A 60,948-nucleotide genomic window follows, 5' to 3' on the forward strand; every position below is an offset into this window, starting at 1 on the left:
ACCTTTCTGTGTTTGAATAAATCTTCCCTCTGCATTGTTATTATTCACACTGGCCTGCTTCCACATCCTTTCTAAAGGGCAACAAATGGCTTCACTTATGGAGGTGGTGTAGAGGCTACAGGCATTGGGTTACCTCTACACAATAAAAACTGGACTAACAACAAAGTGGCTGTCATACTACTCTTTGTTTCACATGCCAAATGCAGGCTATCCATTTCAGCAGCCACATCTCATAAAGTAGAGGAGGGCCAGGACCCAGCGGTATCAGACTTTTAGTCCTGCCTTACAGCTTGTTTGCACAGTTAATGAGAACATTAATTACATTCCACAAAAATATCTCAAAAACAGCAAAGTGTGTCTGCATGTGTGTGCGTGCACCCACAAGAGAGACAAACAGTGATGCACATTTCATTTTAGAGGTGCTGGTGTTAGGCAAATACATCGGAACATTGCTTAAATACCTCGGGGAGGTGTACAGCAAAACATTACCATTTTCTAATTAGGTTGAGACAAATTCTATAAAGTTTGAATGGGCAACGAAACAAGATAAAGCAGGAAGGTGGAGTGCTGCACACTGTGGGTAAACAAAGCAATCGCCAATAAAGCCTATTAGCACAGGGCAAAGGGATCTCAGCATCAACAGGGTTCCTTTGTCAGTTGTCTCATTGTCACATGATACCAGTGCTAAGCAGAGTAATACCCATATTAACCACTATTCTCCTAATGCTTTTTCTCCTGTCTGCTGTGATCAGCCTGCTTCTAGCCATAATCCTGAACTAAGCTGATTCTTAATTACCCTGGCTGTCCGAACAGACAAAGGCCAGGCCCGACCTGCTCTGAGGTCTCTAACAGTCTGTGTACTCCAGCTACTCCATAAGCACAGAATGGCTACAAGGCCTGTTTCTATAGCAAAGCCTGGCTTTTTGATCTTTGCAGTGCAATGCATTTATCATCACAACACTGTGTCCTAAGAACGGTATGCTAATTTTTTCATTAGCATTTTCACTCTGTGGAAGAATAAAGCAAACAAAAGCTCCATAATAATCCAGAAGGCTGTGATTTATGGAAGTTCAAAATGGCCAAAGGAGTGCAGCAAATATTTACATATAATCAGGTGGGAACAATCACCACTCTGGCTCTGCCATACAAACAGCCACACACAGAAGGGCCAAGCAATAATTACAATCTTCTGTTTGTGGTTTTGAATTAAGCTCTTTGTTAACGACACCCCGTGGGCTCACTGGGCATTCTTGCATATTTTTTGGCTTTTGTGTTAATGTGAGACACGCAAATGGTGCTCTGCCTTTGGCTGCGGTAGGTCCAGACTATTCTGAAAATACCATGAAAGCATTCCATCCATCCAGGTCCTTTTCTAGAAGTCTGCCAGTCAGATCAAAATGCCCAAACCAATAGAGAAGCATTGAATTCTGGATCCACATGCCATGCACAGGCCCCGTGAGCAACTCACATCACAATGACAGTGTCAGCACTGAAAAGCTCTCTTTTTCTGCCATTATCAGAATCATCCATTGAAAGTATTTAAAAAAAATTTTTAAATGCAAATACTATATAGGCTATATAAACTACATGCTAAACCATACACTTTATTTAATGGCTTTCATAACTTACCTCTATACGGCACCCTCTATTCTAAAATGCCCCCCCCCCTTCCCCATGTGTGTGTGTGTGTGGGGGGGGGGGGGCACTATCATAAAAACAACACAGGAAGTAACTCTCTTGTACAGCCTGACAGACAAGCAATTCTCCAGATATCAAGTGTGCCGAATGACACTGAAAACTCTGGTCATGCCATTACCCACTTCAGCCCCTCTTCTCATTGGGCAATCACCTTTCCACTGCCAGCCTCATGTCAGCTGGCAGACAAGTCAGGCAGCAAGCACAGGTACAAACAAAAGGTCTTTCAAACTGCTTGACGAGCTATGTCTCTGGAACATCAGGCAGCTAAGACATCACTTGCCTGGGAGGACCCTGGAAAGCCCTCTGTGGAGGTCCTTAGAGCCCTGAGGGTAGGTTTGTCAGGGCTAGCCCACTTAGATTTCATGTAAGAAGATGGCCATTTTTTTCTGGATCTGTATAAAAGAACTTTAACATCAAAGCCATGTGCAAGTATTAGTACCTGTTTCTGAGCAACACTATAAAAGCACCATGATCTGAGGATAAAGGGCACATATTTTCTTAGTCAGGAGCTCTCTCTCTTCATTAGTGTCCTTGCAGAAGTGACTCAGATGCTGTGTTAATGCACTGGGTAGTAAATACAGATCGTGTTTTTGCCTTTGGGCAATTATATCATTTCATCAAAAAAAATAGATACTGTTTTCTATGAATTGGCCACTATTGAATGGTTTGAATATGCATTCTGCAGACCAGGCTAAACAGAATATGTAAAGAGAGGCAAACCGTGAGCTACCTGCTCCTGAAATGTCTTACAATCATAGAAGTGTATCAGGTAAGGTGCAAAATTTTTTTAGATATATTCTTTTTTCTTTTTCTTTTTTTTTTGAAAAAGGGTACTCAAAATCCCTGGGGCAGCGGCTGAAAAAGCGGCATGTCAAAGTGAGAAGTATTGTGATGGGAGGTCATGTAGGATCGAAAGGAGAGTTTCAAGAGGAAGAAGACAATAGGCTGACTGTGACAAGCTGTGTTTGAGAAATCAATAGGCTCTGCTTCTGCACTGTCTCACTTCAACACCTAAGTCAGAACAAAGCTTTCGAGGCTGGCCGAGATCCCAAACTCTCTTTACTAACATCACTTGACAAAAGCTTTTCAACCCATCGAGCGGTTAGAAGCCAACATATCTGTTAGCATATCACAGCACGTTGCCATATTCTGCAGACTCACTGTTTTTATTTACATTCAGAACTGGAACTGGTACCCACCCAAAGCACCTGCTGTCCAGCGGAGAAAGAGGACTGCATGAATTCTGCAATAGTAAGAAAAATTACAAATCTGGAGGAGTAGTGTGCAACTTTCCTTAGATGGGCCCATGATGAAACTGCAGGCAACAGCCACATTAGTGATAAAACCATCCAACTCCAGTTTGGGCCTGCTTTCACTTCAACTAAGATTTCTAAGACTTACTTAATTTAAACTCCTTGAAAAACCCCTTACACTTTTTCTCACTCCCACCTTATCACATGTCGAGGCTTGGTCAGGACCCCCTGGTGTCACAGGTCAATGCACTGGGTACTGTTACTCATTTTTCTGTGTGCAGGGTTAATGTTATAAAAGAGGAAGATTTTAAACCCAAACAACTCTTTTTTTTCCCACACCCTAACCCAGCAGTTTTAGTGCTCAAAACTTAACCAAGCAGAACAAAAATGGAATTAAAAAGCATGTGAAAAAAAACCCGAGTTGAAAAATAAAACAGAACAAGGTAAAAAAAAAAAAAAGAAAAAGTGTCCCAAGCAGAAAATGAATCTTTATCTACTGGAAGAAAGTGCCATAACCCACATCTCCACCAGCGGCGTTTTATCAGAGCAAGCAAGGTATCACTGCTTGCCCAGTGAAATCTGAAAACAGCCATCAATTTAAACTATAGTGAAACAATCTCTCTCCTTGCATTTCAAACAGCATTCTGTCCCATAAGCGTCTTTCATTGCCTGTTTGCATCCATTAATTAAATTGACATCTTGTGGCTGAAGTTGGCCACTGTCTCTAGACACAGGTTTAACTCTGCTTGCTTCCAATTCCACTGAAATCTACAGCGTTTGTCATTTGTCATGGTTAAGTTCGTGTCCCGCTAACAAAGGCTTTTGCCTGCCAAGGCGAGAGGTCAGCAACTTTTTCTGGTTGCTTGTGCATGTGCACTGTGAATAAATCTCTGGTCTTTGACGGCAGAGTGATGGGAGACTAGCTTCCTATACAAGCTTCCACTGGCTTTGCTTTCATTAAACAGGTGCAGGCTCCACCAGCATTTCATATTAGCATCTATGAGAAATCACTTGATTGACAGAATGTACTACATTTAACTAGCTAAGACACCACTTTCATTCACTTTTAATGAACTCATTAATAGCCATTTTTTTAGAGATGCGTGGACTTTACAGGACAGCCACACTACAAATATTTTGCCACCTAATATTGCTGCGGCACTAAATGAGATCTTGTTTGTATCTCACAGATGGCAGCAACTTTGAAAAAAATGGCAGTATTTTGGTTAGTAAACATCATCATATGTTAATTGTACTTTAAATCAAGTACTGCAAACCCGTTAGATGCAATCAACAGGTTTAAAAATCACTCCACTGAATGATTTCCTGCCAGCTGGCACCTGTGCTACCACAGCTGCCACGACCTACCCATAACCCACTGGCAATGGCAGCTGTCACAGCTGAGTGTCACCTCGTGCCATGAGGCTGTGCTGCAGGGACAAATTTCTCCAATTTAATGGGAAACATGTAATGTAAGTCTGAAGCTATAACTGAGCAGACATTGCCTTTTTAAAAGATCTCTGTTTTAGCTATAGATTTCGTGCAGGGTAAGCCTTGCATGCTGTGCTCTTTTAAATCAGCACAGTAGACATTATCCATGCTCTGTTACACTTTAATGCTCTTCAATTTCCACTGTCCTAATAAAGTTTATATGAAAGATTGTCAGTCTAATAAGTGCGGGATACATCAGGGTGATAAGTGTTCAGGTTCATCCCTGGGTCTCTGTGAGGATATTTCCTTGCTGAAAGGGACTGGTCAAAACAGAAATACCACCTCCCTGTTTCCCCTTGAGAGCAGGCCTCATGACACAAAAGCAACTAAATCCTGCATCTATTACAGGGAGAAAAATGTCCTGAAGAGAGTGTTTTGACTTTTAGAGGAGTGTCAGGGTTTTACATTTCGCTGAGCGTTTCATATGCAGAGGACTTAAAAAAAAAAAAAAAAAAAAAGAAGCTGAACAATAGGTCGACTCCACGATCCTGGCCTCATTCTGAACTTTGACTCCTGCAGCATTTGTTACACGCTGCATACACCAAATCAGAGGGCCTGAAGATTCTGGCAGAAAATTTTGTTGACACGGAGAAAGGTAAAGAATTGAAACACAGCCAGCAGGCTAATTTTAAACTGCTCAGGAGGCTTGCTTTTCTCTGGGCAGGGGTTTAAGAAGCAGGACTTGCAGCATCAGTCTTGCAGACCCAGTTTCTGCAGTTGGGAAGGTGCTGCCTTGGGGAGGAAAACACAGGGGCTGAAACGGCTGCAACTCAGAGCTAAATACACATATGTGTGCATGTACTCGAGCTATTCACTTTTCTTATTCAGGCTATAAACTCTAACCAATCTGTGTTCAGTGATAATAGTCCATGTCCATTCCTCATGTGAAACATGTGCTTTTAGGTGATAATGAGCATGTTAGCTCTTTCATTTAAGACCACATATTTTGTAGCTTAATTTTATGATACAGTTTGTAGCTCTCATATAAAAACAAGGTTCACTCTTTCCTGTTTGAGAGGATTTCTACTTTTACCTGCACTACTGCTAATACTGCTAACATTAACATACTGCCGCAAACCAAACTCTTTGTAGGCATTTACGTCATGCGAGTCCTCACTGGCCGCCCAGCTAATTCCCCACTCCTACATCAAACTTGCAGGCTACTGGCACTTTGCCACTTTGATCAAATTTAAGTAAAATGGACTTCCCAGAGTTTGAAAGATCAATACCACATTAATAACACCTGGCAGAGGGAGCAAAGAAACCCGCACTCTGGCTGTAGAGTGGAAACGAAGAGACAGGCCAAGGCAGGCAACTGACTGTAAATCTCTCAACTCTTGGCATCTCTTCCAGGGTGTTGGAAGGTGTCACAGGACCCCTGAAGATCTCACTGTGGCAGCAGCTCAAGCCCATGCTAGCATCAGTGTCATGGCAAGTTGAGTCACTCAGCACCACAGGACCTTCCTGCATATCAAGACTCCAGCGTGTGATTTCGCGGTCTTACGAACAGAGGCGGAGGTGATGAACCCATGCACACACATAAAAATGACAAAGCACCGCACGTACATTTACAATTTTCATCAATATGCTAAAACATTCATAGCGTAAGTCACAGAGCGCAGCTTTCAAATAAAAATTTTTAAAAAACTGAGTAGTCTATGCATCTATGCAAAGAACTGGCATATATTTAAATTACATTTGAAGAGCCTCACCAATCACAGCACAGAAATGCACTGTGTTATAAGAAGCCAAACCTGCGGTCAAACATGCAACAAGGTTGAAACGTCTTGTGCAATGTAAACAAAAAGAATGCAAAAATTTGCTAATCATTTAAACCCCATATTTAAATGCACGCAGTGCATGGCACATGGCTATCAACTATACATTTTCAATTTGATGCCAGCAAGGTTTTTCAAAAAAGTCTGGACAGGGGCATGTTTACTGCCATGTTGCATCACCTCTTCTTTGAACAACACTCTGCAAGCAAGAAAGAAAAAATGTTCCCCTGTTCTTGCTTGAATTTAGCTGCTCAACAGTTCATGGCCTCGTTTTCACATGTTTGTTATAGAATATGAATATGAGCTGGTGAGCTGTTGCCATGCTAATTTCTCTAGTGTCTCATTGGTTTATGTTTCATGGTCATTTATTCTTTTCTAAAGGAGAAAATCTGTTTTTTTGATTTCCCACTTGTTTCTGTGTACTCCTGTGGCCTCATTCCTGGCCCCTTAATAATACACTTACAATAAGAGACCTCGGCAGGATAATAAGTGTCACGTATAATTATCTCCAATCTGCCAGGTTTCCTTCCCAGTGGTTCCTTTCAGCACTTTATGCTGGCCAGCGAGACTAGATACAAGGCAATGAGGGCACAGAGAGGAAGGCCATGTTAAATGGCAGAGGCCACACACACTCACACACAGACAAACACAGCGGAAGCAAACCTGCCTTTGGGCTTTGCCCTCATCTCAAAGACAACGACCTGCTCTTTCTCTGCCTCAAAAACCTGACTCCCAACCAGTGCTTGACCTTTCTGAAGAGCAAACAATCCTCTGCCTGAGTAGGCCACAACTCACAGAGCTCTTCAACAGACAAAAAAAAAAAAAAGTTGGGACTGATTTAGAAACAGAACATTAGCGTGTGTTAGTTAAAAAGAGAACAGGAAAAAAAAATGCTTAGCAGGATTAATTAAGCACAACAATCACAAGATGTGTGTGAGCTGCAGTTTGGAATTAAGAAAACAAATCTTTGCACACTCAGCACAGCACCAAGACAGAGGAGATGAATAGGAAGGACATGAGAAATTAGACCAGATGAAGGCAGAATAGGCCCCAGACCGGACACATGCCTGATGAGGCGTACCATTCATGGCACTTGGCGTGAAGCAGGGCTCCTTGAGGACACGCAGTAGATGGATATGTTTCATCTTCCAGTCTTGTGAGATGAGTAAGCCGATCGAGGTCTGGCTCTCCTCCACGTAGCCCCACATTACAATAGATGAGAAACAGAAGAGACAGGCTGGAGAGCAGAGGGCTTCTCTCATAAGCACCCTGTTTAATCACACACGCACACATGAGCTGAAGGCAGAATGGCCAGCACGCACGAGCTCTGCAAAAGTCCTGCTGTGGCCTCCACTGAAAACAAACCACCCTGACAATCTATCTGAATGAATCTCTCTGTCGTTCTCATACTCTCCCTCTCTGAAATTCTTTCCCCACTGTCTTCCCCCTGCAATCCCTTTCCTCATACTTGCAAAGTTTTCCATCTGCTCTCTGAATTACTGCCCCTGATCCCACAAAGATGGAAATCAACCAGTCATTTCAGGAGTCTGATTTAGGCCCAATCCTTACTGCCCCTTGTATTCCATCTGCAGATGGTGGCCTGGCTCCTGCAGGGAACACTTCCACTTGGTGGATTTACTGCAACTCTGTGGTGCAAGGCAACATTTTCTACATGATGGGTATTTTTTCTTTCTCCAGCAATAATTCACAAATGCATCAGAGGCTCTTTTTTTCTCCACCCCATTCAGTTAGAAGCTTATTACAGTGAGCACGTCTAATGGACTCTCAAGAACCAATATGTAACAGCTACAAATAGGCGCCGGGAGATGAATAATGCTACAATAATAACCTCTTGCAATAAAGAAAGCATTCAAATCGGCACAGCAAAAATATTTAAATAGTTTGGGGGCACTTCTTTTGAAATAATATGAAAAATATAACCACTGAATAATTTTAGCCATATGTTGCATATGTGTGTGTCTATATCCTGTTTTATTGTTATCTTTGTTGCATGTGTCAGACTCAGTATATCTGGTAGAGGTGTGCGTTATCTTCTTGATTAACTATAATGTTCCAGCTTTAAACGGTAAGTTATTCAGTTTACTTTGATATATGATAAAGAAAAAATAAAAGCATTATATTAATGGTGTTTTTTTCCTTTTCTTAAAATTATGTAAATGGTTACCAGATTATCATTGCAGCCCCATTCCCTCTATGTTTCTGTGTGCAGGTGTTTCTATATTACACATCCCAGGATCAGTGCTGTTGTTTATGCAGCGTAAACCCGAGGCCCTGAGGTGTTATTCATCCCATGCCATGCTTAAACTAGACAGTCTGGGCTCTGCAGCCCTTTTCATCTTGATCTAAGTGTTATCTTATTCAGGGAAATGAGCAAAAAGGATATTCTGCCTTAACTTTAGATCAAACTGGGAAATGAGTCATGAGACACGGGATAATTACACCACTCAGCTGACAACATTCAGTGCTAATAGAGGAGACAGATGGTAAGTGAACATTCATTCTATTCCCTTAAGAGACAACATGGGAGTGAAAGTGGCAGTTTGAGCTTTACAGTATGAAAACACATACACACACACATAAAGCTATACAGCTGGAAACTGGACTTTCTCGGTTGAGAAGCTCTTTGAGCAAATATGGTGGAAATGTCATATTTTATTTCTTTTTTAATCAACCATACTGCAGTGAGTCCAGAGCAGCAGAGACAATACTGATTTCACTTCCCACGAACTGACAGCCTGCATTGACCGCAGCATAAGAAAGAGTTATGGATTAAAAAATATGGATCAGATGGGGCGAAAAGGGCGAGAAATGAAAAGAGAAGCGAGCCCTAATTGTTATTAAGCATTCGCAGTCGAGATGTGGTCCTCGTCCCAATCACAGCAACAGAGCCACTCTAAAGGTTGTGGGAGTCAAAGCTGCATTTATGCATGCTCCCTAACTTTGCCTCCTACAGGATTTAGGTAGGTGGGGAGGCATGAAGGGTGTCAAGTGGTGGTGGCGGTGGTGGGGGGGTAGTCACGTAGAAAAGAAGCCACAAAAATGGCAACTAAACTGTTAACTACTAGCACCTACAGGAAGGTAAAATACATCGAGGCTTGCAACACTCGAGTTAACAAACTTAAAAATAAGACAGCATGTATATTTTTGTTGACAGACTCCCTCACACAGTGTTGCGTAGTGAAGCATTGCTGTTCCATTCAGCTCTTTTAATTACCTGTGTGTGATTTAATCCTTCATATGTCTCAGCCCATTCCTCTTAATGATGTGCTCCATTCAGCTCTTGACAAAACATATCATGCTTGGTTTGTTTGGTATGGTGTGTGTGTGTGTGTGTGTGTGTGGGGTGGGGGGGTGGGGGGTGTCGGAGCTTGTGTTGCTGCTTCTTTCACTTATACAGAGCATCAGAGGGTTCTTCCCTCTCTCATGACACAGTAAGCAGTGCAGGAAAGAAATATAAATACTGATGAAAAATAATAATCAAGCCAATTTCCTTCCGCAGGTGACAGGGACTGTAGTGCAACTGTTAGCGATGTTGTTGCCTTATTAGGCAGTTTAATGCACACTGCATATGCATGTGTGTGTAGAAATTCAGACAGGCCCGAGTCACTTCAGACACTGGCAAAAATAAATCCAGCATACCTGAATTTACACCTGAATTCGAATGAATGTTTAGTTCATCTAAAAATATATTTATGCTCATCACTTTTCGCTCTTTTTCCACCTTTCTAATGTGGCAGATTTCTTTTCTAAAGATGTATTTATTTATACCAAATGCAATCTCAAGAATAAACTCGAGGAAAAAGTCAGACATTGCATCATTTTCATCCCTTTTATCTAAAAAAAAACCCATGTTATAATCCAGCTTGTTTACTCACAATAGCGAGCACAATAGAAAGCAGACTCTAACATGTTTTGTTTTTTTTTTAAGTCTCACCTTTGAAACTAAGAGCTGCTTTGTGAGCTTTCTGCCGCCAGACTGCCAAAAAAAAAAAAAAAAAAATATATATATATATATATATATATATATATATATATATATATATATATATATATATATATATATATCACCACCTTAGGAAAAAAAAAAATCTGTCTGCTTTGAGAATGACGCTAATCTAATCCAACAGTGCAAGCGTGAATTAATCAATAATCATAGCAGTGTCATTATAAATGCAAACTTTTAAAGAGTCCCCGAGTCTTCTGTGCAACCCGACGCCAGCATGGAGAGGCTCCAGGTTTTTGGTCTCTGGATGTCGTCGCAGACTGGGTTCAGGCTGTGGGGATGTGGGAGAGACTCGTGCACACATGATTAAATTGCCGAAATGTTCTGCGTGGATCTCTCCTTTATCTCTCTCTCTCTTGTTAGTTTTTTGTTTTAAGGAGGGGAAATGTCGCTCTGAATGAACTGATGTCTAACTTTGGATCACAAACACCTTTGAGCCTACCTGGCGCCTTTAAATGTGCTCTGCGATAACAGAAAGCAGAAGCAGCGCAGCGCAAAAAAAAACAAAAAAAAACGGCTGTGCTGTTTGGGGAAATGGGAGCAGCTTTCCCCGGAGCACTCCATAACGCAGTCATCCTAATAACCGACCTTTTTACCTGTGCTGTGAAAACTTGAAGCTTTAGTTTCTAAAAGTTATTAAGGAATCTGCTCTTAGCCTCTGCTGGGAGGACAGTGTCCCACACTAAGTCATGGAAAGGGGCAGAAAGCCGCAGATAAATGCAGCACCGTGTTAGGGAACAGGAGCACAAAGTTGGCATCTTCACCAGACTCGCTCTAATTTTGCTTTTAGTGGAGTTTCATCCGCATGTTAAAACTTCCCAGCTGCGTCTAGGAGATCGAGATGAATATGTGCCTTACCTGTTGGCCCTTCGATGCCATCGGCGTAGATCTGAACAGTCAAAATTAAGAGAAAGGCGCAGGTGTTCATCGTGTAGATGTTTTAGTCCACTTTAAATGTGCAGAAGAAATCATTTCATTTACTTGGTGCGATCCGGCAGCGCAAGCAGAGCGGAGCCCATCTAGTCCCCCAATTCTGACTGAGTGGAGTTTCGGAGACACTGAAGGAGACAGGGCAGTGCTAGTTCTGCAAACTGACGTCAGGGTAAACATTTCAGGGGAGAGATTTCTTTCTCAAGCCCACTTTCAGTCCCAGCCTCCACTTCTCCCTCCGCGGATTGAGAGTATGAGCCGGGCGCCTCCAAGTGGCCAAATCTACCAATGGCACTGTGGTGCTCAAACGTCGGCCAAGCAAAACCACCAGACTGTGAGTGTGTGGGCCTGTGCATGTATGTTTGTGAAGACCTTTTAGTTGGTAATCCACTTTTTATGGCCACTGTGGACACTTTTGCCTGACCCCACTGCCTCAGAGTAATATCTGTATGTGTAAAACTAGAGTTTAAGACTTAGAAAAATGTTAATCACGCAGCTGTGAAGGGTCCAGGCAATAGAAACGGTTCAGATGATGAGATACCTTTCATCTATTTAATGTTAATGAGAGGTTCCTTAATCTTCACTACCCAGCGGCTCCAAACACAGGTACAGGAGTTTGATAACAATGCCTACAGGCTGAGAAATAGCCTACTCATTAATCCAGCTAAGGGGCCATTGAGTTGAGATTTAAAAGTAAACACTTTAATTTAACTGCTGCTTAAATATACAGTGTTTTAAAATCATATTGGCAACCTGAGAACTAATGACTCCAGTAATACAAAACCTACCCTGAAAAATATATATATATATATTTTGTCATGTTAGCTGCTGTTTTACAGCTGAGGTAAGTCATATATTCACACAAGACAGACAGGTAAGCATGCCTTCACGCCTACCCGTGACAGGTGCAAAGCATATTTCTCCATAAATTAGATGGTCTGTCATGTTGTGTGCATTGAATTTGCATTTAATGAGACTAGATTTTCTCTCCAACCCCAGCTGGCTGTGTTTGTTGGAGTCCACCTGATACAGCGGATGGCAGAAATCACTCTCGGATGTCACACAAAGTCAAATGTGAAATGCAGATCGAATGACTACAGAGAAAGTGGTAAAAAACCCACAATTACTTTGATACATACAAATATATACCCGGTTGTCCCGCGTGTCATGGTCTTGTAATGGCGTGTGAAAACACGAGTTATGTATTTGAATATGTATTACTGGATAGTGTTCACATCCAGCAAAGTGTATGCTGGTATTTGATCACAGCTTTACATGGGTTTTGATATCCACCATTCAACCTAAAAGTCTTGCACAAGCGATGATGTGTCAGCCGCTCTTGTTCAGGTTAAAAGCTGACACGTTTAGCTGCTGCTCCAGGACTCCCCAATTTGATCAAGATGCCATTAGGCAGGCTAATCATCATTCATTTTGCTGTTATGTGTGAGCATTAAGGCCATGGATTAAATTAAAGGTGGCCAAATAGATGCATCTACGTCCAACACGAGAGCACATTGCAGACTTTAATGCTATTAGCCCCGAATGACAGATGAATGATACAACACTCAGCCAATTACTTAATTTAACCAAAGGAGCACAATGTATGTCAGGTTAATGCCTGCAATTACACCTGCGTGATGCACAGCAGACCTTTTCCTGGTATTCAAGGCACCCAGCAGCAATTTATATAAACAAAGCCAGAATTTTGGTCCTGCATGATAGTTTAATTTGTGTTAAACTTAATAGGTTGTTGCAAAAATACTGTTCAAATAATGCAACAGCAGGACAGGTGTCAGCTGAGTTGCTGAGAGCCGCACTACGATGAAAGTCATTTTATCAGCCGCCACTCATATTGCTTCACAAACAACTACATCTGCACAGGCAGTGTTGTGCATGAATTGATAATAACATATCATCATAGTTCTGAGAGAAGCTGTCAAAGGCAAATCATCACCGTCTATCACACGGCCTTGGCATGCAGCACGGCGCTCGAAAAGCAAACAAACAGCGAATCACACAGGGAAACAAACATGAGAAGGCTACTACACCTCTGTCTGTGGCTTCAAACTCTGAAGATCGGTCAGATGAAGCCGTGATATCACAAAGCACAATTTCCACTGGCTGTCAAAAAGAAGCAGTGATTGTTATGTGACTGGAAGTCCAACATGGTGATAAGAGAAACCCACAGCAGCAGTTTCTCCTCCCCTGGAGGCTGATGAGCTGTTGAAATACACATTCATTTCTCTTATGTGAAGGTCAATGAGGTAAACAGGTGTTCACGTAAGACGTTGGAACAATCTGATTGTAAGAAATAAAGAGATGAATGAAGCTGCTGAGATTAAAACCAACAGGAAACTTTGAATTAAAAAAAAAAAAGACCTCTTGGCTTAATTTATTGGCTTCCTGCCTGTACTGTCAGTAAGTTAACTACCAACGATTTCCAATTTTCATCAACACCCCGACTTAAAAAGAATCAGTAAATTGAGTTGTGTGAAGTTAGCTCTTGAACACAAACTCACGCACTGCTTCTGTTAAAAATTCAAACAATAAGGTTTTTATTCAAAATATATTCATTATTATTCAAGGTCATTTTGGACCTCTATGTGTATATGATATTGTTTCCCTTTATAATTTTAACTTGCAAGGGGATAGTCAGTCATGTGCAAGATTGTGCATTTGTTAGTTTTTGTTAGTACACAGTGTCCTGTGTAAGGCAAAAGCACAGCAACAGTAGAGGTATTAGAAATTAGGAGCAATGCATTCTTCAGGCCGTATGTGTCTGGTGCATAGATGTGAGGTGATTCTAGCCATTATTAGGTCAATAATGGCCTAAACACAAGCCTGAGTGAGAAACATAAATGATATAAATGATATAAAATTCAAAAGACAGCTCACAAAATATGTTTTTTTTTTTGCTTTTTTTTTTTTTTTTTTTTTTTTACAAATATCAAAAAAAATCTATTGAAATTTGTGACAAAGTGTTCAGCTAATTTACAAAGTGGGTGAGGGGCAGAGGGTGTCACAGAAGACGGCAGACTGCTAAGCAAGAGGACGGGAAACACTGATACTGAGTTCTGTCACAACTACCCAGGTGATAACGCTATACAAACAGACGAGCATGCTTTCATTATCACCCGGAGTGTAAATTATTTTCTCGATTAACTGCTGGTGTCATATAAAAATCTCATAGAGTGACATCCCATAGAGTGACATCTTCATATTGCACAATGGGGTATATTATGACACGTCCATTATGACTCAAACAGTGATTTCTAAAAGAACATTTACTTTGGGGCAATCAGTCACTTAATCAACTAGTCATTTTAGTCCTACTGCATTTGATGTAGTAAAATCTAACGTTTTCATTTAAAAACATTTAAAAGCATCAGTGCAAGAAGACACAATTTCATTAACCACTGTCTATACTGCATAAGATCACAATAGAAAAAGTAGAGTTTGACAAAGTCATATTATTTTTAATTGTTTCCACGCTCTCTGTCTTCTTTTACTTCCCGGCACATTCCCTCAATTAGTCCCACAGAATCCCTCTGGGGTCGTCTGGCTCACTTACTTTTATGTTTCTTTGATGCCTTTCTCCCCATAATCATCTTTTCAATGTCACGCAAGCCTTCTGTCGCCTCGTTCCCCTCACTTCTAACACGAGAGTCTCCCCAAAACTTTACACTCCTTTGTCCAGGTTCTTTGTGGATCCCTGAGGTGTCCTTTCTCTTGTTGCCCTCCTGTCCGGGCCGGTGAAACTTCTCCTGGTTGTCTGCCTCACTGATCTCTTGCTCCCCCTCCAGCGTGCCACTTTTGACATCCCTGTCTGTCCTGCTAGATCCAGCATGGTGACGCTGGCCGGTGAAGGCAGAGAAATGAGCAAAGAGCTGAGGGTTTATTGCGAGATGAGTGCAAGATGCAGCACATAAACCTGTGACAGAATGAGGTTGGATCACCGTGGCTGTTTTGACAGAGGACAGCAAGTTCTGGAAATGGCTGCTTGTCTGGCTTTTACGCTGAGTTCGAAGGTGTTTTAAGGACGAGGCTTTGCGAGATATCCTTTTATCACAACTCTGCTTCCTCTCGTCCTCCGAGAGCTCATCAAACTCTACACGAGAAGAAAATATTGGTTAATTCACTTCACTGGGGTATCACTGCGTGTGCCGTGTGATGCTTTTAACTGCTTTCTCACCATAAATACTGTTCTGGGTTTTTTTCTTTTCAGTCTGGCTGTGCCTCAGGTCCATGGCTTGTTTCACTGAGTCCAAAAGCCCAAACATCTCACACAAGGAATTAAGCAGCATGACATCTAACAAAAGAATCAACAGTCAGCTGCAAGGCTTGAATGATTTGTCCAGAATAAAGTCAGCTCTTTTCCAAAATCAATGTCAATGAATTTTCAGAGATTCAGTTGGCGGGACCGTTATTGAAAATCTTTTTGAAACCTGAGTTTCAAAAACAGTTGAGTCAAAATGTTTTGACTCAACTGACGTTTTATTGACATCAACACAAAATCTGTTCACAGACCACTGGTTAGACAGGTCCCACTGCGGGCACGTACCTGTCTCCTGCAGGTTGCCATTCTCACTGTGAAGCTCCACCCTCTTACAAGTGCTGAACAATTCAGTCTGGAGATTGGATAGGACCTCCCCCATCATCCCACAGTCTGCCACACCCTTCCACAGACTCAACACTCCGTCTACAAAAGATCAGTTATGTAGGACATTACAATGGTATCTCGAGAGCTCCGTGCAAATGTGTGTTTGTCCTTTCTTTTTATTACTTTGTTTAAAAGTATAAATTGCTATGTGTGCTGTGGTGACAGGTAGCGAGGAAAAAAAGGGTTGGAGGTGAAATTTGGAGAGAGTCATAGCTTTGAAAGAGGAATGAAATAAAGCAGAAAAAGAATATGTCAAGGTTGGAAAAACACTGGGAACAAATATATATAGAGATAAAGGAAATGGGAGTGATGCAGCAATTGGAGAGAGGATGTCAAATGTGTGACAGAGGGAATGACAAAAGAGTATAAAAATGGGTCAGAAAAGAGGTGCTCTAAGAGGAGAGAAAGGAGGGAAAGGCAAATTTGAGAGTGAATGAAGAATTGCTTGAAATGTGTGCAAAACTGTGCAAAAAACAAGCTGAGTGTATAAGAGTGGTAAAATGTCAAAGATACTTGATAGAAAATGCATGCAAATTCATGTTTGCTTAAAATCTGTTGAGATAAAATGTCTAGTGAAGATATTCCAAAGAGCATTTACAGCCCTCTGAAGTTAAATTCATTTATTCCTCCATGTTGTGAATGTACATTACAGAGAAGCAGCACATTTTCTTCAGCAGCGGATGGAGGAGTAGAGGTATAAGCCAAGAATTGGCTATATGTTTTAAGCCCTATGACAAGCAGCACTCCATGTGCTCTGACACATTTCAATTTGCCTTTCACAAAACTACTCCAGGCTATTTTACTTTGAACCCAGCCTGATAGCCAATGCTCCACTGGAGCCAATGCCAACACCAATTTTTAGGGAGTAAAAAAATTCAGATATCAATATCAAACCTTATTTCTGTTAAAGCAATTTGTAAATTACCACACAACATTTTATTTTGTAAAATAGGCACAAAGAGCTCTTTGCAGAAGTCTTGAGCCACCCCATGTTTCTTTGAAAGCCAGACTTTCTGAAGGATTTCTTTGGACATTGGCTGCTTGTTGACTCACTTTAGTGCAGTCTCTGTATCTGACCATTTTCAGAGGAATGTATTTTGGTTTGTTAAGCCACTTAATAACCTACGGATCATTCAAGCATAAAAAAGACACCTAACTCAAAGGATGAACCAGTGTTGTGTCTACACAGTTTAACAAAGAACCTATTTTAAATTGTGTCTTTAGGCACGTTGTTACTAGCAGCCTGTGTTGTTCCCATTTCTTCAGTTAAATCAATGAAAGATGTCAGAGATAGCACAGTTTGACAGGCATAAAATAATATTTTCACACCAAAGTGATTCTCCAAAAAACAGCTTTTTGAGAATCACTTTGTCCTTAAAAAGCAGTGTCCTTAAAAATTTAAGGACAAAAGAAAAAGTGGTAGGCTTAAGAAACTATATCCAGCTGAAGAACAGTATCCAAAAGTCACGATCTTAAGAAATAGAAAAAAAAAAATCCAACAAAGACCTGACACAGGATCTGGACCTTCAGTTGATCCATCTACTGTTCACTGAAGCCTCATCAGAAATGTTCTCAGTGGAAGGGTAGATGTCAAGAAGCTATTTTTAATGAAGTTGAAACAGGGAGAAAAGGCTGATATATGCCACATTACACAAGAACTGGACTGAATAGCAGGACCAACAGTCTAATGGAGTGATGAATCTAAATTTAAAATTTTTGGTTCAAATCATCATCAATATGTAAGGAGGAGCTCAGGAGAGAGGTACAACAGTGAGTGTCTGCAGCCATCTGTAAAACACTGTGGAGGCTCTGTCATAGTTTGGGGCTGCATATCAGCCAGTGGTGTTGGAGAGCTATTCAAAATTGATGGAATTAAAAACACAGTTTATACCATCAGCCTCTGATTGGCAACAACTTCATTTTTCAGTGTGACAGTGATCCCAAACATACTGCCAATGCAGTAAAAGCATACCTGGACAGAAAAAACACACCATGAAACACCATCAGTCATAGTGTTGCCTCCCCAGGGCCTGGACCTCAACATTGTTGAAGCAATGTGGGATCATCTTCACAGAGAACAGAACAAAAGGAAGCCAACATCCAAAGAAGAGCTTTGAATGTCCTTCAATAAGCCTGGAGAACTATTCTTGTAGACTACTTAAAGAAATGACAAGAAAGCAGCCTAAGAGAGTTCAGGCTGTGCTAAAGTATAAAGGTGGTCCCGCCTAATATTAATATTCAAGCTTATTAAAATTGCACAAACGCTGTTTTTGTCTTGCATACTGTATTTACATTTATGTCTGCATGGTTCTATAAGTCGCTGCACCTATTTCCCATTTCATCCATCCATCCATTTTTTTCCATTTATCCTTTTTTTTTCAGCTGTGAGGCAACAGTGCTAACCACTACACCACCATGCTGCCCCTATTTCCCATTTTCTTAGCAAAATATAAAGAAATGAGCGGTGGCTTGAAACTTTTGCATCGTACTGTACACGCCAATTTTCGTGTATGTCTGTGCTAGTTTTATCTGCTGTAGTCCACTTGGAACCGTACCAAATAAGGTCACTTTAAAACACTCTCAAATCAAAGTTTTGGTTAGAATAGCTTTTAGAAATGTCAGGTGGGACATGACTCTCTACCTGTGGTCAGCAACTTTGTAAGGACGGTCTGCAGGAATGGCAGAACTGCAGATCCAATGGTTCACTGGTTTGGTGTATCGGGGGGGGGTCAAACAATTGCTGCTGCAAGAGGTTTGACACAAGGGACTGACAGACTGGAGGATGACTCATTTAAACCCTTCACAGCAGGTTTCAGGGCTCACAAACATACAACCTCTTGAGGACTGAAGGTCAGTGGGCTGAAGTTGTGCCTCCAATGATAACGTTGAAACTTTTAATCTCACTTAATGCCAGGAGTAAATGAAACCTTCAGGATTCCAAAGTGTATATGACATTTTTTAACATATAACTTGATTTGGCAACTTTTAATTTGGCAGTTGAACACGTGACTTGGGCATGCCCCATGTGCCGTGCACAAAACTTCAGTAAACCGCTGAATGACTTCTAAACAGAGCATATATCCAAGTGGTGTCTCTCTAAACAGCCACATTGGAGCAGTGGAGGTGAGCAGTTTACTGCTGTGTAGGAAGGATATTGTGAAAGCAGATGCCATCTGCTTTCCCGGTTCCACAACAGTGACTGATTGTGCACAGACTTTGCCACTGAACAGTTAATTGTCTGTATAACATACTGAAAAAGGTGAAGTAAAAAGGGGGGCTTGGGATGTAGCTGCCTTATACAGTTTATCAATCAACTCAACAACACCCCAGGGTTTATCTGCGTTCTTATAATTACCAGGTATGTCAGCCATCTTTCTATTGGTAGCATGTCCGTTGGCTGTTATAGGGTTTACAAGCCGCCGTGGACCGTTGCTCCACTCTGCTGCTGCACTAATCTTATCCTGCAAACTCTCCTCCACCTCTGCTGCTTTATGTACATCTTCTGAAATGGGAACAAAACAGGAATTTCCAGTGAAAAAAATACAATTCTCCCACTGCTCTCTAGATTTGATTTTCTTCTGTGCGGTGGTGAGGGCAACATTAAAAGCAAACTTTTAATCGCTGATGTTTTAATGTCGAGCTTAAAAAAATGTTGTGTTTCATTACTGCAAATGAAAGACATTCAAGTGGCTTCCAAAGTGTTTAGGCTGTGTTTTCTGAGTGACATTGCAGCAGCCCAAACATATGTGGGAGGAAAAAAAAAAACCAGCAAACTGAATGCCAACTGAAATCTACCTGTCACAGGAGACACCTGCCCTCCAACAGGGTCAAGAGCCAGACACGACAGGCTCGGCTGCACCGAGTTCCCAGGAGGAAGCCGCGTTCTGTTGATCAGCACATCAAATTTAGTGCTGTGGCAGGTGTTGCTGCACAGGGTGTCATGCTGGTAGAAATCTATCTGGCCGGAGTCCATCATTTTCCTACGGGGAGAGGCAGGTTAAAGGAACAATGCAAAGTATCCAAGAAAATATTTATGCGACTCAGCTACGGAAGGATGTTAGGACTGAATTTGCTGAACATTCCAGATAGCCTCCCGGTGGTGTGCCTGACACAGAGCGCCTTGATCTGGCCTCTGGAGGAATAAAGATGAAAGGAACAGACAGGGCCTACTGAGTTTTGTACACCGTCTCACAGTGACACCAACAACAAGTGCAAACATGACAGAGGTGAGAAGTGTTTCTCGGCAGCTTGCATGCATGCTATTTGACCCTGCTATCATGATAATGCCACTTACGGTCTACCTCTGGAATGCAGCAGCAAAACCCTACAGACTCCACACGGTTGCAAATTATATGATTGAGAAGCTTGCTGTTCACTGCTGTAAACTGAGGTGTTTTACAGTCTGAGTGCAAGACAAAAGCAGACAAAAATGCTTCTTTAATGTTTAATGAGTCTACCTGAGCATTACTCCTCCCAGCCTGATGGCCCTTTTCCAGTCCTTTAGAGTGGCTTTCCCTGCCAGATGCACGAACTGCTTAGGACTGATGAGCTGGTCGTTGAACTGTAAAAAAGAGGACAACACAATTTATGTTTATGAGAAACTAATAAGACATAAGGGACCAAATGTCTTGGTGTAGAATGGTTTCAAAAAGTTTATTATGCAGTATTAATAAGCTAATAATTAAATGATCACACTAAACATTAACTTACTTTGACACATCTGACATTGATTCCCGGGCACACAAACTTCTTAAATAGCAGCACCGCCCTGCTGTCCCCACAAGTGATGGGGTAGCCATACTCAATCTCATCTCCATCTCTTTCACTGTCATCTAAACATTACAGAACAAAAACATCGCCATGACTGGATGTAGCAACATTATAATGTGCATTCAAAACAAATCAGAATCACCCCAGGAGGTTTATCAATACTCTCCATTCATATCTGGTGAAACACAGTGAAGCTTGAGAGACGTATTATTGCATTTAAAGAATCAGTAACATTGAATAAGATGATGTTTTATATGTTGATCTTTGTGTGGGAAAGGTTCAATTCAGCAATTAGGTTTTTTTTGTTTTTTTTTTTACCTGTCATGTCTGGCAGTTTTCGCAATCGGAATGATAATCCGAAGGCATTATTGTACCAAACATATTTGCTTTTACAAGACGTGCTCTATAATTATTTTCTATAGGCTATTCTTGTTAATTGTATTTATTTATTCTTGCCAGATCTGACAGGTAGGGAAAGAAGAAGAGAGAGATGGAAAGCAAAAAGGAAAAAAGAAAAAGGGAAAAAAAGAAAAAAAAAAGGGGGGGGGGGGGGATTAAAAGCTACACATACACACACCTTCACATATATATATATGCATATACACACACACATACAGTCTTGCTGTAGTTTGTAGTAATGTATATGCGTTCCTCTGTCATGAAATGTACTCAATAATGAGGGCAAGAAGCTGCAACCACCCTCCCACGGGATCCAGAGGCAGGCAGAGAAAGACCCAGGGGACCCGGGTCATCCACGGCCCACCAGGAGCACAGAAGACCTGAGACCACACATCCCAACGGCAACTGCGCGCACGCCCCCACGGTCAATGGGCAAGAGCCCAGAGAGTCGCCCGACACCCAACAGAACCCCCCCCCCCCCCCCCACCGACGCCAAAGAGGCCCGAGCCACCCCCAGGCCACAGCCGCCAAGGGAGCGGGCCATAAGCCACGCCAAGACATCCGGCCATGCACCCCAGGACCTGCAGGCACCCACATCCCAGGGGCGGCAGTGACAATCCGTGGGGAGCAGCGGGGAGCGGTAGGCAGGGATGACTCCTGCCCTCCGCGACCGTGTCCCACAGGGGCAAAGGCTCAACAAGCCACACACCCAGGACCAGCTATCCACACGCACGCACATGTCATATATTCATACACACACATACATGCCAGTCACACACCCATGCTCACATACACGGACCATACATGGACATTCAGTGTGGGCAAGCAGGCACCAGCACCGAGCCAGTGGCGCCCCAGAGAAGCAGCCAACCCAGCCCCGAACTGCTAGCCAGTCCCTACCCCCGGCAGGGTGCATGAAACCTGGGTGTGGGAAGATCCGCCCACCCCCTCCTCCCACTCAAAATGGTTGGGGTGATATGTTAGGTGTATGTGGGTGCATGTATTGGGAGAAATGTGTATGACTGTGTGAAAGCTACAGTGCTATTAAAATTGGGGGGACAGATGTAACATGCGCACTGGACAACAGCGCCCATCCACACCATCCCCCCAAGGCCCTCAATGTCTAAGATGTAGATAAAATTGAGGAGCAGGCAGCAACGAACAAATAAGTGGAGCCACTTCAGCAACTCCACCCACTAGCCACGGTGTGATACACCTGCCCCCCAAGGCCCTATGTGTACTATGATGTGTTGTGAGCTGTACAGTGTAATTAGAAAAAAAAAGGAAAAAAAAAAAAAGGGGGTGGGGTGGGACATCATGCAATGCAGTGAGCAGAGTCAGACCCTACGTGTGTGTTGTGTTGTTGATTGAGTAGGAGGAGGGGAAGGGCCAGGATACCTCAAAACGGTAGCCACAGTCCTCCAGTCCGGGACCCATCAGACACCTGGGCCCCCTGGCCCGCCCCCAGCCACCCACCAGGCCCCAGAAGAGACGAGACTACAGCCAATCACCCCCACCAAATGATGGAACTGATCAGCGGGGACCAGAGATAATCAAATTTGTCCAATTGGTTTTTTGAGTTTGCAGACATTCTCGCTAGACCAATGTGATCAAAAAGTAAATTTTTATAGTGAGTAATACATAAATTCAGCAATTAGTTGAATTGCCACTCACCACGGTGCGTCTCTATGGCCAAGACAGTAGTGCCAGTCTCAGCAATGTCATCATTTACCCTGCAGAGGGTGACAGATTCACAGATAAAAAATAATTATTAATGTATGTGAGCCTTAGATATTGCTTAAAATGTGAATAAGCTAACTACATGTATACCAAGTGTGACCAGATGTCCTTCTTTAAGTGAGGCTGCACAGCATTTTTATTCCTTGTCCCCCTGTCCCACATTTTGACTGGTTCTACAGGACATGCACTTTTCTAAATTCTGCCTTTAACCCAGTGCATGTGAAGAGAAGGCTTTTTATTTATGTATAGCCAAATGAAGGTTAGCCTGTCTAATGCTGCGCCCATCGCTGAAAGTTACAAGTTTCCAAAAAGATCACAAGCTTTGCAGATTTTGCTGAATGTGATGGAACAATAATTATGAAGCACTGTATACTGAGAAATAGAGGGGAGGGGGGGGGGTGTCTTCTTTTTTTGTTTATTTTTTGCTAGAATTATTTTTTTTATTTTTGCACAGGACAAAATATGGTGTGAAGTAACATAGTATGCGTGTGTCAAAATTGCTAAAATTGTTAGATATGGCTCAATGGAGTATGGATATGGAGTATATAAAGACAACTTAGCAAGAAAGAAGGTTGCATCAAATATAATATAATGACCTCTCAGTATTGTTAATGTGTCCCTCTTTGTCCCACATAAACACTGTGTTTGTCCCACATTTACTTTGTTGGGATCTGGTCACCATATGTGTAGCTGTTTTAAACAATTACTACACACACTGCTTGATTTTGTGCTCTTTGAATTAAGTCTGCATTCAATTTGCTTAACACAAAGACTGCACTATGCTCTACTACATACAAATGCAAAACATCTCTGTGGCCCTTATATTAATAAGAGCCACATTACCCATGCAGGATGGGCTGCAGGTGCAGGATGACTTGAGACTTCTGGTCACTGCCACTGTACTCCCCCTCCTCATCCCTGACAGTCAAGAGCTCCTCTGAAGACACGGAGACCTCAGCACCCGCCATCACCCCTCTCTCCTCAGAGCTGCAAACACAAAAGGGCAGGCATGTCAACGTTCCCATGAGACACGAGCACGCATTTGAGCACTTTAATGCACATGCAAATCAGGGAGTCCTACACGCCCACCCCTAACAGCCTTTTCTTGCATGCAACTGTCATAGAAATGAGTTCATACAAGGCTTAAAATGACATAATCCTCATATTGCCAGGCCTTGTTTACTACACTGCTGCTGAGAATACACAAGAACATCCTTGATACTGGGACAAATGCTTACAGCTTTAACTAAAGCACTGCTTATGAGGGCTGAATTTAAAAAAAAAAAATTTAACAAGAGAGTATGATCAGTGGATACAAATGTCCTATTCATCTATTTAATGTAGTCAGTTAAAGGAATAATCTCAAATTAGATCAGTCAACAAAATCGTTTCACATAGGTCACTAGTTTTGGCACAAAGATCATACAATTAAAAAAGAAACCCTGTTGAACAAATACAATTTGTTGGAGAATTGTTACCAACTGAAATAAAGCAAACTCCAGCTTATATCAGTGTGCAAGGACCGATGCCATGTATATGTATGCTCAAATTATGACTATAAAATAACTTCAGAATATTCTTTAAATTTAGCAAATATAACGCACATATTCACATTATGGAGTGGTCAAATGTGAATAGGGAAATGGGGAAAAAGCTACCAATTAATAATAAACTGCCTTTGCAATCATTCTAGTCTGGCTCTCTCTATAGTATGACTTCAGTCCAACGCAAATAGGCGATGACAACAGATCCGTATCGAAAGCACAGAGATACATGGAGGAGAAATTCATTTACAAACTGTCTGGGTTATTCCACGGCAGAGACACAAAGCTGGCAGGCCTGTCATGCAGTGAAGAGCAGATAACAATGCAGTATTAAGTAGCCTTAATACAGTGTGGATCACCAACTCATACAGCACGAACAGTTGCGTGCTTTCCTCACACTCCTGCACCCACTCAAACTGACGTCTGCTCGGTGCGGAGGCACGCACATCCCGACGGGGCGCGCGCTCCCGTTCCATAAAAGGTGCACAAAACAAAACAAAAACACCGGGTCCACACCAAAACTCCCAAACACCCTACCTGCTATTGTGTGTAGATATTGTCGTAGTTTTACTCACCGTTTTACAGCAGGGGATAATTCATCCTCCGGTTGTCAGAGAGGTACAAGAGCATGCGCCGTGCTGCTTCGTTGGACTTCCTGCGGGGAAGGCAGCATTTGCCTGAGAAGCATCTGTCCCGCTGTCACGAGAAGCGTTTGGCTCGCACGCGATGTGTAAATCGGTCAGATTGCTCTTATGTGGTTTGGATTGAGCGCCTCCACGGCTGTGCAGAGCCTGAAAGGTTTCCAGCCTCAGAACAAGTTTCCAATCCAGTGCAAATCCGCAGAAATTATTAGAATAATATTGATTATTGTTATTATAAATAAATCCATCGTGATAGGCTTTTGGCTCACCGGGCTGGGTTTTGTTTCTAAGTGTGGCTTTATGTTTTTAGATCGCTATGCTTAACCCGCATCCTACCCACATACTGCATTTAACATACGTGGACAGGACCAAAGGTAACACTTTTTTTCAGTAGATCTTCCAGCTGAGCTTAGGACAGTCACATCAGCAGGCGGTGTTTTCCTCACTCCTAGGAGGGTCACTGCCGCTCAGATTGGGGCTTGTGGCATGACCAGGGCATGCCCCAGCTGGCCCAGATACAGTAGATCCGGCCACGTCTCCAATGTTCTGATAACTTCCAATCTGGGAAGATCCCAATCCAGATGATGGCATATGAGCCTTTCTTCTTTAAAATGACTGACAGATTGCTTCTTAGATCCCCTGGATACTGTGTGTTACTTTGATTTAGGACTCATGGCAGACACTAAGTGAATAAATAGTTCACTTTGTTCTGAATTGGGTGCCATTTATTTTTTTAAAACAGACCGACAAAGTCATAAAAAATGGAATAATAGAAAAAGACACCTGCGAGATATGACACACACACACACACACACACACAAATATATATATATATATATATATATATATATATATATATATATATATATATATATATATATATATATATATATATATATATATATATATATATATATATATATATATATATATATAAAATCCTTGAGAAGGGGTTAATAACAGGCGTTATTAGCCTGTTGTTATATTTTTGTCGTTGCTTTAATTTACCAGAAGATGTCAGTCTTAGCACTTTGAGGAAAAAAATTCAGACGAGTCAATAAGGTGAACACATTAAGGCATTGCTGAATGCTGTCTTTATGTTTGCTATTACACTGCACCTTCGGCCTTTTTACGCTTCTACAAATAAAGATCCAGATTCCGTTTTTTGCATCGTTTCTAACGAGTACAAACGACGAGTATTGCTGCCACCGGTTGGTCTCAGGTCAGGCCATACCTACAAATCAGGACAGCCCTATTTGGGAATGGAATCCGGGACACTAACTTGACTGACACTCCAGGAGAACCAATAGGAAACGGAGTTCACCACTCGTGACCAATAGTAAATATCCAGTACTTTGTGCTCCAAGTTTTTATTAAAGTGAGACCCTCGAGTCAGCGAGGCATGCACCTTACTCTTTTCTCGCAGAGTCCGTGGAAATCATGCTCGCAAAGTGCGTTAACATCGAGCATGCTGTGAACTCTCTTATTGCCGGTTTCTGGATCACTTTGAGCGTCTGTTCCGTGTGCGTCCGCGGCCAGGAGGGTAAGAAAACGCCTTTTATGTTGACGCTTTGATAAGATAAGGATTGTGACGTGGGAGACAGATTTTCACGCATCTTGCTGGCCTGCTGCTCACGGGCAGCGAGAACTGAGCTGTGTTGTTTTGAAATGTTTTCTGCTTTATTTTATTTAATGACGTGGTTTTGTAAAGGATTGGTGAGGTGCGAGGAGCACCCAGAGGAGCAGCCTTCTTAAAAACACATTCTCTGTTGTATTTAAGGTATTTGTTATCATAAAACCCTGCTAACTGCTACTGTTTAATGTGTTCTTATAGGAAACTATCACTGAACGGCCACCATGCCTTGGCCTTGTCCTGGCAGTTTTGACATAGTTTTATGTTCAGTTCATCTTTATGGGGGTGAGCCAGAATTAAAATGTATAAATCTGTGTTTAGGCCACTGGAGGAAAACTGTATTTATGTGCAAAGGTCGCCCATATGAAGTCACATTCCTTACATACTCTTTTTTTTTTTTTTTTACTTGTCCATGTTTACCTAGTGATCCCAGCAAACCTTTCCCACTGTTTTTTTTTTCTTCTTTTTTTTCCCTTTCAACACAGCAGTAAAGCCTGTTATGAATCACAGTGACCCTGTATACACAGACAAACAAACTATTGCCCTGCAGACTATGACTCCACCAGTCAGCCATACCACAAATCTTGAGTGTTGTTTTTGTCTCTGGAGCTTTGATTTCCTCACATCGGAAGATGATTAAGCCCTGGATACATCATGCTATACCCCAGCTCTGGTGAGGCCCACGTTTGGGAGAAACATTTCAAGCCTCAGTGATTGAATAAGACAATGTAGTGATAGGTAGCACAGGTGAGCATCCTGCCTGCTAGTGTGGACCTGTAAGGGCCTGCCAGCAAAGCATGAAGTGGAAAACTATATTGCTGGCGTGTTTCTTATTGACTGTCTGCTATCCTGCCACCCAGGATTTCTGTGTTTTAGCTTCTGAATTTTCTAAATGGGTCATTCCAAGCTGAACACGTACCCATCAGACAATAAGTGAAAGATCTCACCAAGCAGGGGACAATTACTGGTCACCCAGACTTTTCCCAGCATTACTCCCCCTGTAATGCTGGGAAAGGTCTCCTGTGGCCTCCCTCCGGAAGGTGACAGATCCATGCTCTGCTGCTCACAGTTACAGTATGTGGCTGTGGTATTTCCAGGGAATCCTTTGGGGACTTGAAGAGGGACAATAGCAGTCAAAGGTTTATGGTAGTTTTTTGGTTTGAGTGCTGTTGGGAAACAGGGGAACAGCTGATCTGATGCAGGAGGAGACATGGGGTGAGTGGAAGGTTATCCTGTGATTTCCAGTCAACAAATACCCAGGAGCCTTTTAAGGAAAGCAAGGACAGCGCTGATGTTTAGGCTCAGACTGACCCTAGTGCCTTCGTCAGGTTTTGACCATTCTGGGAACGCGTCACTTCGGGGAGGGTGGGTAGTGTCTGAGCTTGTCGCCCCCGCAGCACCAATCTCTGTGTGACTCCTGCAGGAATTTTTGAATCATTAATTATTTTTTTGTGACCAATAGGAATGTTAGACTGTCTAAATATTTGTGTTTTCTGTTCCTATTCAAGTGTTAGTCATGGCAGGACGTACTATATCAGCATTGTACAATTTATTTTTTAAAGTTACTCTTTCTTACATTCCATTGCTTTTCTCTGAAAAACCATCTCTTGGTTTGTAGTAAAAATAAAAAAATTAAAAATCAGAGACAGTATTTGATCTTAGAAAATTATCTCTTCCACTGTATCCAGTGTGCAGATCATAGGTTTTGCCATTGAGCGCTTCCCTCACTGGCATTTCTAATAGTTATGATGAAACGAGGATAAGCATGCCCTGAGCTGCCGTACGTGTTCAAATTAGATTTATTACTCATCTGTCTTGAAATAGTGTATTACCAAAGCCTTTAATATTCTTTGAATTTAATTAACAGATTCAATGACACAGCTGTCTGGGGTTATGTAATTCTGGCTTTCCTTAAAGACTGTAATTCCACGCTTCTCCCATCTGTGTGAGAAATAAATAATTCTTGCCTGTCAGCAGCTACAGTGCAGCTGAAAATATTAATCAACCAGTCGATGACTGAATTTGTGAAGATGACCAAAATGCTGAGAAAAGTGAGGAGGAAAAACTTTAGTAATGCAGCAGCTGCAGCCCGTCAGATATTAATGATTGATGGTTTTGTTAGTCTGCTGATGATTTACTCAGTTAACAAAACAAGCAACAGGGATGGGATAACTAAATGATTAACTGAGAAGACATTGTGCTGGTTTTATTTTTAACCGTAATAGTCATTAGTTGCCAACCTTATTTGGTTTAGAAGTGAGCTATTAGGTAACAGAAAACTGAAAGAAAAGGAAATCAAGTTTCCTTGAATAAAGTGTGTGTTAGAAGTTAATATCTATTTTACCATGTGAACTGTGCCCTTTTTTTTTTCTGTCTTGGCCTTCTTTATAGTGTTTGTTTTATGTCAGGTAATGGCTGTGGACATTCAGTGCTGGCAGCAGAGTCGGGCACCGTAGCCTCTCAGAACTATCCGGGCACCTACCCCAGTAACACCTGGTGTAAGTGGAGGCTTCGTGTGCCACAGGGGCGCGCGCTGCGACTGCTCTTTGGAGACTTTGACGTTGAGAGCAGTCCGGGCTGCATCAATGGCTCTATGGTGATTACAGACAGAAATGGAGAAAGCAACCTAGGTGAGCACACCTCTTGATTATATTATAATGTTTTTTGGGAGAAAAAAACATTTCACCCTATTTTTTGAGATCTTGGGGATCCCTGTGAACATATCAAACAACAAATGTGTCCCTCCTACCTCCCCTCTCCAGAAGTTGGTTCATTGCCTCCGGGCAACAGTGTGCTGTTTTATATGAACAAACATCAAGTTAATTTTCTTATAAGCAAAATGTAATCTAACAACCAAATAACTGTGTGTTTGTGCTCATTCATGCATGGGTATATGCTCCTGTGTATAAGAGGTGGGTATCACATTTGTGTCATTTGATTTTTGGAGTACCATTGCATCCGGGTACCTTACATCTTCATAAAGCTCCCAACAGACACACACACGCTCACACATGATTTACATACACACACCATTGCTTACCCATTCCCATCAGTTGCACTATGTTGCCAAAAGTATTCACTCAGCCATCCAAATCATTGAATACAGGTGTTCCAATCACTTCCATGGTCACAGGTGTATAATCCAAGCACCCAGGCATGCAGACTGCTTCTACAAACGTTGGTGAAAGAATGGATCGCTCTCAGGAGCTCAGTGAATTCCAGTGTGGTACCGTGATAGGATGCCACCTGTGTAACAAGTCCAGTTGTGAAATTTCCTCACTACTAAATATTCCACAGTCAGCTGTTTGTGGTATTATAACAAAGTGGAAGTGATTGGGAACGACAGCAACTCAGCCGTGAAGTAGTAAGTCACATAAAATCACAGAGTGGGTCAGTGAGGCGCATAGTAAACAGAGGTCACCAACTTTCTGCAGTCAATCTCTACAGACCTCCAAACTTCATGTGGCCTTCAAATTAGCTCAAGAACAGTGTGCAGAGAGCTTCATGAAACGGGTTTCTATGGCTGAACAGCTGCATCCAAGCCTTACATCACCAAGCACAATGCGAAGCATCAGATGCAGCGGTGTAAAGCACACCACTGCTGGACTGTAGAGCAGTGGAGATTTGTTCTCTGGAGTGATGAATCACGCTCCTCCGTCTGGCAATCTGATGGACCACTCTGGGTTTAGCGGTTGCCAGGAGAACGGTACTTCTCTGACTGCATTGTGCCAAGTGTAAAGTTTGGTGGAGGGGGGGATTATGGTGTGGGGTTGTTTTTCAGGGCTTGGCCCCTTAGTTCCAGTGAAAGGAACTCTTAATGCTTCAGCATACCAAGATATTTTGGACAAGGTGATGCTCCCAACTTTGTGGGAACAATCTGGAACAGTTTGACTGCGCAGCAGTGCACAAAGCAGGTCCATAAAGACGTGGATGAGGGAGTTTGGTGTGGAAAAACTTGACTGGCCTGCACAGAGTCCTGACCTCAACCTGATAGAACACCTTTGGGATGAGTTAGAGCAGAGACTATGAGCCAGGCTTTTTCATCCAACATCAGTGTCTGACCTCATAAATGCACCTCTGGAAGAATGGCCAAAAATTCCCATAAATACACTCCTAAACCTTGTGGAAAGCTGTTGTAGTATTAAACCCTATGGATTACGAATGGGATTTCACTCATGTTCATACACGTGTGTAGGCAGACAAGTGAATAGTTTTGATAGTATAGTCAATGTATGACCCTTAATGGACCCCCGGCCTCCTAACTGTTCCTCAGACCTGATTCTTACTCACTCTTGCTCTCATCACGTTCACTATCCTTACTGAGGGAATGACGCTTAACTGTCCGATCACATTCTTTCCTCCCATAAAAGGTTCTTGTACCCATTTCCCATAAGTTGGTACAAGTTCACATTAGTGCATTGTGTGCATACTTATATATCCCCACAACTCATTGCTCTCAAAACATTACCACAGAGGTTCTCCCTGTGAACCCAAACCCTCCTCCAACACACCTAATTCAAATGATCAGCTGGGAATTAAACGCTGCAGCTGCCTGATAAGAAGCTAATCAAGTTTTCTGGAGCAGTAAAACTAAAAAACTAAAAGGAGCAGCTCAGTGATCAGAGTTTAGAAGCACTGCTTTAACATTATTGCAGTAAGAAAACTGGTCTAATTGCATAATGTTGCTCTGAGTCAACCAAAAAAAATGCTGTTTGAGTAAATAAATAAAATAAAAATTTGTTTTTAAACAGCCAAATATACTTCTTCAAATATTCACCTATATGCAGTTTTTTTTTAATATAGCTATTTAAATTTAAATATGTATAAAAGGATATTAGTTTGAGCAGTAGCTGGCATTATGGCATTATCCATGTGGATTTGGTTCCTGGAAGGGTTAATCCACCCCGCAAGTCAAAGGTCAAACTCTCTTCTACTCCTCATTTTACTGAACAGTGATGTGTCTTCTTTCATAAAATAAAAAGATAAATACAAATGTGGTTTGTTGCCTGAGGTCAACACCACACTATAGAGGTCATTTCAGATGTGTGATGTGAACCTTCGTGTGTCTCCATTAATCTTCATCGACTTACCCGCTGACGGAGATTTCATATTTTGTGTCATTTACTGACTTCCAGCCTGGATTGTTTAACGCACACAGGGCATGCCATTCTGTTGATGCACTGGCAGAAAAGCCAAACCATATTTCTCAATAGACGTGTAGGTTTTGTAACCAGCCATATCCTGTCCTGAGGGCATAAAAGTTGGAGAACACTCCAAAATAAGGGTTGAGAAATTCAAGAGAGATAAATATTCCTCTAGGCTGACTATTGTATATATCATCAGGCTTCACAGAGCCTGGCTTTTGTTTCATATATAGATACTGGCTCATCTTATTAATATACAGTGGTAACACTAGTGGTATAAGACTAACTTAGACTGTAGACATACTCTGTATTATTTTGGACTGAAAATGGATGTATTCCTAAATCACAGAAGTTGTGCACCGGTGTGTCTGATGATAGATGTATTTATGTTTTTGTGCTTTAGAAATGTAGTTTGTGGGTATGCTGTTCACAGGTCCTCTGTGCGGGAAGCTTGATGCAGCCTGGAGGAATGTGACATTTAATAGCAATGAAGTAACAATAACATTCAAGTCAGGCCCACATCGTTCTGGACGAGGGTTTCTGCTTTCTTATGCCACGGACCAGCATCCAGGTACGCCTGTAATTTATGCACTCTGACTTATGTCATGCTGGGTAACTGTTTATGTTGTAAGTGTATGACTGCAGTGTATTACAACATTTGTGATTACATTTTTTTTTATTCCTATTGTGTTTATTTTTTTTTTTATTGTTTATTTGTGTCATAGGAAATTTGATGTAACACAAACCAATGCCACATAACAGCACAGCATTTATAGCCTGAGGTAATTTGCAGTGCCATGGATGGGCCTTTGTAATGCTTAAAAATCAATCACACATACACAAGAGGTAGTAAAAAATACAAGCTATATAATACATACATACACTGAAAACAGTGAACTTAAAGGGGAAAACAAAGCTGTTACAGCTGTGACATTGTGGTTATTTGATTGATTTGTAGGTGTGTGCGCGTGCATGAGAGAGAGAGAGAGCGAGTTTTCATGTTTACACTGGTATAATCTTAACACTAGCTGTTCTGTGAATATTTATCCTGGAGTATGTACCCTCGTGCGTTGATGTGCATGCGAGTGTATGAGTCACTGCTTATTGGCATTCATCCTCCATCGCCTCCATCTTCACTCTGGCGTGTTTGCTCAGAAAGCAGGAGTTCGACTCCTTCTCTCAGGCTGAATGGAATGAGGCCTCAAGCTTCAGTCTGTCACTTGGACCGACTCGATCTCTCCTCCCCTCCTCTTCACTGCAAGCCCGCTGCCATCCTGTGTTTGTCACCATAAGGCTGCTCAACCCAGGGGCTGCTTGTTTTTGCCCCAGCAAATTGTAACATGTATACACCCAGTATGTTTATTCGTGGATTAAACCACAAATGTTTTTTATTCTTTATAGTTTAAATTCAGTCACTAAATGATACACAATTTTCAATTTTCCTTGTGTATGTTTTTTTTTTTTTTTTTTTAATAAGCATGCAGACTTTTATAAACATGCATACTCTGAACAGCCTATACTTAGACAAAGTTTTAATTTTCCTGGATGAGGCCTTGTGCGCTGTGCAGTATGTATCATAGTTTCCTGTTTTTACTGAGTTGTTTATGAGATCCAGCAGTGTCTGGAGCCAAGTCTGTATTCAGACATACAAACCACTGTCTGTTGCCTGTGATCACACATGGACCATCGCTGTGCTCACAGTAACAAAGGCGTTAGTCACATCAACAGTGATGACCACTCATACCCGAATATAGCACAGTCGTAGCATCCCAGACTGTCTCGCACAGAGCCTGTTGTCTGTTTGTGTGGTTGAATGAATGCCGAGGTGGTATTATGTAACCCCCAGATGCATGGTTCACACACCATACTGTTAATCCACCTATGCACACTTTTAAATTTTTAAACACATTAATTTTGAGAAGTGTTGATTGAAATATCTGTTTTTGGTTGTTTGTTTTTCAGATCTCATTTCTTGTTTACAACGAGGATCTCATTCTGACTCACAGCATTTAAGGTAAGCCGTGGACCTCCGCATCTCCCATTCCGATCCAGTAGAGCTGCAGATGTTGCTCACGTCTTTCTGCTCCTTCTCAGCTTGTATTGCCCTGCGGGATGCAAGAATGTCACAGGGGATGTTTGGGGGAACTCTGAGCAAGGTTACAGAGATGTAAGCACAGTAAATTTCTTTTTGCCAAGCTGTACTGTACTGTACTTATTATTAAATTCATATCTGGAAATGCTCTATATTTTTTTTTCTGCCACAGACCTCAGTCCTGTGCAAGTCTGCAATCCATGCAGGAGCTACATCTGATAGTCTGGGAGGTCGTATCACTGTGAATCGTGGGAGAAGTCTTACACTATACGAATCAACCTTTGCCAATGGGATCCTTTCTAAAATGTATGTATATTTTCAAAATTTCAGAATGAGAGATTATGAAAATGTCTGGGAGCTTCTAGTTAGCTCCAACATCATTTGGTAAAACAGATTTATCTTGATTATCAATATTTTTCTCTTCTTTTGACAGGGGTTCGCTTTCTGAAAACAAGCTGCTTTTCATCCACGGTACGAGCCTGACTTTACATTTACAACCCAGATTCCAAAAATGTTGGGACACTGTTTAAAATGTAATTAAAACAAAATGAATTGGAAATCTCAAAGAGCCACATTTTATTCACAACAGAACACATATTAAATGTTTAAATTAAGAAAATGTACCATTTTAAGAAAAACATGAATTCATTTTGAATTTGATGGCAGTAACAAGTCTCAAAGTTGGGACAGGTCCATGTTTACCACTGTGTAACATCCCCTCTTCTTTTAGTCAGTAAACATCTGGGAACTGAGGAGACCAGCTGCTGGGTCTGATATAGGATTTCCAAATGTTTTCAGTTGGTGAAAGGTCTGAACTGCAGGCAGGCCAGTTCAGCACGCAGACTCTTCTACTATGAGGGCATGCTCTTTTAATAGCTGCACTATGCAGTTTAGCATTCTCTTGCTGAAATATGCAAGGCCTTGCAAGAAAAAGCCATTTTCTGGATGGAGCATATGTTTTTCTAAAAAAAATTTAGATTTGTCTGACCACAGAACAGTTTTTCACTTTGTCTCAGTCCCAGAGAAGATGGACGTGTTTCTGCATGTCTGTAAGTTCTCAGTCACCCAGGTCACAGTAGTCTTGAGAGCTTGAAAAATAAGGCAACTGGTCTTATTTAGGTTTATGGAGAGCTTTCCCCTCTCATTTAAGAGGCTTCTTCAGTTCTAAAAGGAAAAACAAATGGTGAAGAGTCCCAGGTATTAAACCTGTAATGGAGGTGGTCCCTTAGGGTCGTGGTTCAGGAGAGTCAGAACTCAGGAGAATTTTCTCCAAGCATAACATCCCAGTGCACTTCAGACCTGGCAGCACCCTCAGATAAAAACTGGTTCATCCCAAGGACAAAACACCCAAACACAAGCCAAACAAGTTTATATGGTGCAATAAGGAGTGCTCAGAGACCTCTACATTAGAGAAACCAAACAGCCACTCCACAAATGCATGGCGCAACATAGAAGAGCCACCTCGACAGGCTCAGCTGTAGTTTTGCACTTAAAGGACAAAGGACACTCTTTCACATTTTGGACTGTTTTTCTAGATCATGGTCACATGCTCTATCTTCTATGCATGATGGAGCTCTGACCTGCATTTGTGGATGGCACAGTGAGCTGTGTTCACACAGTGATTTCTTGAAGTGTTCCTGAGCCCATGCAGTGATTTCCATGAGATATTCAGTCTTCACAATTTTTGAGGAACATTATTCTGACAGTATTCCAGAATAATTGTTCCACAACACACATCTTTTTGCAGATTGTGAACCTCATCCACCTTTGCTTCTGAGACACTGTGCTTCTCTAAGATGCTCTTTTTATGCCCAATCATGTTACTGACCTGTTGCCAGTTAATCTAATTATTTGCAAAAATGTTCCTCTGGCTGTTTCTTTTTAGTACCACTTATTTTTCCAGCCTTTTGCACCCCCCAGTCCCAACTTTTTTGAGATCTTTTTCTGTCATCAAACTCAAAATGAGCTAATATTTTTCATGGAGCTAAAATGTCTTACTTGAAACATTTGACATGGATGAGTATGGCTTATTGAGATTTGCAAATCATTGCATTCTGTTTTTATTTACATTTTAAAGAGTGTCCCAACTCTTTTGAAATTGGAGTTGCATAACTTAAAATATGGACATTATATTCAGTCTTCATGGTGTCTGAGAAAAGTGTTTAGAGAGCCATCGGCACAGCTGAGTGATGTTCTGAACAAAGGTAGGAAAAAGGACACGACCTCTGAAGTGTAAACACAGGTGGTGGAGCAAATGGCAGACAAAGACCTTGGATGAGACTCTCTGAGCATCCAGGATGTTATGCAGACTGGGTGGGGTGTGGGGCGGTGGGGTGGGGTGGGCTTCCAGTTTTAAAGAACAGGAAGCCGAGACCGATTGGCTTGGAGTAGGTGGGCAGGAATCAGAGCGTTGATGACAGAACTGAGGATGAGTTTGACAGCGTGGGAAAGCAGAAGTGAAGAAAAGAAGAGAACAACAGGAATCACCCAAATGCCATACCAGGCATGCAAATACACATCTTCCTCATTGAAGTTGCTTCATTACTATCTGCAACAGCCAGTTAACCAATTTTCTTCAACACATAGTAATTTAGATTTCTGCTGTTTTTTGTTTTTCAAGAACATACTGTGGTGGTTTTTCTTGCTTTCAAGACAACATAGTGTCCATTACTTTCTTGGTTTATGCAGCACAAATCACAGAAAACATGAATCTGCAAACAATGATTGGCAGTTGTACACATCTTATATTGACAATTTGTAGTCAACTGGCTTATGTTGCTTTGACACTCAAATTCTAATTCATCCTTTTGTTAACGTGTTCAATTAATTGTGAAGGAAGACACCTGAAACACTTTAATTTAAAAAAGATATTTAATATATTAAAGAATCAGAAGATATCACACATGCGCATGGGGACTCAGAGGAAGCGACAGGCCTGTGTGTGCTCTGTCTCGCTCACTTATACTGCCACTATCTACATGTAAACAGAGTCTGGGTGGGGTGAGTGGGCCTTGGTCATTCAGTCTTGTCCAAGCTGGTTTTTCATGACCCAGATTCCCCTCATCAGCGATAAAGCCATAAAGCACATCTTCTCCCCTGAAGATCAATCTTGTCCAGATTAATAACAGAACATGGTGACGTTGGTGATGTTTTAATTGTACGTACTGTGGCCGAACCTCCGAGATAAGATGCACTGAGACTGAGAAGTTAGTCTGGCACTTTCTAATGCTTAATGTGTCTATTTATTTATTAAATTGTCTGCTGTTTGCCTCAGCCACTGTTTATTAATTAATTTCCTGGAGTTTACTTTTAAACATTTGTCCTTTTATTTATTGAGTAAAAAATGATCCCTAACACTTTGATTTGTGTATTTGTTTTCCTTTGGTCCCTGAACAGATTGTAACAGCTTCCTGGCTGTTTCTGGTTTAAACGCCTCGTCTTTTGCTGATAAAAACAGTGGAGAGCACACGGTGTTCAGAAACAATGATTTCAGCCGTAACTTCCTGCTCTGGGCAGCAGACAGTAGTGATCGGAGCCCGTGGGTGGAGGTGGAGCTGAGTGATAGAAGCACTATCACAGGTAAAAATAAAAAAATGAATAGGTGTTTGTGTGTTTAAATAATATAATTTTATGAACCATTTTAAAGAAACAGGTGATCTGTATTTTTGTTATTGTTAACAAACGCATGAAAACTACTTTTGCCAAATTGTGGAAGATTTCTGTATTAAGTGGAAACCCTCTCATTTATCTGAAAAAAATCTAATATGTTGTTCTGTCTTTCATCAGGAATAGTAACAACAGGATCAGATGAGCACTACATACAATCCTACATTCTTTTCTTTAGCAAGGACAGAAAGAACTGGAAGCTTTACAAAGATGCTCTAAGCAAAGAAAGAAAGGTAGGTGTTCCACCGAACTCTTTAACAACCCCAACTTCCTGAACTTATAAAGCAACAGACTTGTAGATGCCAACTCACTTTGGTCTTTATGGCTCTTAGGTGTTTCAGGCCTACACCGATGGCCACCTCAGGGTGCTCAATAGCTTGTTTCCTACTGTGGTGGCTCGATTTGTCCGGCTTCAGCCACTGAGCTGGCGTGGGAGAGCTTCAGCTCATGTCCAGGTTCTGGGCTGCACTGTCACACCGAGGTCCCCCCGTCCACCCGGAGGTGGTAGGCAATAGCTCATAAGCTCCCAGTTTAATCAGAATTAACTTAATCTGTTTACATCATTTGATTTGCAGTTAAGTTTCCTCGATGTCTTGATAATCTTGAGAAAAGTTTTTCTGTCTTGATAATTCTCTAACAGAATCTCCATCCATCAAAATTAACATAGGTCCACGACTCCTGAGCCCCTCTCCCACCCCCAGTGAAAGCACGGTGTTAGTGGAAACAACTCAGAGTATGTACTTGTGCCACCATCTAATTAACCTGTGTGAAATGTTTACGAGCAGATTAGAGGAACACCAGTAAAAACAATATATCCTTTAAACTGATAGCTGGCACTTTGTACTTTGCAATAAAAGCATTCCTTCCTCACACTGTTTACTCAGACACTTCAACACTCTTGCAGGCTCCAGTCAGCCAGTAATAGTAGCAGTGGGAGTGGCCCTCGGACTGATAATATGTGGCAGTTGTTTGTTGGCTGGATTCTGGTTGAAGCGAAGGTACTGCACACGTTTAACTCTCCAATGTGTGCACACTGTATCTAAAATGAATTTTCAGTACATGGATTGCTGTCACTAAATAGCCACAGACATTATTTTATTCACCTTCTGTGTTGTTTTTCATTTGAAAATGAGAGTAAAGGTTATCGATTAATTAGCTAATCATGCTTCATGTTCATCTTCTTCCCCGTGTAGAAAAAAAGATTCACAAATGAAGTACTCCTACTCTGTACCTACAAGTAAGTCTAGCACTCTATATTTTATGGTACTTTATTTAATTCTCAGTCTTTTTAAAAATATGACTATGACTTTGCATCTTTTTGTGTCAAGTAGGTTGTCAGAGTTTCAAGGAGAAGAGTTTTCCCTGCTCACAGTCGGAGCTCATCTCGTACCCTCCGGTGCGAAATGTCCATGATGCACTGCCAAGCCCCCCTCTTAATGGTAAGAATTATGAATTGAATAAAAGGGCACTGCTGCTGCTTTGTTTTTCCTGCAAGTGCCATCAGCTGCTGCCCTTTTTTGTACTTTATTTGTCAAGTTAAGTTTTCCACTCTCCATCTTTCCCGCTCTAATAGTCTCTGGCTTCAGTGGTCAGTTTGAGCAGCTCACGCCAAGCCTGACAGGCAAACAATTCTCTCCACGGGCTGTCCATTCTTTCTCCTGGCTCAGCCCATCACCCAGTCGCAGTATAAACATTCCTTTCTTTGGCCCACAGAGGCTCGCTCAAAGAGACCCTTTAATTGGAGCTCGATACAGGGCACTCAGCCTACTCCCCCCTCCTACCAGTCCCATCTCTGCCTCCCTTCACCCCTTCCCTCAGCGAGGGGGCCCTTCTCTGAGAGGTCCAGTGATAAACAGGACAGAGGGTCAATGCTAAGACAATCAAAGCCCTCTGTAAAGCCTGTCTAATTAAAATAGCTCTGGGTCTTAGGCTCCCTGTGTGCTCTTGAAGGTCTAGGCCTCCCACACCACAGCCTCTTCTGCAAGGACAAAGAGTAGACTAGATGGATCTAAGTGCTAGACCGTCAGCCCCCATCCCTCCGATTAGACCAGACGTTGTTGGTGGCCGGGCAGCTCATGCAGGGGTTCTACGTTGTTCTGGGACAGCTATTTAGTGGAAAAGAAGCATTTCCCAGAAATTTCCCAGTTTAAGATGCAAATAAGAAGTTGAGTTTTTCCTGTTTCTTAAAGTAAGCTGTTAAATCTTTTTTTTTTTTAAATACCTTTTGTTTTTGTTTTGTTTGTTTTTTTTATGTCAGATTCTTTGCTGACTATTGACTGTATATGGATATTTTGTGTAAACAGAACAACTCCTGCAGTAAATATACAGAAATTATAAACATACGGTGACATCACAAATAAAATTATATAAAAATAGTCAAGACGCCCCACTGCTAACGTCAGAACCCTATTACCTTGTTAGGCCTTAAATAACTGATTAGGACATGAGACACAGGACAAGAATTTTCTTCAGGAATCATCAAAAGATGAAATTTTCCTGTGCTGATGAATTAACTGATGATGTCCTAACAGCCTCGGGCTCCTCTAAGCGACTGTCTGAGGATTTAAAAAAATATATCGAAGCTTCCATATTTCAACTGTTGTTAACAACTGACAGTTAAGGGGAACTGTTAAAGGAAAGACAAGGTCTGGGAGACCCGCAGCTTTTAGGAGCTACAGGACTGCTGCACCTTTTTCCACTCTGTTACATATTTGTGCACCAGCACTACAGTCATCAGAAGAAAACTACCTCACCAAATTCATGATGGGAAGAATCATTTTTAAGCCAGAGTCATTCTGGATGCTGTGGACAGATGAAGTTAAAGCTGAACTGGAGTCATTTTTGGAGAGAAAAAAGGAGCAGCTGCTGATGACAAGGACACCAAACTGCTCTGTGGTTGTGTGGCATGAATGAAGGGGAAAAATAGAGTTTTATTAAATTTCGGTTTTTGTTGTTATGCATGGAGTGTAGAAACAAAGTTAAACAGGCTGGTTTCTGAAGCAGACCTTAACTGTCTTTAGAACGGCCCTCATAATACATTAACTCGAGCGTTATTTGAAAGTCTGCATGTGTAAGACAGCCCTTAAAATATTTCACAGCTTAGTCCATGAAAATGTGAAGTTTTTCATTTTAAATATCTTTCAGCTGTAAGGGAATGTGATGTGCCCGGGCCATTCAGACTAATCCAGTTCAACTGCCCGGTCCAATTTATGAGGTGACACAGAGTGAATGAATCTGTTTACATTCAAAACCCACCACAACGATGCCATTTTATAAGAGTGCTTTGTTTACAGGGTTATATATAAATGAAGTGTAACAAGTTATATATAAATTATAAATAAAATACTCTAAAGTTAAAAAGAGATCACTACAAGGCTGATCTTTTTACAGCTGAGAGAAGTTGGGAGAAAGAAGAAAAAAACAGGGGAATTCACGAGCTTATTAGATCACAGGTAGGTTAGTTGAGCAGAGACTGGTGACTGGAAAACAGCTGTGCTGTCTCACAGTCTACCACCACCTCTAAAATGCTGTAATTAAAGTTGCGTATTGTGTTCATCTGTGAAGCCAAAAGACGGCTCGCTGCTTTCCTGTATTTAATCCACAGCTGCTTTTACTTCCTCTGTACAATGAAGAATTCTTCGATAATGTTTGGTTAATTTAATTCCATGATTGAGCTTCTGTCTGTGCCTGTTTAGTTGTTTTGCCTTTCTTATCTGTATCCTTTTTATATATTGTTTCTATCCTGTTATGTAATTTTAAACCCTCATCACTATAAATGAGGACTAATCCTCAGTCATTTTTCAAGTCTACAAATTATAACAGGCATAGTAAAAGTGTACACCATATCATATTTATGGTTTTCAGTGTATATTTTACCTGATACATATAGTCTGAGTTTTGCTGTATTTCAGGTGAACAGAAAGTCTTGTGACTTTTCCTTACATTTTTTTTTCCCTTCAATCTTACCAGACTATGCTGAGCCAGCTCTTACACCTATTGGACAGAAGGTTGGCTCAACATTTAAGCCTTCCTCAGAAGAGTGCTATACTACCCCCTTCACCTGCAGCCATTACGATACTCCTGGCAGCCTGCCAGAGTATGCAGAGCCACTTCCTCCAGAGCCTGAATATGCCACCCCGTTCTCAGAACAGCCCTCTGAGTCCAACCTCATTCACAGCAGTGCACACGGACCTCCTGCTCCAGCACCGACATCCAGCCAGTATGACTGCCCTTCACACAGAGTGCTCTTCAATGGATACTGCACTCCTGCTCTACATGCCAATAGCCCGAGACCAGTCAGCGTCGTCTATGCAGAGCCCAAGTCCTGTGACTCTTTACTACAGAAACACACGTATGAAGATCCTTTGTGAGCACAGCAAGCTTAGACTGAGAAAAAGGCTCTTTGGAGTTAAAATGTGTGTTGGGACCAGGGCAACACTTTGAGCAATCTCAAGTTGAACAGTAAGCTGGACAGTGCTGTCCAGAGTGCACTAACTTGACCTCTCTGTGAGTGATGTACCCAAAGAAGTCAACTTTGGACCACTATGCATATGGGGGTACAGTTACTCAGACTAAACAGTGAGCGCCACATAGATGCAGATATTTCCATCATGGAAGAATGGGATAGTATTTTTTTTTTCTTTCATATTGCACAAACAAATACAGGTTCAGTTGTGTCTCAGAGATACTGTTTGAAATGTTTAATCACATAACTGCACTTTCCAGAAACACATACAGAAATGTATGTTTAGAAAATTAAAGCAAAAAAGTGGACTGAATATGTTACAACGCATTGCATTCACAATGTATCATTTAAAACAGTCACATTTATAAAGCACTATAAAATGTAACCTTTAACAATGAGTACTGTTATATTACATATAACCACTAGGTGGCTCCCACGAGCTTCAGACATCAAAAAATGATGGCCTGCGTAATTATATATGTGCTCCAATAATTATCACTCAGTAACATACATATAGCTAAAAAGAAATGTTTGGATTTTAGTATAACTGAGAGGCACAAAAGACAAGATGACATGATGAGGAAGGACTATCCTTTACCTGGATGAATGCCCCAGTGATTCAGCCAGTTTTCCTTGAGTAAGAAATGCACTGTCTAGTTAAGCAAGGCTCCAGAGGAAGAGTATGCACTCCCCTGCTCGAGGATAAGAGTTATCATAAAACCATAACATTAAAAAAAAGGGAAAAAAAAAAAATAAACAGTTCCAGTATGTGGCCTTTGTGGTGTTTGTTAGGCTTTAGGTGCTGAATAGCACCTTTCCCAGTGAGAATCACTTACAGAATTAGGTGAAAATAACAAATTACTTATATTTGTATACTTGTATTCATTTTTTTTTTACTTTATATTCTATCCCATGCAAATTTCACTGGGTTCTTTATTTTTGTATAGAAGAAATACAGGTTTAAAAAGGATTAAGTTACTAAATAACTTAATTAAACCTACAGCATTGCTGTTGTTAACTACAGATCCATGTTTAACATATAAAATTGTACTTGTTCCTATTGCAAGGCATTTTGTATAAGGGTCAGGTGGCAGTCTTCAATTCCATAATAAAATGTTGTTAAAAGTACCTTAAATTACATTTATGCAACATGCTTTCTGTTGTAATAATACAACATGGGGAGTTCACCCTTTCCACTGCTGAATAAGGCACAATTGAACACATGTATTAGCAGCCAGTTGGTTTGGTGTGTGCAATTCGCACAAGTGTTTTTTAAAAATGGATGGACATGTAACACTGACAAATCTGCACACACAAGATACCTCACGCACACATCAGGACTGAAGAGCTGAACTCTTTAGAGCGATGAACTTTAGTCATGTTTATAAACAGAAAAGCTTTGTCCTGTTGTAATGACAGGCAGCACTGAGTTTTGGTACAGAATAGGGTGAAATATCTTATGGTGTTGTGAAATGTCAGAAAAATACTTTGAAAGGAGTGCAATATTAGTGGATTTCCAATTTGAGAAGAATTGTGCTTAAATAAAGAACATATTCCACATAATTATAAAGTTTAGATCTACCAGCAGCATTAATTCACTCTCCTTCACTGTCGTCATTTGAGCTGAACTCTTTCCTCTGCCCCTCCTCCTCTCTTCCCTCATGGGAATAGTGCACCACAGACTGGTGTCTGTTCCTGGATGGGGCATCTTTAAAACGCAGGCCGCAGTCTTCACATGCATACGGAAGCCCCTCTCTGTGACTGCCCACATTTGCTGCTTCTGGCTGAGACCTGCACTCGTTTCCACCAGTTGGCGTGGAGGCGGGAGGAGCAGCAATCAAAGCTGAAGAATCTCGAGAACTCGGACCAGCGTGTGATTCGTTACCTGGACTGTGAGGTGCATCTAACCCAGCGCTGGTTGGGGGCAAAGTCCTGGGGCGCCCAGGCTGGCAAGCACGAGCTGCGGGTCCCCGGTACACACTCCTGGTCTCCCCCGTGAGTTCAGGAGCCAGCCCATGGACTGTGCGGTAGTGGAAACGAATCCCAGAGCGGTTGGAAAAGCCTTTGCCACAGATGCTGCAGATAAAGGGCCTCTCTCCTGTGTGGATGCGAGTGTGGATCTTTAGAGCTCCTGACTGGGTGAAGCACTTGCCACACTGGGTACAGCGGTATGGCTTCTCTCCTGTGTGAGTCCTCTGGTGGGCACGGACCCCTGCCAGATGGGGGAAACCCCTTCCACAGAAGCCACATGAATATGGTCTTTCACCTGTGTGAATCCGCCTGTGGATCTTCAGCGCTCCAGACTGGCTAAAACTCTTCCCACAGTCGGCGCAGGAGTAGGGCCGTGCACCAGTGTGCACGTTGAGGTGTATGCGGAGGTTGCTGTGTGAGTTGAAGGCCCTACCGCACTCTGTGCAAATGAACCCGGATGGTTTATGGGCATGCTCAGAGCGCTGGTGCTGCAGCAGCTGGGAGGGTCTAGAAAAAGAGGCAGAGCAGTGCATACAGGGATGTAATGCTGACAGTAAGGTTGTAGAAGTCCTACCCCTCTCCTCCTGCTGCTGTGTTTGTCTGTGATGGTGGTGGCAGACCTGACTGCAGGCATGAAAGGAGTGTGGGCAGGACAAGCAAGGAAAAGGACCAGAGAGCCGCGGAGAATTCGCGTGGGCCAGCTGGGGACAGGGTAAACAGGATGTTAGAGGGCAGTGGTGGTGGTGAAAGTGATGATGAGCATGTGTGTGAGAAAAGGGAGAGTCTGTGCCGTCCTGGCGGCCCAGTGTACAGGAACACGTTTGCAGGCCATGGTGACAACACAAGTGGGGAAACATGGAGAGATGGGACAAGGACGGTCTTGCAGGAGGTGAGTCAGAGTTTTGGTCCTGGCTCTGAGTGCCTCTGTCTACATCCTCGCTCTGAGGTCGGCTGGTCTGTAGCTCAGATATGGTGCTGCTGCTGGGTAAGGTGGAGTCTGGTAAGCACATGCTCAGACTCACTGGAATAGCAATACTAAGATCTTTTGGTTGGCATACTGTCTCTGAGTGTGGCGGCAAGGACAGAGACTGTCTGGGTACTAAGGTCTCAAATGAAGGAGGCGAACTGGAGTAAGGGCAGCCAGGGCAGGTGCAGGCATGATGGACATCTAAAGCTGGAACAAAAAAATACATTACATCAGTTAGACATATTAATATTTATTTATTTATTTTTGCAAGAAAATGGGTGAAATCTTTTATTTACTGAGCTCCTACCTTCTCTCCGGTCTCTGGTCCTCTGTGATGACCCTGCCCCTGTCTTTTCCTGGGCAGGTCTAAGTGGCTCAAGTGATGTAGCTTTAAACCCAAGAGCAGCATCAGCAGCACCATTCCCGCCGCTGCTTCCTCCAACACCAGCAGCTACGCCCCACGCTGCGTTAAGCACATCTGGCGGGTTTTTTGAGGGGATTCCAGATGTGATAAGGTCACCGAGGAACTGATGCATCTCCATCCAGGAGCACTGACCATGCTGCAAAAGGTACATAAAGCGTGAGTGCAGAGGCTGCATGAGCTGTGTGAACAGAGTCTCCACAAAGTCCAATTAGCTGATTCGTGTGACCTAAACCGTAACTACTACCTGCTCTCAAAACAGGCTGAAAACGTGACGTTTTAGCTAAAGCAAACAACAGACTCGCTTACTTACAATATCGCTACACTTGTCTTTGTCCATGAATTCAAAATAACTCAGCCGCTGGCGCCACAAAACCACAGCACCGATTTTAATATTCAACTTTAGACACCGAGGTTGAAAAAGATAAAACAGCAAATCCAGGAAAATCTGTAAATGCACACTTTACATCTTAACACCGCGGATGACGACCATCCATGTAGCCCACTTAAAACATCCCGTCACCAGATATTGTAGTTCCGGGATTTTATTTTAATCACGTGACGGGAGTTGTAGTTTTTTTTTTTCCCCCCAGAAAAGAGAAGAACGTCATTTTTATATTTAAATAATAACCACCGAAAAGTTTTATTCAGTTTTTATTTATAGTGTTCTGATGAATTGCATCTACCAGTGTGGTATTTGACATAATTACAATTAGGCTGCAGGGTATTTTTTAAATTTATTTTTAGATGTGTAAAAATTCTGCAACTGTCCTGCAACTTTTTATGATAATACAGAAGAAAAAAAGATTAACATCTTGATAAAAGCCCACTGTGTCAAAACAAGTTTGGCATTGTTTTAAACTGTGAAGTTGTTACCTAAAAAAAAAAAAAAGAAAAAGTGATCTACATGTATTTATTTTTTTCTGTTACACCTCTTCCAACTGCTATATATGCAAATCTAATCAATTCTGAATCAATCACATGGCAGCAACTCGATGCATCTACGCATGTAGATGTGGTTGAGATGACCTGAGCATCAGACTGGGAAAGAAATGTGATTAAACCTTTCTACTACCACAGGGGTGACCCCTGTGGTAGTAGAAAGTAGTAGAAATGTCTTTATGGACCTTGCTTTGTGCACTGTTGTGTAGTCAAGTTATGCTGGAGCATTAAGAGTTCCTTTCACTGGAATTTAGAAGCCGAGCCCAACTCCTGAAAAACAACCCCACGCCGTAATCCCCCCTCCACCAAACTTTACACTTGGCACAATGCAGTCAATTACCATTCTCCTGGCAATCGCCAAACCCAGACTTGTCCATTGGATTGCCAGACAGAGAAGCATGATACACCACTCCAGAGAACAAATCTCCACTGCTCTACAGTCCAGCAGCTGTGTGCTTTACACCACAGCATCCAACGCTTTGCATTGTGTTTGGTGATGTAAGGCTGAGATGCACCTGCTCAGCCATGGAAGCCCATTCCATGAAGCTCTCACTGTTCTTGAGCTAATCTGAAGGCCACATGAAGTTTGCAGGTCTGTAGAGATTGACTCTGCAGAAAGTTGGTGACCTCTGTGCACTCTGCTCCTCAGCATCCACTGACCTGCTCTGTGATTTTATGTGGCTGAGTTGTTCTCATTCACAATCTCTTCCGCTTTGTTATAATACCCCAAACAGCTGACTGTGGAATATTTACTAGTGAGGAAATTTCACAACTAGACTTGTTGCAAAGGTGACATCCTATCACGGTACCACACTGGAATTCACTGAGCTCCTGAGAGCGATCCATTCTTTCACAAATGTTTGTAGAAGCAGTCTGCATGCCTAGGTGCTTGATTTTATACACCTGTGACCATGGAAGTGACTGGAACACCAGAATTCAATAACTTGGATGGGTCTGTGAATACTTTTGGCAACATAGTGTCCATGGTGCAGGTCAATACTTTAAATATTAGGTCATTTTTAAAATGTGAGGCAAAGTTTTTGCAACATAAACAAAAGATGATACTGTAGACAAGTAAATAATACCGGTGTCGACAAGTTATTGAATAATCTTGGATCCAAACAAGCCTTTATTAGCCTTTAAAAAAAAACATCAAAATATACCTGCAGAACATGTAGATTCAGAAAACATTAATCACAAGGTGACATCTGTTCATACTAATCAGTACCATCTATAAGAAAGCATCAAATATTTAACATAACACTAAAGGGCAAGTGTCTATACAAAACAAGTTTTCAGAAAACCCCATTTCCCTCAAATTTATACACATTTTTAAAAAAGGAATCAAGTTTCCCAACACAAGAACTAGGCAGAAAAATGTAATGCTAATAGAAATTCTGCACAATACTGCATAGGATTCATCATCTTCATTTTGCTCCAGCAAGTGGCCGATTTTACAGCCTTACTGCCAAATGCAAATAAGGAAAAAAAAAAATGCCTTATCAAACAAAAGCCTGGAATGTTTTATTTAAATTACAGATTCAAGAAAACAACTTCTCATTGTGACACCTTTTGGACATGGTTCACTGTCCATTAATGCAACAGCATGGGAACATGTCAGCTTCAGGTCTGTATGAGCACCCCGGCCACTGTTCTGTAGAAGCAGCGATGGTTATCTTAGTAGACTGGAGGAGGTAACACTTAAATATTACTTTAAACAACGCACAAGTCTGAATGCTTGCAGTCACACTTGTCTATCTTCAGTCTGTCGCACACAGAGGCTCTCAGTCATTGTGTATTTCTGAATGAAGCGGCTGTGAAGACAGTTAATGATAAAGTGACCTATTTCTGAATGACAGGATACCTTAATTGTAAAGAGGACACATTCTTATTCCTTGACTTTCTACTAGAGTAGCTTTGCATAATTCAGAGTTCAAAAAAATCCATATTTATCCCTTACTAGCTTCAGTTGATCCCCAAAGTAAAGTTAATTTGCCTTTTATGACTGCTGTGCCCTGGACAATTGCAAAAGTGGATCTGGGCACAGCTCAGCTGTGATGATAATGTAGTGCGACTGCTACTGATGCCCAAGGACTGAACTTCAGCTTTCTCAGTGGCATTAAGAGGATTCTCCAATTAAGCTACAACATGTATGAAATTGTGAACCTGCAAGAATGCTTTTCAAGGGTGTTTGCGCGGGACAGAGAGGGGAACTGAGGTGCTCAGACAAAGTAATGCATATTTGTGTCTGTTGTTTGTTGTTAAGGGCAGCACAAGTGCAGGCGAGTAGGGACAACCATGCTCAGGCAACCGTGCCTACACCCTCAGTGACATCATACTTTGTATACTCCTGTTTAATATGAGCATTCACCACTGTAACGTTAATGATAGAAATGAAGGAACCGCATAACAAGTCCCCTTTAATAGACTGATGAAGGCAGCAGTATCATGTGTTATGTCTGAAAAGAACTTCTGAAACAAAAAGCAGTCACAGCAGACACTAACAGTCTATCCTAGTGACAAAAGTAGGAACAGTGATAGGAAAATGCTGCTTTGTCATAAAACCGTATGATGGCCAATATACAAATTACAAAGTAATGTATACAATTCCAACAGTATATTGAATGTTTCCTTTACAGAGTAGGGAATGTGACCATAAAGTGAAATCTTTTCTCTCTTTTTCTGACCTCATTGTATTTCATTATTTCTCCTTATTAGCAAACGCAGTGCTTGAAATGTCAGCTTCAATCTTAATCACTTTCTCTGGCTTGCAGTCTGTCAGTTGGTTGGATCCGGATGACCACAATTCACAATCACCTACAGCCTGTCCTGAGATTTCAGATTCTTCTGGCTCACTTTTAACAGGAAGGTATGTCACTGCAGACTTCTTAGACAAATCCAGGGGTGCTTCAGGATCCTGTTTAATCCCAGTTAACAGATCCAGCCGGGCATTTAGTGTGGCTCCAAGAGCAGCACTGACTGCGAGCGGTCCCTCAGGCAGAGCTTGCATGGGTACTGTCTGAGGGATTGCAGATGGGAGTGGAAGCCCATTGGCTTGCGTTGGACAAACGGGAACAAACAAGACCAGATTCATACCAGAAGGTGGCTGTTTGTCAAGAGTTAACTTCCACAACCCATCTGATGGACCAGAGCCAGCAGACCCACCCTTTGTCACATGACCTGGACTACTGCGATCTTCGACTGGTGCAACAGGGTTGTTTAAAACAACAGGAGGCATACTGACCGCCTTTGCTGTGTTTGATGAATCTGGTGTAGCTCTGAGTTTTTTTGCCTCAGGTACAGAGCTCTTCAAGGACTGCCGTTTCTTGGCGGCATTCTAGAAGGGGAAAGATGACAAAAGCATCTAAGTCAATCAATCAGCTATACAAAAGTATGACTTTATATGTGGAAAGCGTTCTTGGAAACAGGTTTATGAGCATATCTGTAGGTACATCACACCTAAACAAAATCTCAAGTACACATGGATTGCTATAAACAGAGCTGCCTCATGTTGCACATATTTACTCAGGTATGTAAACACTTCATCCTGGTTCCTGATCATTATGTGTTGGCACAAAAATAAGATGTTGAAATAGGAGCGTTACACCTTTAAAAAAAAAAAAAAAAAACAACATTCTCTACAAGTTTTCACATCTGGAAATTGTAATTTCCCAGAACTCTTAAAATCCACTTCCAAAGAAGAGTGGCCGCTCTCAACCACCAACAGCAGCTGTAGTAGGCTACATGCACATTAAATTTTAAAATGTTGTTTCACTGAAGTGGTTTTGTGTCAAACCGAAATCTGGAAGGTAGAAAATCTTAACATGCTTCACAAAAGAGGCAGCAGCAGTGCAAAAACATCTCTGCAGTTTCCCCACACTCACCGCAGACTGAGGTATTTGCCCACACATCTTAAGGTGGCTGTCGTAGTTCTGCTGGTGGGGAAAGCCAAGTCCGCAGCTCTGACAAAGGCAGGGCGACTGGCCAGCATGGCCGCCCATGTGGGACATCAATAGCAAGGCCGACCGGAACCCCTTCCCGCATTCGGCACATTTCAGCACCCTCTGGTGAGCCCCGGCATGTTTCTTCAGCTCTTCAGGAGAGTCAAACTTCTCTCCACACTCCAAACATCTGATCTCATCTGTTTTCTGACTTGGTTCCTGATTGCCCCAGCAGCCTGTGTCCTTTTTGTGCTGTTGGAAGTCCTCCTGACTAAGAAACTCCCGCAGACACGCCACACAGTGAATGCGTTCGGGTTCACATTTGTGTTGGCGGTACAGCTTAGCCAATCGGAAGTGGCAGCGGCACCGTATGCACGTGTAAGGCAGCAAACCAAGATGGGAGAAGCTGTGCTTTAGGAGAGCATTCTTCTTGGTAAAGACCTTTGTACAGTCTGTGCATTTAAAACTGCGGTGGCACTTCTTCCTCCGGTGGCGCGCAAGAGATTTTGATGATGAGAAATTGCGGCCACACACTTCGCAAACAACATTCAGCATACACTTATGTAACTGCACGTGATACTCACAAGCCTTTAGGGACGTAAACACACGCTTACACAGGTCACACTCATAGAACTCATCCTCCAAGTGAGTTTTTGACAGGTGATCATTGAGATCCTCCTGCGATGCAAAGCCCATCAAACAGACCCGACACTGGAGACGATCCACTTTGGTCTGTGCGTGTGTGCGCAGGTGGACACGATAGTTATATATCTGACAGAAGCGCTTCCCACACTCTGCACAACAGTATGGGCGTGCTCCTGTGTGCAGGTTCATATGGTCCTGGAGCTTGAACTTGGAGGGCAGATGTTGGTCACACACACTGCACCGGTAGTCACCTGACTGACTCGACTCTAGGGGGAAAAAAGAAGGAATTGTGCTAATTATTAAGAGTCATCTGCAGTTATTTTTTTCCTCATTCAGTGAGAGAAATTTTTCCCTGTCACCTGTGGACAGATATCAGTTGCGACAACTGCCATTTTGTCCCATTTCAGCCCCAGCATTTAGGCATGCAGTCACTCCCTGTCATCCACTGAGCTCATTCCTGCCAGCTCCTCTGTAATCTCAAACTCTTACGTTAGTAAACTGTGTCAAGAACATCACGTGTCAAGCAGAAATTCAAAATCGTCTGCTTTCTTTTTCAAGTTAAGCTCCAGGTTTCCCACAGTGTCCTCATTCTATCTGGTTACAGTTCACCTGGAGAGGGGCACACATTCTCAAACACTCTGATAAAGTCAGTCCCCATCAGAGAATAGCTTACTGGGTTTTTTGTTTGTTTGTTTGTTTGCAGTTTTGTAGCAAATCTTGACTGTTCTATCCCTGGATGCATAAAACTTGGTTAAAAATGCCTTGTTGCTTTTGCACCTTTGCTAGCAAAGCTTCAAATGTCTGTTCCCACTCTGCATCAGTCAAGTTCTTGTATTTCTCTGCATGTTTAGTCTTGTAATGGTGATTCAAACTGTATTACTTAAACATAGCAATCTGCTCTCCGCAAACTAAGCACACTGCTTTACCCCTGACTTCAGAAAATATATACTTAGAAGTCCATGGGATGCTTATCAGTGTTTGGTGACTGAAATGGGACAAACTGCACGATGTAAATTTATTTACATTTGACCTCATGCTAGCTAGTCAGGGACAATCTGCAGGCCATATAAGGCCCAGGTCTGCACTAGACCCTTATTCAGGTTGGTGAGTGTTGCAGGTTTAAAAAGCATTCTTCTTTAAACTAAGATTAAAAATGGACTAAAAAAGTTCAGAAATGTAGCAAAATTTCTTATCACACGTACTCAAGCCAGTGTAACAAAGTCTATTTGTTTAGGAAACATTTAGGATTGTAGTGCCAAGGTTCATGTGAATGAGCAAACAGTTCACCAAGAGCAACACACAGCTTTCATCACACATTTGTCACTTCTGAATAAAAATTAAGCCCAAAAAATAAAGGGAAACAAGCTTTAAGGCTTTGTTAGTGGTTATTTTATTGTTGTTCTCATGAGATTTGTTAATCCTGAGCAAAACTATCACATGCTTAGACAAAGCCAGTATGCAAAGCAGGCCACTTTATTTGGCATGTAGTTTTGTGAATATTAAAGTGTAGCAGGGACAACTACCTGCCAATTACAGGCAAGTCTGAACAAGTTGTGTTGAACTTAACACCTAGACATGGGTGCATATGTGAAATCAACTTATGATCATTCAGTCTTACCACTGCTTAGCCCCTCCTCATCCTCTTCCTCGTCAAACTCTTCCTCCTCATACACCTCTGACACTTCACTGTCATCCGAGTCATCCTCCTGCACCTCCACTGATTCGCCCTGTGCGATGCCTTCATCAGGTCTCTGCCCTCCTCCTCCTTCCTGTTCAGTGATCATAAGGGGAATGTCTGTGGTTTCTTGTAAAGCAGAGGGATCGCTCATTGCTCTCGGCACTGAAAGTTCAGCTAGTGCTATCTCACTGACTCCTCGTTTATCTTGTAGTGTATTTGTGGGATTACAGTTTAACATATCAGTCTGTTTAGAGGGCCCAGAAGACATTGTGGTTTCTTGGGTGTCTGAGGTATGTCTTGCTGCACTTACAACTTTTCCACCCCTGAGCAGCCGTCTTGGTTTATGTTTGGTCGAAAGTGAAGCGGGAGAGTGACTGGGTGAGATGGAGTCATCAGATGATGCGGAGCGACACGGTGTTTGTCTGACCAAAGCCTCCTGCGGCTGCAGGATGTCCGGAAATCCCAACTCTGTCAGCTGGATATCAATGGTGTATTCAATGGACATGACTGGCGGCTGGTGAGACATGAAACACAGAGGGGGGTACATGCTCAGCTAGCATTTAAAGTCTTAACGTTTCCCATAGTTAGTGCAGGGGTCCTAATAAACTTAACAGCAAACACTATCACAGATATGTTTCACCTGTCTGTCGAGAGACTGTAACAATCCCCCAGGCTCTTTTTTCTTTTGAATATTTCAATTAAATCCGTTTATGACACACCTTAAAGAACTGTTGATCACCTCGCTCACCTGGCAGGAGGAACAGATGAAGCCAAGCCTTTCTCTCGATGCTAGCGTTAAAAAGAAAAACTCCCTAAACACATCAGACGTCTATTTAGCACAACAAAAACAAACAAACAAAAAAACATTAGTCAGCATGGCATGAAATTCGACTCATAACCCAATTAGCCAGCTACAAACTCACCTCACCCGAAGATGAACATCGAGGTAATAAGGACAAAAAGGAAAACAATGAAGCGCAAGGAAGAGAATTTCATAAGGACACTCGAGCGCACATGGTGGCCCGGAGTGGTATTACATGTCCTTAGGCGTGCATGCAGGGAAATACTTCAGGAAATAGACTATGTTGCCAAAAGTATTCACTCACCCATCCAAATCATTGAATTCAGGTGTTCCAATCACTGCCATGGCCACAGGTGTATAAAATCAAGCACCTAGGCATGCAGACTGCTTCTACAAGCATTTGTAAAAGAATGGGTCGCTCTCAGGAGCTCAGTGAATTCCAGCGTGGTGCCATGATAATCCTATCCTATCCTATCACCTGTGCAACAAGTCCACTTGTGAAATTTCCTCGCTACTAAATATTCCACAGTCAGCTGTTAGTGGTATTATAGTAAAGCAAAAGCAACTGGAAACAACAGCAACTCAGCCATGAAGTGGTAGGCCACATAAGATCACAGAATAGGGTCAGTGAATGCTGATGAGGATAGTGTGCAGAAGTCACCAGCTTTCTGCAGAGTCAATCTCTACAGACCTGAAAACTTCATGTGGCATTCAGATTAGTTCAAGAACAGTGTGTAGAGCTTCATGGAATGGGTTTCCATGGCCAAGCAGCTGCATCTAAGCCTTACATCTCCAAGCACAATGCAAAGCATCAAATACAATGGTGTAAAGCACGCAGCTTCTATAGCAGTGGAGATGTGTTGTCTGGAGTGATGAATCACACTTCTCCATCTGGCAATCCAATGGACAAGTGTGGGTTTGGTGGTTGCCAGGAGAACAATAATTGACTGCACTGTGCCAAGTCTGAAGTTTGGTGAAGGGGGGATTATGATGCGAGGTTGCCTTTCAGGAGTTGGGCTCGGCCCCTTAGTTCCAGTGAAAGGAACTCTTAATGCTTAAGCATAACAAGAAATTTTGGACAATTTTGCGCTCCCAACTTTGTGGGAAGAGTTTGGGGATGACCCTTTCCTCTTCCAACAACTGCGCACCAGTGCACAAAGCAGGTCCATAAAGACATGGATGAGCAAGTTAGGTGTCTAAGAACTTGATTGGCCTGCACAGAGTCCTGACCTCAACCCGACAAAACACCTTTGGGATGAATTAGAGTGGAGACTGTGAGCCAGGCCTTCTCATCCAGCATCAGTGTCTGACCTCACAAATGCACCTCTGGAAGAATGGTCAAGACACGTACTATAATGCAAGTATTAGTCAACTTTTGTATCTTATCAAATGCATTGTATTCTCTGAGTTTTTCATATGTAGGTTATAATGGAAAGTTATGGCAGAAAATGGTCAATGATAAATGGACCAGTACTTATATAGCACCTTTCTACTCAGTTGAACACTCACAGTGCATTCTACTAAAAGTCCCATTCAGCCAGTCATACACAACACTTTTATCTAGCCTAATGCATTTCTAACACACACACACACACACACACACACACACACACACAGATGCAATTGGAGCAACTTGGAGTTCAGTATCTTGCCCAAGGATGCTTTGGCAAGAGGAGCTCCTAGAGGAGCCAGGGATCAAACCACCGACCCTCCGATTAGTAAGCAGCCCATTCTACCACTTGTACGCAAGCACAACTTAAAAATGCTGTAGCTGAGAAAATGTGCTTCCACCACTGCATCACATACAGCAGGAGCTCAAGCCAGCTACTGTCATTAGGTATAAAATTAATCAAATGTGACAATTATACAAAGAATACTTTAAAAAATAACTCTGGCATTATGAATACACATTTAATCAATATCTGAATTTGGGTTATCAAGATTAGACAGTTAAAAATCTCCATTCCAGCACATATAAGGAAATAAATTCACACTGTGTGACACATTTTTCTAAATATACTCATTGGCCACTTTGTTGGCTACACCTCACAGGGACTACGGTGGGCCTCCTTTTGCCTTCAGAACTTCATGGCACAGATTCCTGAGAGATTTTGGTCCATATCGACATGATAGCTGCTGCAGATTTGTCTGTTACATCCCTGATGCTCTATTAAATTGATCTGGTGACTGTGGAGGCCATTTGAGTACAGCACATTCACAATCATGTTCAAGAAACCAGTTTGAGATGATTTGAGCTTCGTGATATGATCCATAATGGGCTTGAGAGGAGTAGCACCCAGTGTGGTCATCTGCTGCTATAGTCCATCTGCTTCAAGGTTCAAGGTGTGGTGCATTCAGAGACGGTCTTCTCCATACCTTGGTAGTAATTATTTAAGTTACTGTTACTTTCCTATCAGCTTGAAGCAGTCTGGCCATGCTCCTTTGACATTAACAAGTCATTTTCCCCAAGAGAACTGACACTCATTGGATATTTTCCCTTCTAATCATTCACTGCAAACCCTAGATGGTTGTGTAGATTTGTGAAAGTCAGCCCAGCCTGTCAGGTATCACCAACCATGCCCAATTCATAGTGATTTAAATCACCTATCTTCCCCATTCTGATGCTCAGTTTGAATTCCAGCAGGTCATCTTTAAATGTCTTCATGCCTAACTGCAGAGTTGCTGCCTTATTTAGGTATTTACAGGCAGTTGAAGCTTCACAGTGTACCTATTAAAGTGACCAGTGTATTAACTACATTAGAAAAAACTACACAAGAATGTCCCAGCCCATGTATGAGAGCATGTCCAATATTTGTTTTAATGGTTCAGCTGTCAATAAAAATCCAGCACTTAACCTTAGTTCTCTTCCAGCCTTTTTTTGATGCTTGGAAAGACGACTTAGCATTACACAATTAATACATTAATTTAAAAACCTCACCTAGTGTTTGTCACATTTTCAAAAATACAAACTATATTATCAACGCACATAGTCAAAATCCTCATTTTTGTTGTGCCCATAAATTCCAAATGAGAACAGAGACAAAAAGCCCAATCATTTCTTCAGCAGCCTCCCTTAGGATAGCATGTTTTATTTCATGTCCAGACACATTGCAGTGGGGAGAGAACAATCCAATCAGTGAGTGACACAAGATATACACAGTTCATTACTGACTCTAGGGCATTCAAGAGTCATGAGTCCCATTTAAGAAATGTCTAAGACATTAAACATTATTTTAAAAGGAGCACTGTGTAGGATTCATTGGCATCTAGTGGTGAGGTTGCAGATTGCAACAAACTCAATAGCAATTTATTTTCCAAACATTGTACAACTACCAGTGACCGGGAGGCAGGAAAGGCCCTCTTTGTAGCTAAAGCCTGGTTTGTTCATAGAAAAATGGCAACTACATGACACACCTACTTTGCATTTTACAGAGAAGGAATGTATTTAGGTTTACAGAGTTTTGCTGTCTGTAAAACTACACGGACCTTTCTCAGAAGAAGATCCTCTCCCTCTGTAGATATAAGATGTAGATATTAACAACATGGTTACTAGTTCCAGTTGAGTATATATAATTATGAATATTGTTCTCAATTTCTGCCAAGAGACCACCCTAAATCCTGCACAATGGTCCTTTAGTGAGTGAAAAGAAATATGGGAGTACAATTTAGCATGACAAATCAAGATTATAGTGGATCATTTCTACCCACATGCCAACCACTCCACATTGAACTGGGAGCACTTAGCCAAAATAAACTTTCAGCAGAGCTTAATCGTGTTATTTTAAAATTCTTCCTCAATGAGACTTAATTTATAAAGTAACAATCAAAATATTAAGTGTAAAAATGCACAAAATGAACCCGAAGCTGTACATGACAACTCCTCTTGAAAAACTGTCTAATCAAACACAATATTGCTACCAGGCATCTAATTTACCTCAACATATGTACTTGCCCAAAATTTATTGGGGATGAAAAAAAAAAAAAAAAAAAGAGGAAAAACATATATTTTTTTTTTTTTTTTTACAACAAAGTGACTTAAACAACTCAAGACACAAAGTAATAAATTCACACGCATTTCAAACGTAAAAATCATTTAAAAAGTTAATCCAAACAGTTTCTGTTTTTACAAACTATATTATGACAAATGGTGTAATAGATGGATTTTACATCTGGTTAATTAATTTAGGAGAGGTGTCTGTTTGACCAAAATTTCAACAGCTCATAATCAAAAATCAACATTATTTCCAAAACTTGCTAAAACTTCATTCTCAAAAACCAACATCACCTGCAGTACAAGATCTCCAAAGTTTAAAAAAAGAAAAAAAAAAAAAAAGAGAGAGGGAGTGGGAGAAGAGGAGTGGGGCAATTCATGAATAAAATCTGCAAAGTCTTCATGTCTCAATTATCTTTTTGCACTTGTGTTTTCAGGCTTTTCCTCTGGGTGGCTTTTCTGGTGAGCTTTTAACGTGCGCTCTCGGCCGAAGCTCTTCCCACAGGTTGGACAGGCAAGGCGGCCCACGGCGTGTGCCCGGGACATGTGGGCATCCAGCTGCTCTGGACGGGCAAAGCTCTCTTCACATTCTTCACAGGGGTGGGCTTTCCGTGGGGCGTGTTTCTCCTTTTTGTGAGCACGGAGCTGGATCAACCCGGGGAATTTGAGGTCGCACTCGGGGCAGGGGTGTTGACGGGGTGGAGTCGTTTCTGCTTTAGGTTTCTTCTCCTTTGCTGAAGCCTGACTGTCATCCTCTGGACTTTTTTTATCTTCCGCTTCTGACTTTGCTGCCGCCTTCGATGGACGGCCACGCTTTGTTCCACCTGGTTTCCCTTTTTCTTCTGCTGGGGCTGCTGCCGAGTCTGATGTGCTGCTGGGCTTTACGGTCTCCACAGGAACGTCTGCTTCCTCCTTCTTTTTCCGCTTTCCCTTTTTCTCTGCACCTGCCGGGTCTTCAGCCTTGGCAGGCCGTCCGCGTTTCTTGACAGATGAAGCGCTGCCGTTGCATTGCTGACCTTCGGGGTATTTCTCCTGGTGCGCTATCAGCTCTGATTCAACTTCAAATCCCTGACCACACTTCTTACAGCGATGGGTTTTTGTAGCATCCTCTGGTTGTTCTGTCGTCTCGACATCTGGGCGCGGATGCTGCATCAGGCGATGCGCACGCAGCAGTCCGGCACTACGGAAGGTTTCATTGCAATCTTTACATACCATCTGTTTCTCCGGACACACCTGTCTTCTATGGGATGTGAGCTACACAGGAGAAGAGTAAAAGGGTACACATAAACACTAAGTACAAACTGTACTGTGTTCAATGTGTAAAGTGAGAAACAGTTTAATTCAGCTCTACTCTGTAATACAGCGGGGAAATGATACTTACTTCAGAGAATGTTTTAAAGCTCTCCTTGCAGTGAACACATTTGAAGGGCTTGTCATCCTTGCTGTGTGTTGGCTGGTGCTGCGTCAGTTCCTCAGATGACAGAAATGTGCGGTCGCAAACGTAGCACGTGAACAGTGTGTTTCCCTGAGAAGAGATTTTAAAAAAGACAAACATTAAAAAAACTTAAGTTTACTAGTAGGGGCATGGGTTGTGTGTAGGGTCTTTTAGAGAAAAATGAGCTTCTAAACACTCATGACAGGTGATAAATAGGTCATTGGTGGAACATTTGCTACACTTAGTAAAGCAATAGGACATTGTGTGTCCAATATTATGCCTGGTGCACAATGCCACACATACAGGCTGCATTTAAAGGATGATTTGGCAATTTAAAAAAGCAATTCATGTTGAGACCCATGTTCATATAGTGAGCATGAGCCTTAATTTTGACAATATTTTCTTACTCTTCAACTAGATAATTAGTTTTTCACCCATTTAATCCACTGTAACAGGAACATTGCTAATTATTAGATTAACTTTATTCACCAAAGGAGTAGTTTGGTTTGGGTCTTGGACAGCTAAAATCACGGCAAATCAGCATTTTAAATCATGATTGCAAAATTAGAAAAGGGGTTTAAAAAAATATTACATGTCTCCATCAAGCGCTGAACTCTGGTGAACAGATTAAGAGACAAAGTATGGCATAAAGGTCATAATTTTAGTCAAAAATGCAACATGCTGTGATCCTCACCTGCTGAAGCTGCTGCTTGTACTCCTCCCGGTGGCTCTTCTTCATGTGCCTTTCCTTGGCTTTTGCACTGCAGAATGTGATGAAGCACTGGAAACACTGCAGATTTTCATGCTGGTCTGAAACCAAAACAGAATTTAAAGTTTGTGTGCTGTTTCCATTCAGGAAGCTAATTTAAAAGGTGTGATCACTGCACCACTTACACGATTGAACACTGGGCGTCGGAGGACCGTTCAGAGTGATGGGTTTGTACGGCTCCTTCGGCTTTTCGGGGGGGACTTCAGGAGGTGGATCCGGCAAGCCCCGTCCCATCACAATCTCCTCTATGTTCAAAATCTCTGAGTCCATACTTCGATACTGGCTGCTCTTCCTGGTATCAATACAAAAACAATAGAAAGTGTAATTATCACGTGGAACTAATGCCAATTTGATAAACAGCGGGAAACAAAACAGCTACAACAGCAAAGATTTAATCCTTTTTAATTAATTACATTATATTCAACAGATGACTTTATAGAAAATAATCGTCCTAGTAATCACGTTAGTTTAAATAACACCAAAACAGTGTTTGTTTGTTTTTTATAAGTCACGGTGTATAAAACCCAAAGGCCGTCAAACTGTAAGTCCGCGGGAATCACTCAAGTTTTAGCCACTATTAGCTAACGTTACGGTGATCTTAAGGCCGCTAGCGAAGCTAACTCGCTTCACGCAACCCTAAAAGCACCCGAAATATGCTTACCTAACAAAAAAAGCCTTGATATATGTGGCTGGTAAATTGAAGCCGCTCGAATAACAGGTAACTACATAGGCTGAATGTTTACGTTAATGTTAACAACAAAGTACCGTGCTAGGTTAGCGGGCTAACGTTAGCTAGCTCACTACTAGATCGCTGGTTGGCGCTAACAACACCGACTGCCTGCCGGAGAGGCTCACAGAGTTTCCGTGGCTCTTTTTCACACACTAACTTTGAACTCGTCCCTTGGCATTTATATGCATCCACCGTGAATCAATACGAGGCAGGCTAACACCTAAATGAATAGTGAGTAATTGCTATAAAGAAGCCAGAGTATCCATTACCTCGAACCGCTCTTTTGAGGGTAGTTTGACTGAGAGAGTTGACCCCAGAGAAGTGCAACCGATAGATCGGACACTTCCTGCTGTGTACATAGACACTCATACGTAGACGCCACATTGAGCGGGCTGGGCCGTTGCCGTGATGCGTCAGCGCGTAAGCCATATTGGATGTGGCAGATCTGCGCTGTAATCTAATGCAAGTAAGTGGACTGAACTTCATGAATCACCTTGTTGAAATTAATGTCTCATTCACACATGCACTAATATATTGGGAAACTAAAAGGCACCAAAAATAACGTATGTAATTTTCTCTGATAATTATGTTATACTCCACATATGTTTAGGGTGCACATCAAACCAGCGTAATTTCTATCTTTTATGAGTGTTTACAGCTAAAAATGTTTGTAATGCTGTTACTGTGATGATAAATGTCTGCCTTAACCAGATCCTGACATGTAGTTA

The 60,948-nt window shown here is 41.9% G+C and overlaps 6 protein-coding genes across 13 annotated transcripts in view; 1 reads left to right on the forward strand and 5 right to left on the reverse strand.

Annotated features, from left to right (window-relative positions):
- The window catches only part of ptprub (protein tyrosine phosphatase receptor type Ub), a 191,727-nt gene extending 180,236 nt beyond the window's left edge, over positions 1-11,491 (reverse strand). Inside the window, exon 1 of one of the 2 annotated variants that reach the window (XM_030749001.1) lies at positions 11,103-11,491. In XM_030749001.1, coding sequence (XP_030604861.1) covers positions 11,103-11,172 — 70 coding nt within the window. In that variant the 5' untranslated portion in view covers positions 11,173-11,491. The remainder of the gene's footprint in view (positions 1-11,102) is intronic. The other variant, XM_030749002.1, reaches the window with a different exon arrangement.
- A 2,999-nt stretch (positions 11,492-14,490) lies between these two features.
- Positions 14,491-24,947, reverse strand: LOC115793863 (glucocorticoid modulatory element-binding protein 1-like). 2 transcript variants are annotated; one of them, XM_030749019.1, is made up of 9 exons: positions 24,863-24,947; positions 23,587-23,730; positions 22,678-22,736; positions 20,545-20,666; positions 20,292-20,395; positions 19,630-19,814; positions 15,736-15,873; positions 15,367-15,483; positions 14,491-15,282 (listed from the first exon to the last, which is right to left on the reverse strand). In XM_030749019.1, exons 2-9 carry the CDS (start codon positions 23,709-23,711, stop codon positions 14,738-14,740), a joined length of 1,395 nt encoding a protein of 464 aa, XP_030604879.1. In that variant the 5' UTR covers positions 23,712-23,730; positions 24,863-24,947; the 3' UTR covers positions 14,491-14,737. The 2 variants fall into 2 exon arrangements, with proteins under 2 accessions (XP_030604879.1, XP_030604880.1); XM_030749020.1 differs by lacking the exon at positions 24,863-24,947 and adding an exon at positions 24,538-24,597.
- A 1,337-nt stretch (positions 24,948-26,284) lies between these two features.
- On the forward strand, positions 26,285-42,192 carry LOC115793860 (discoidin, CUB and LCCL domain-containing protein 1). 5 transcript variants are annotated; one of them, XM_030749008.1, is made up of 15 exons: positions 26,285-26,471; positions 28,970-29,191; positions 32,139-32,276; positions 33,668-33,719; positions 33,800-33,872; positions 33,970-34,103; positions 34,231-34,268; positions 37,194-37,376; positions 37,584-37,696; positions 37,796-37,967; positions 38,104-38,196; positions 38,368-38,461; positions 38,657-38,700; positions 38,792-38,902; positions 41,433-42,192. In XM_030749008.1, the coding sequence occupies exons 1-15, from the start codon at positions 26,369-26,371 to the stop codon at positions 41,831-41,833; spliced, it is 1,971 nt and encodes a 656-aa protein (XP_030604868.1). In that variant the 5' UTR covers positions 26,285-26,368; the 3' UTR covers positions 41,834-42,192. The 5 variants fall into 5 exon arrangements, with proteins under 5 accessions (XP_030604868.1, XP_030604869.1, XP_030604870.1 ...); XM_030749009.1 differs by having other exon boundaries at positions 38,795-38,902; XM_030749010.1 differs by having other exon boundaries at positions 38,131-38,196.
- Positions 42,193-43,442: 1,250 nt separating this feature from the next.
- On the reverse strand, positions 43,443-45,743 carry LOC115793861 (zinc finger protein 835). Of its 2 annotated transcripts, XM_030749014.1 has the most exons (3): positions 45,601-45,743; positions 45,174-45,426; positions 43,443-45,073 (listed from the first exon to the last, which is right to left on the reverse strand). In XM_030749014.1, the coding sequence occupies exons 1-3, from the start codon at positions 45,625-45,627 to the stop codon at positions 43,524-43,526; spliced, it is 1,830 nt and encodes a 609-aa protein (XP_030604874.1). In that variant the 5' UTR covers positions 45,628-45,743; the 3' UTR covers positions 43,443-43,523. The 2 variants fall into 2 exon arrangements, with proteins under 2 accessions (XP_030604874.1, XP_030604873.1); XM_030749013.1 differs by lacking the exon at positions 45,601-45,743 and having other exon boundaries at positions 45,174-45,465.
- A 1,607-nt stretch (positions 45,744-47,350) lies between these two features.
- Positions 47,351-53,441, reverse strand: LOC115793859 (zinc finger protein 155). The gene is made up of 5 exons (XM_030749006.1): positions 53,417-53,441; positions 53,242-53,305; positions 52,434-53,007; positions 50,114-51,081; positions 47,351-49,566 (listed from the first exon to the last, which is right to left on the reverse strand). Exons 3-5 carry the CDS (start codon positions 52,996-52,998, stop codon positions 48,931-48,933), a joined length of 2,169 nt encoding a protein of 722 aa, XP_030604866.1. The 5' UTR covers positions 52,999-53,007; positions 53,242-53,305; positions 53,417-53,441; the 3' UTR covers positions 47,351-48,930.
- Positions 53,442-56,350: 2,909 nt separating this feature from the next.
- znf576.2 (zinc finger protein 576, tandem duplicate 2) lies at positions 56,351-60,635 on the reverse strand. The gene is made up of 5 exons (XM_030749021.1): positions 60,490-60,635; positions 59,616-59,782; positions 59,416-59,531; positions 58,668-58,811; positions 56,351-58,540 (listed from the first exon to the last, which is right to left on the reverse strand). The coding sequence occupies exons 2-5, from the start codon at positions 59,758-59,760 to the stop codon at positions 57,698-57,700; spliced, it is 1,248 nt and encodes a 415-aa protein (XP_030604881.1). The 5' UTR covers positions 59,761-59,782; positions 60,490-60,635; the 3' UTR covers positions 56,351-57,697.
- Between the last annotated feature and the right edge of the window lie 313 nt (positions 60,636-60,948).

The sequence above is a fragment of the Archocentrus centrarchus genome, chromosome 16, assembly GCF_007364275.1.
Source record: "Archocentrus centrarchus isolate MPI-CPG fArcCen1 chromosome 16, fArcCen1, whole genome shotgun sequence".
Taxonomy (NCBI): Eukaryota; Metazoa; Chordata; class Actinopteri; order Cichliformes; family Cichlidae; genus Archocentrus; species Archocentrus centrarchus.

Bases quoted from the DNA above. Each gene is read 5' to 3' on its own strand.
- LOC115793863 (XM_030749019.1), bottom strand. From the start codon at position 23,711: ATGGCGGGTGCTGAGGTCTCCGTGTCTTCAGAGGAGCTCTTGACTGTC. The intron at 20,396-20,544 runs GTAAGTTAATGT...TCTTTTTTACAG, and splicing joins TCAATGTCAGATGTGTCAAA to TTCAACGACCAGCTCATCAG. The intron at 15,283-15,366 runs GTGAGAAAGCAG...CTTCTCGTGTAG, and splicing joins AACCCAGAACAGTATTTATG to AGTTTGATGAGCTCTCGGAG.
- LOC115793860 (XM_030749008.1), top strand. From the start codon at position 26,369: ATGCTCGCAAAGTGCGTTAACATCGAGCATGCTGTGAACTCTCTTATT. The intron at 34,104-34,230 runs GTATGTATATTT...TTCTTTTGACAG, and splicing joins AATGGGATCCTTTCTAAAAT to GGGTTCGCTTTCTGAAAACA. The intron at 38,903-41,432 runs GTAAGAATTATG...CAATCTTACCAG, and splicing joins GCCAAGCCCCCCTCTTAATG to ACTATGCTGAGCCAGCTCTT.
- LOC115793861 (XM_030749013.1), bottom strand. From the start codon at position 45,465: ATGCAGCCTCTGCACTCACGCTTTATGTACCTTTTGCAGCATGGTCAG. The intron at 45,074-45,173 runs GTAGGAGCTCAG...TTTTTGTTCCAG, and splicing joins GACCAGAGACCGGAGAGAAG to CTTTAGATGTCCATCATGCC.
- LOC115793859 (XM_030749006.1), bottom strand. From the start codon at position 52,998: ATGTCCATTGAATACACCATTGATATCCAGCTGACAGAGTTGGGATTT. The intron at 51,082-52,433 runs GTAAGACTGAAT...TTTTCCCCCTAG, and splicing joins TGAGGAGGGGCTAAGCAGTG to AGTCGAGTCAGTCAGGTGAC. The intron at 49,567-50,113 runs GTGAGTGTGGGG...TTCCCCTTCTAG, and splicing joins GGCAAATACCTCAGTCTGCG to AATGCCGCCAAGAAACGGCA.
- znf576.2 (XM_030749021.1), bottom strand. From the start codon at position 59,760: ATGGACTCAGAGATTTTGAACATAGAGGAGATTGTGATGGGACGGGGC. The intron at 59,532-59,615 runs GTAAGTGGTGCA...TTTTGGTTTCAG, and splicing joins GACGCCCAGTGTTCAATCGT to ACCAGCATGAAAATCTGCAG. The intron at 58,812-59,415 runs GTGAGGATCACA...ATCTCTTCTCAG, and splicing joins ACAAGCAGCAGCTTCAGCAG to GGAAACACACTGTTCACGTG.